This window comes from Clarias gariepinus, chromosome 19 (assembly GCF_024256425.1).
Source record: "Clarias gariepinus isolate MV-2021 ecotype Netherlands chromosome 19, CGAR_prim_01v2, whole genome shotgun sequence".
Taxonomy (NCBI): domain Eukaryota; kingdom Metazoa; phylum Chordata; class Actinopteri; order Siluriformes; family Clariidae; genus Clarias; species Clarias gariepinus.
In genome coordinates, this window is record NC_071118.1 from 26,743,122 (window position 1) to 26,804,257 (window position 61,136).

The 61,136-nt window shown below is 38.9% G+C and overlaps 3 protein-coding genes across 4 annotated transcripts in view; 2 read left to right on the forward strand and 1 right to left on the reverse strand.

Moving 5' to 3' along the window:
- Nucleotides 1-7,997, forward strand: part of LOC128507219 (zinc finger and BTB domain-containing protein 7C) — a 24,759-nt gene extending 16,762 nt beyond the window's left edge. For both annotated transcript variants that reach the window (XM_053477936.1, XM_053477937.1), the window contains exons 2-3: nucleotides 3,034-4,369; nucleotides 5,387-7,997. In XM_053477936.1, the coding sequence (XP_053333911.1) occupies nucleotides 3,048-4,369; nucleotides 5,387-5,957 (1,893 nt within the window). In that variant the 5' untranslated portion in view covers nucleotides 3,034-3,047 and the 3' untranslated portion in view covers nucleotides 5,958-7,997. The remainder of the gene's footprint in view (nucleotides 1-3,033; nucleotides 4,370-5,386) is intronic.
- Nucleotides 7,998-25,177: 17,180 nt separating this feature from the next.
- LOC128507630 (sphingosine 1-phosphate receptor 3) lies at nucleotides 25,178-27,988 on the forward strand. Its single transcript, XM_053478679.1, has 2 exons — nucleotides 25,178-25,369; nucleotides 25,684-27,988. The coding sequence occupies exon 2, from the start codon at nucleotides 25,862-25,864 to the stop codon at nucleotides 26,867-26,869; it is 1,008 nt and encodes a 335-aa protein (XP_053334654.1). The 5' UTR covers nucleotides 25,178-25,369; nucleotides 25,684-25,861; the 3' UTR covers nucleotides 26,870-27,988.
- Nucleotides 27,989-32,101: 4,113 nt separating this feature from the next.
- shc3 (SHC (Src homology 2 domain containing) transforming protein 3) lies at nucleotides 32,102-54,990 on the reverse strand. Its single transcript, XM_053478611.1, has 12 exons — nucleotides 53,554-54,990; nucleotides 47,329-47,399; nucleotides 44,182-44,245; nucleotides 41,933-42,052; nucleotides 41,742-41,795; nucleotides 39,725-39,776; nucleotides 38,884-39,013; nucleotides 37,517-37,664; nucleotides 35,443-35,497; nucleotides 35,093-35,287; nucleotides 33,488-33,789; nucleotides 32,102-33,365 (listed from the first exon to the last, which is right to left on the reverse strand). The coding sequence occupies exons 1-12, from the start codon at nucleotides 54,175-54,177 to the stop codon at nucleotides 33,237-33,239; spliced, it is 1,944 nt and encodes a 647-aa protein (XP_053334586.1). The 5' UTR covers nucleotides 54,178-54,990; the 3' UTR covers nucleotides 32,102-33,236.
- Nucleotides 54,991-61,136: the final 6,146 nt, after the last annotated feature.

Consider the following 61,136-nt stretch of genomic DNA (forward strand, 5'->3'; position numbering starts at 1 on the left):
TAACGCATTAATCAGGGCAAATAATCAGTGATGTACAGTAGAGGTGTGATGTACCGTTATGCAAAGCAATTTGCAAATTTGTACGTTAACCTCATGTTACGGGGACATCCTAAAGGCTCGGCAGAAAATGTATTAATTCGTACGACTTTCTTGCGGAACTGGAGACTCCTTCCATACTTAATCAATACACAGTATCAGACGGAAATATTTAACTTTTTAACAATTATCCAGTTATACACTAACAATTATATAGTAACATGTATATAATGACATTCTACTCGCTAATTAACTATCTAACAGGTTCCTGTAAATTAATTGTTACTATAAAAAAAACAATACTTATTAATATTACATTATCGCATTGATAAAATAAAAAATTATCTTTTGACCTTGTTCTGGCAGGTGTTACGTCTTGTCTATGTATCTAGCACTATTTCCAACAAAATATACATCTTCCTGAGCTTATACAGTACACCGCACTTCTCCTAACCAGCAGGTTTTTTCTTCTCCGTGAACATTCTAAAAAACAATATCGATTATTTCCGTCTGATTGAGTCTAATCCAATCTTTAAGAAGCTCATCGAGAGTTCTTTACGGCACAGACGGAAGAATTATGTTCTCAGAGCGGTTATTTAGGTCTTAAGAAAGTTAGTCGGTGGCACTGCTGTATGTGTGTGTGAGTGTGTGATAGGTGTGGGTGTGTGTGTGTGTGTGTGTGTGTGCGTACTCGTGAGCCCGTGGTGGTAGCCATGTAGGACGTTACAGTGGGAAAGCAGTGCCCTCCTTCCCGCTCTGAGCATGTGTCACATCCTGCTCCTATCCTACACACACACACACACACACACACACGCACACACATACAGACTATAATTATGGGAGTGTATCTATGAGGACAGGGGAGGGAAAAAGCACAGAGTTGAGCAGCTACAGAAGTTGCACGTGTTCCCAGAGTGGGTGGGATCGACTGTTGTTTTTAGCTCTAAATGCCTGTTTGACTTGGCTGGATTTTCCAGGGAGGGGCACCGTCTTTTTTCTTTTCTTCTTCTTCTTCTCTTTTTATTTTTTATGTTTTTGTTTTGTTTTGTTTGTAACCTGTCAGAGAACTTCCGGGGACATCTTGATCCCTCTCCTTCTGTGTTGCACTGTCATGTTTAAACAATACAAGTGTCCTTTTAATACATCTTTAAAATGACAAGTGTACACGCATGACAGCCTCGACAGAAAGGTTCTTCCATGAAGGAGCGTCCTGCTGCCGCACCTCTAGACGTCCTTGCTCGTAGACATTCTTGCGTATGGTAGAAAACAATCTCAGGTTAGAGAGTTCAACGAAAACCATAATAATTTCCTAAGTATTGTGTATATAATACATTTGAGTGCTAAATATTATACTGGCATACGATACAGAAGAGCGGATCTCAAACTGGGGTTCTCTGGGGAGATCCAGCTGTCTGTAATCCATAGTTATAGGGTTTGTTTGTGTTTTATATTTGTTCGTTTGTTTGTTTGTTTTTTGTTATAACGACAGAAATCACAAATCGCTATCATCAAATTTATATTAATTATCGATTCCTTAATATAAATATTTCCTTTGATTTGACTGGTGACTTAAATCAAATTGGTTTAATCCAAATATCTATAACCTATAAATGTTATTTATAAAGATAATAAATAAATTGAAATAACTTCTGCAAATGCAACAAAAAAAAATCCTGTATAAACAGACAGAGAAATATTCAGCACATTTGCATAATGCGCTTAATTTATAGACATAATCAGATTAGGTTACTAAAATAAATCAGCAGAATTTATTTTGCAATTAAAGAAGACAAGAAGTTTAAAACCCCTTGGCGCAGAATACAGGTCGAGTCCTTTGTTCCGCTCCAGTGCAGCGTTTCTCTTTCCGCTAAACGACATCCCCGCCCCCTCTCAGACCCGCTCATCATGTTCAGTATGCGCTTCTCCTCATTTAAAGACATGTTGTTTCTTCTTTATTAGACTATATGTCTAATAAACTGGTAATTATAGCAACTGTCTCCTAGCAACAGTGCAAGAAATGTTCAATACTTGATTGGTAAGGGCTCAGATGAGATCGTGAACGAACACGTTTGAAAAGAAGAGAAAAGAAAGAAGGAAAAAAAGAAAGAAAAAAAGAAAGAAAGAAAGAAAGAAAGAGGTTGGCCTGTGGATACCGGTGGAAAAAAAAAACCTGCTCATTTACTTTAAAGCCAGTCAACAAGGCTGGTTTGGATTTGGGAATCTCAAAGCATCTATCTAAATGTCTGCACTGACCGCGTGAAGTACACGCTCTGAGATTATGCTCTATTCATAGCTGTGAATGAAGGCCGACGGTGCCAACCTCTCTGTGTAAAAGGCAGCGTAAACATTTTAGTGAATCCACAGGTACAATTCAGTCGCTGTTCACCCGTGTGCTGAAGCCAGCTGAACACACGACTCCTCGTAGTGCCTCTTGATGCGAGTTCCTTAGGAGGTGTATATGAATTAGAGAGCAAACTAGTGAACGGGACCAATTTGCGGGTATTAAATAAAGAATCTAAAGAATATTAGAACAGTCGAGGGGGAGGCGTCGGGTATAAAAACCATCTCGCCCTCCAAACTTCTTTCCTTTAGTCTAGAAACTAGAGCTGACCCCCTTTGCCTTCCTGTGTTTTGTTTCCAAATGTCACATTGTGTGTGTGTGTGTGTGTGTGTGTGTGTGCATGTTTTTGTGCATGTAGAGAGAAAAAGAAAGAAAGAAAGAGGCAGAGAGAGGAACTTTCGTATGTCTTACTTTATCAGGGTGCAGACATCATGCTTGGCTTGTTAAAACCCGAAAGCTGAAGATAAGAAAGAAAGACGGCTAAAAGAGGTGTGGAGCCTGGGAAGTCGTGCTTGAGGGATTTGTTAAACATCTAAAAAAAGAAAAAATGACATTCAAGCCTTCTTTACTTAATCAGGTTCTGTCAGGAACATGTGGTATCTATGCATATGTAATGTGAGTTCTTTCTTTCTTCTTTCCTTTCTTTCCCCCTGCAGATTCGTATAAGACTATGGCCCACAGCGAGGAGGACCTCATTGGGATCCCCTTCCCGAATCACAGCAGTGACATCCTGTGTAGTCTGAATGAACAGCGTCGTGATGGCTTCCTCTGTGATGTGGTCCTGGTGGTGAAAGACCAGGAGTACCGCACACACCGCTCTGTGCTGGCTGCATGCAGTCAGTACTTCAAAAAACTCTTCACCGTGGCCACGGGCGACGGTGACCCCAGCCAACATGGTGTCTATGAGCTGGACTTTGTAGCACCAGAGTCGCTGACGGCCATTTTGGAGTTTGCGTACACGTCGACACTGACGGTGACACCCTCCAACGTGAAGGAGATCCTGGGTGCGGCACGGCTCCTGGAGATCCCGTGTATCATTAACGTATGCTTGGAGATCATGGACACCGGAGGCGGGGGAGGTACTGGTGGTGGAGAAGGAGATGAAGAGGAAGATGAAGAAGAAGATGAGGAAGAAGAGGAAGACGAGGAAGAAGAGGAGATGGCAGAGGAGGCAGAGGACGACTCGAAAGATGGCGAGGTCGAGGAACGTGACGAGGACAATGTCAGTGAAAGATCTCTTCAAGCTTCTGAAAAACCGGAGAACCGCATCACTGGCAGGGAACGAGGAGCAGACAGCCCAGCGTGCAGCTCACAACAGAAGCAACACTCAGAAAGGGACTTGCCAAACTCTCAGAGATGCCACTCCCGTACCCCGGAAAAACCCAGAGATCAAGAAGGACTGGAAGGCAGAGCGCTGAAAGACTTTTCCATCGAGTCCCTCTTGCAAGAAGGGCTGTACCCAAAGATGCCGGGAATGGAAAGAGGGTCGGGCTTCACCTCTCTTCTTCCTGGATTCTATCCTCCAATTTGGGCTACAGAATTTTCAAGCTTCCCGCAGCTTCTAGATCCCCAATGCCCACCTCACCCTTACCCATCTGCCTCGTTGGACAATGGACCCTTGGATCTCGCCATCAAGAAAGAAGTGATCAAAGAGGAACTAAAAGATGAGCTCCCCGGTACTCTGCTTCACAGAGAATTCCTTAAAGACTTTGTGAGCCCAAGTGTTGGTGCGGCTCCTGAACCCTCCCTAGGCCAGATTAAGGACGAAGCGGACCTGCGGAACTACTTAAGTTTCCTCTCAGCCTCCCACCTAGGGTCACTGTTTCCACCATGGCAGCTGGAAGAAGAGCGGAAGCTGAAGCCCAAAGCGTCCCAGCAGTGTCCCATCTGCAACAAGGTCATCCAGGGTGCAGGCAAACTACCTCGGCACATGAGGACGCACACAGGCGAGAAGCCCTACATGTGTACCATCTGCGAGGTTCGCTTCACAAGGTAAGACAGACACTGGGCATAGCATACATTAAGTCCAACCCAGATAGCACTCAGGTGGGCGCACTTTAGAGCTGGTGTGCCAAAGGCTTCCTCCAGGGGTGCACTGAGAGCAAGTCTTGAGAACACACACTTGGCAGGGGGGTGAGATCCACACTGTTTAGGTGTGAAAGTTGAGGTGCTGGTCATACCTGCTGACCTGAGACCATATTAGCCTTTTAAATCACAATGAACAGAAGGTTATCACTTGGCTAATGAAACAATCCACCTGCCAAGACTGGAAGGCTGGAAGATTTTGTTTCCTCAACTTAAGTCTTTCAAATTGTGTTGTTGTTTTTTTTTCTTTCTTTCTGGACAACGTTTAAAGATGCTTATACATCAAAGTTTTCAAAAGCCTTTTGAAGACGATATAGTCATACAACATAACACTGAAATGTCATGAATAACAGGAAAGTCAGCGAGTTACCCCTACCCGGACCAAATCAGTCACATAGAACACAGAGAAGTTGCAAAAGCATCAAATGTCTGTCATGGAGCATTACCCCAGTCATGCAAATGCATTTGTGAAACATTTTGTGCAATTTTGTGGTCAGCCTCCGTCAGAGCTTCACAGTGGTTTCCATACTGTAACAAGAAAATACAACCTAGATTTCAGTTCTTAACTAGCACACATACACACATACACACTGTAACAACGAATAACAGAAATCTAGAAGACAAAAGTTTCGACCAAAAAGAGTAGAAAAAAAATGAAATGTTGATATGACTTTAGTGTACCACAAGAAGACAAGAGACCAAAAAAAAAAAACACTGTGGCATGCCCATCCTTTTATTTCCACCTACAGTATGTAGGGCAAATTTCACTCACGCACATTATGTATGCATGTTTATGGGCTTTTGGCTTTAACAGTTCTTGATGGGATTTTTGGAGCTTAAACAAATAACTTCACAGGTACCGGTACATGTGTTAAAAGATAAAACCAACCAGCTAAAAATATTTTTATTTTCTTCATCTTTCAGGCAGGACAAGCTAAAGATCCACATGCGGAAGCACACAGGCGAGCGACCCTACATGTGCCTGCACTGCAACTCCAAATTTGTGCACAACTACGACCTGAAGAATCACCTGCGTATCCATACTGGCGTGCGGCCCTACCAGTGCGAGCACTGCTACAAGAGTTTCACCCGCTCCGACCACCTGCACCGGCACATCAAGCGTCAGAGCTGCCGCGTGTCACGGCCACGACGGGGACGCAAACCCTCCTCTTCCTGGCGCTCATCCTCCAGTTTCTTCTACCCTCCGGACACCCACCCGCTGCAAGGAGACCAAGGATTGCGTCTGCCATCGCTCGGAGCGCCGGTGCCTGCTCAACTGCCAGAAAGACGGCAGGATTTAGACGGTGGCAGCAGCAGAGAGAACCTCACTGACAGGAAGCTCATCTCAGAGGATGTGGACAGGAAGAGGGGAGTGTTTGCTTTCGCCCTGGCAAGAGAGGACGTTCTACCACACCCAGCGTTTTACCCCCCGACCCCTGATCCCTGGACCGTGAGACTGGACCGAGCGCCACCCGTTCCTGAAGCTGCAAAATGACCTTTTTTTTTTTTTTTTGCTCGCGCACAACTCTTTTTTTTTTTTCTTTTTCTTTTTTTTCCTTAACGTGACTGAGAAGACTGGACAAACTCAAGTGTAGAAGGGTTGTGCACTCGAGTATTAAAAAAAATGAATAAATGCTTTTCAGAATTTCTGAGACTTTGCAAATCATATTGGCAAATTGCTGATTTTAATAACTGATGTCTTTTTGATGTTTGATCGTCAGCTTTCTAATGTGACGCCAGGGATTTTAAAAGTATAAAAAAAAAAGATGAATATCTTAGAAACGTATTTGTATTTATGATTCTTCTGGTTGTTTTATGCTTCTGTATTTGCTAACAAGGGTAAATTAAAGTGGGACTAAAACCTCCCCACAGACTGTTAAGTGCAATTTATTTAGTTTTTCTTTTTCTTTTTTTTTTTTCTCCATTCCAAAGTTTTACAGGTAAGTCAGGTATTTAAAGGGACAAATAACTTCCATCACCTCTGTCAGAAATAAGCTTCACGCTTATCAGTTTGTCTGAAAAGTAACCGTCATCTACTCTAGCTAGGATTAAACATCTAAACCACTATGCAAAGATTACATGATTAAATGTTTAGCTGTCAGAAATTTTATCGCAAATTAACGGCAAAAAAAAAAAAAGCCCGCAAAACAGGTTCAAAGCATTACACTGAGCAATATGATGACTAGTTTCATTTTACATATATTTATATATTACAAAAATCGAGATCAATTTTTATCATGATAGCTAGTGCAAAAAAAAACTTTTTATTTGGATTTACTTTCAGACTCGACATATCTAGTTTACCCTTGATTAGTGTCCAACGCTTCGTATGCACTATTGTACATATTTTATATCATGTTTTATATAATCTTATGGTGAAGTTGCTAATTGTTGTAAACTATTTAGACTTTTGAACATTAAAAACACCCAAAGATGTGTTGTACGAGTACAAACTTGAAAGTCTTTTTAAAAATCACATTTTTAAAATCACTCCTTAAATGGCTTAAAGTTGTATAGTCTTTTTTCTTCTTCTTCTTCTTCTTTTTTTTCTTTCTAGCTACATGTTGCCGGTTTGAAAGTGTCTCGCAGGTGCTTGTCATGTACAGAAATTCAAACAGGGACTGTGTCCGTCATTTTTTGATATTACTGTTATTGTTTTTAGCTTAAATGACTATTGTACGTCAGAGGTGTTTTCGAATTGCTATGGAGAAAATATTTTCAAGCTATTTATGCATATTTAAATAGGCCTTGGCTATATTTTGCTAAGATGTTTTTATATAAAGACACTAAAATTTGTCCGTGTCCTTGTTTGTCTGTACGAAAGAAAAAAAAAATTGGCATTTTTCTTTTTTTTAAACAACAGAAAGTGAGCTTCTGTGATGTTTACATTTACATTAATGATCTCGATTTAATACATTTGAAGTGGAAAGAAGTCACTTAAGGAAAAAAAAAGAGGCTTTCATTTTCTCACTTCCTCTGTGAAAGTACAGCAAGGTAAAGCCAACTTTCATAACCTTTATGAGCAAAACAGTAATCTTTTTCATCTAAATCAGAGTTCGCGCTGTGAAAATGTCCTGATGTTTTATATATACAGTATATCTATCTATATGTATGTAAAAATACAAAATCTGAAAGATAATGAGCCTATAAAGCTGTTCTGTATTTGATAATGCATTGTTATATATACTTAAGAAATTCTACACACAACTAAATCTTTAGAGGGTAAATTTGTAAATCTGTAGAACGTTTGGACGACCAGTGATGGAAATATACTTGCACTATGTGTTAATGAAAGAACCAACCATAAATGTTTTTTTTTTTTTTTTTTAAAGAAGTAAAAAAAAAAAAAGTCACAATTTTTAAAAGATGCACTTTACTTTATATGAGAATGCTGTCCATCATCAGAGTTACCGGAGATAATGTGTTTTATTTGTACATTTAAATGACATCCCTGGAGCAAACTGATGAATGAATTCATTCAAATTGTAGAACAATGAATAAAAATGTTTTGTTTTGGGTTTTTTTTTCCTTCAAAGTCTACTTTGCCCTTTGATTTATTTTGCTACACAATTCATTACATGCTGTATGATTGTATAATAGTTTAAAACTATGCTTATGGAAATATATATATATATATATATATATATATATATATATATATATATATATATATATATATATATATAAGGTTTTTTGGTGTGTATGTAAAAAAAAAAAAAAAGTCAGATAACAAGGATGATTTCGTGTCTGGTGTTTCAGTGTCCGGAGTGTGTGTCAGCCCTTCCTGGCCTTTGTAGGCGTCCTTTGAGTGCATCAGTTTCACACTGAATATGAATCACCAAACATCAGAGCAAAAAACGTACACCATCAAACGACAGAAAAAAAAAAAAAGATCAAAAAAACGAAGTAGTTTAAATATTTCCTGTGAGTTAGGGGGGAAATAAACAGAAGTTCTGAGTTGACAATCAACTTTCACTTTTTTCTTTTTTTTTCTGAAACCAATCATAGCAGATCATTAAGGTCAGTCTTGCGTGGCAATAGACATCCTTTTATCTTTCATCAGTCATAAACCAGGCCAGAAACTGTATTTTGCTGAATAGCAATTTTTTTGCAAAAAGGCTTGCCTAGATGAGTTCAATTTGAAAGTGAGACTGCAAATACAGTACATTTCACGATTTTACTCGTCCATTAAAGGGGTTTTCTGATGGACTTCCCTATACAGACTACACTCTGTCGAAATGGCAGCTTGATCCTTGCACACACACACACACACACACACACACACACACTGACACTTCATATTTCAAACTAAGCACACTGAGCGTACTTTGTCTGCAAGACGTTCTGTACTGTATTCACACACTTACTTGATAAATTCGAGAGTGTTCGAGAGCTGCTTCCCTACTGAGTCATCACATCGTACAATGTTGTATAAGTTAGACCTGTAGTCACATTCGTACTGCCTGAAAAAAAAAAAAACAGCAAATTTAATAATACGATTAAGAGAATTGACTTACAAGAGCGGGTCACCAAAAGGACTCATTAGACATTTTGAAGACGCTCTGAGATTCGAATCGAACGAGTTTAGTCTACACCTCAGACTCAGACTCAGCTATAAACAATGTGAACTTAACTGACCTAAAGTGTTTTGTCTGTCAGGGATAAGAAAAAATTGCCTCTGGCTCACATAAATAGACAAAATATTCTTGTACATTTTACATAATGTTATTGAAGTAAATCTGTAGAGAGGCAGGCGTGGAATTTCCCTGCATTCCATAAACACATGATGAAGACATTTATGAACTGCCACACCTTTAGTTTAAAATGTTGAACTCAAAATATTGAGTAATCATCAAGTTAGTTTAGGCAGATGAAAAAAGATTCTAAAAAAATGAACCTTAGGAAGGATTCCTATGCAGCATCCACACGAGAGACATGCTTGAATGCTGCCTCCTAGTGGACAAAGTGCTTCAATCATCCTATTGACCCAGTAATTTTCTTTACATTAAAATGCTGTAATGTAAAAAATTACTCATTCTCACTTACTCATCATCCATACCCAGATTTATCCTGTATACAGGGTAGCAGGGGAGCCTGGAGCCTATCGCAGGAGACTTAGGGCACAAGGCGGGGTACACCCTGGACAGGGTGCCAATACATCACACACATACAAACTTACTATGGGCATCAACTAGCTTAATCTGCATGTCTGTGGGAAGAAACAGGAGTACCCGAAGGAAAACCACCAAGCATGGGGAGAACATCCACACACACAGACCCTGGTAGGGAATTGAACCCGGATCCCGGCTGTGCAAGGCGGCAGTGCTAACCTCAAAGCTCCTGTGCCACTTGTAAAAAGTCATTACTTAATAAAAACTATTTATTTTAGATCCCTTCTTATTATAACCAATACAAGCAATATTTGTTAAACTAACTTTAGACAGAAAAACACCAATAACATGTCGGAGGAATTCTAAGTTATATTCAGTACAGTGGAACCTTGGAGCATAATTCATCCTGGAAGCGGGCTCGTATTCCAAAACACTTATAAACCAAATTTAACTTTTCCATAAGAAATAATGGAATCTCAAATTATTCGTTCCACATCCCCCCGCCCCCCCAAATATATACATAAAAATAATTAACACAAAGTATTAAGTCAAAATAAAACAAATTAACCTGCACTTTACCTTAAAAAAAAGTTAAAAAAAATAAATCCTTCCTCCACCCTTTTCACACATACAAGCCCACACAACAGAAACACTGTTTTATAGGGAAAATAAACAAGAAATCTCTCTAATGACACTTGATTGAGCGACACACTAACAGAATCATTGCTCTAAATAAAAATAAAACAAATTAACCTGCACTTTACCTTTAAAAAGAATCGCGACAAAGCAGTGTTTCTGTGTAGAGCAGAGAGAAAGAGTCTGCGTGTGTGTGTGTGCGTACAGAGAGAGAAAATGGATCTTTAACCTCTCTAATGAGACTGTACACACACGCATACAGACACAAAATAAAATGTTTTACACACACACACATGGTCACAGTGTTATAGACAGAAGACGCATGCATGGATGTTGATTATACCAGTAAGAGACACGCACTAAGACCCAGCAGAGGTGACGATTACCCACAATGCCGCAGCATAAGAGAGAGAAAAAAAACGCTAGCGTCAAAACAAGAATGTTTTGATAGTGATACATGATACTTGGGACTCGTAAACTAAGACTTGTTCGTTTTCCAATTTTTCAAAATTAAAAATCTTTGCTCGTCTTGCAGAACACTCACAAACCACGTTACTCGCATTCCAAGGTTTCACTGTATTACCTTTAGGTTATTTTGGTCCTATCAATCAAAAATAAAAGAGCGCACAAATTAGACAATGGTGTCACAATTGGTGACTTTCATTCACATTTTTTAAGGTTTTATTAAGTCATTATGTGAGGGAAAACCTGCAGTTAGTTTAAACTAGCTGTGTGCTTTAGTTCATGCTAGTTAGCTAGCTAAGCTGTTTGATACAAGAGATTTATTATTCAAAACAAGCTACAAATGAATAACATAATTAACTTATTCTATTTTAGGATACTTAGAAATCATTTGGCTTTTTAATTATAAATAAAAAAGTAAAACAGGGTTTATCGCCCCCCCCCCCCCCTTTAACATTTTCCTAAAGATTAGCCTTTTTCATAAACTCAGGAAGCTAATCGAAGCAAGACAGAACAATGATTATGATTTTAAAATACATTTTAAAAAATATATTTGCCCACATTTTTTTAACTGTTTTAATGGGCAAAAATTTTTTTGTTTTTTGTTTTTAAGATAAGGCTGTCATTGTAATGAGACACGGTTATTTGAAATGCTAAATGCTAATTCATTAAGAGGGGCAGATAAACAGACACGGTTCCTATTTGTCTCAATTTATTCCAAAGTAAACTAATGTTGCCGGACTTTCGGCTGTTTCCGTCCTGGGGTTGCCACAGCGGTCAATCCCTGCACAACTTGGCACAGGTTTTCTGCCGAATGCCCTTTCTGACGCAACCCTCCGATTTTTACCCGGCCTTGGGACGGGCACTGCATGGGGTTTGGGTGTTGGATGGGAATCAAATCCAAGCCTTCCACAGGGCAGGTGAGAAATCTATCACTGAGCCACCAGTGCATGATAAAGTAAATTAATACTTGTAAAATGTGTAAAATATTGATTTAAATGTTTATTGTCAAAAGCTGATTCCTTGTTTTTACCACAAGAGGGCGCTCTTTTACCAGGAACATATTACTGACAATAAATGACATCTGTTACTATAGTTTCTCACTCCAACTAGACCATAATGTCTATTTATCTACCGTTGGCATGCACCCGAGCTCAGGTGTACTCAGAGTTAAGGTATAAACTATTATTTTTTTTATTATTGCACATCCACAGATAAGGGAAGTGATTTTTGAATTATCCTTGACACATTTCACAATATTTCATCACCATCAGTTGGAAGTGTCGCCGTCTCCCAGCTGCAGGGTCCACGGTTTGCGGTTTGATCCTAAGCACAGGTTAGTTATTTCATTTTTTTCCTTGACGATGTGGGTTTCTCAGGGTTTCCTGCGAAAAACATGACCGTACAGTGGACTGGTGACTCTAAAACACCCCTAGTTGCGAATGTGTGGTGGGTGTGGGTGGGCACAATGCCTTGAGATAAACCGGTCACCCGTCGAGTGTGTGTTCCTGCGTCACATTCGGTGCTCCAGGGTAACCACCTAATCTGACACAACCCTGACAAGTAGACGATAAATGAATGAATGGTAGATTTTAGAATAAGAAAAGGTCAAAACCGATGTCCTCTGATTTAACCAACTGGCCCTTAGAGCAGATCTGGACTCCACCTTAAAGAGCTTTTTATAAACGACCACTGTTGAGACGATGTCAAGCTGTAGACAATATAATTATGTGTGGTTCGGAGGTTACCCATGAGCCAGAGAAGATTGTTTGGAGCAGCCAGCACATCTGCACATCTGAGGAGGAGCTCTGGGGAGCCGTAAACCCCTTCAGGGCTTTGGTTTTATTTCTTTATGTCCCATTTATGGCACATAACATCATCTCATGGGCGCTTACTCTGATGGAACATAAAGTAAATCCAGAAGGTTGTGTTGATGTTACAGGTTTCATTGCCCTTATACAAGACTGAAGCTGCATTTCCAAGAAATCCAACTCATACTCATGACATGCCATCCCCATACTGTATATCTGACATTTCGATGTAAATTAGTAATAAAAATAATAATTTCATACTCAGTAAGTGGTCGTGTAGACTCAACGTCTTCTACTTCCTCAGGCGGGTCAAACAGACTCAGCGGGATTTTTATAATACTCATCAAATTGTATGTTTTGGAGTTTCCTGGAGAACTCGTCTTCTGTGTCTGTGGGGCCTCCAGTCATCTCCACCCTGTGTGTGTGTGAGAGAGACCACACAGTTTAGGCTCCACCACTGATATCCCTGATTCCAGCTATGGAGTGAACTTCTCCACTTCTCCTCCCTGCCAACTGTGATGGTTAAGACCTCCAGCTGTGAATGCCACGTTTTATTTGTTTCTGCCAATAGAATGTTAAGCTTTGTTTTGAGCCTGGTTCAAACATCAAGAGCAACTATGTTTATTTTTATGTTTAAACATAGCCCTAGTTAATGCTGTGGAAAGCATCTTGCTGTAAGACAGGAGGTGTGTGTCGGGACTGTGATCCTGTAAGACACAGTAAAAAGGCTGCAAGACAGTGTGTTTTAATGTTCATATTTTTTTGCATGTGATACAAAAGATACGCATTTATTCATCCACAGTAACGATTTGGTGCGTTGTTTTGTTTTGATGCTTTTTTAATAAACATGTTCTGTATAGGGCCTAGCATTGAAAGACATAATTTTTTCAGCACAAAACAGGAAATAGGATTAACTGGAGTTAAGTTCATTATACAAATATGACTGAGCAAAAAATAAAACAAATGGGTCACATAGGCAAAGAAACAGCACAATCGTTTTATGGTTGTTTTCGCTTGTTTCTATGACCAATGTTCATTTTGAGACTTAAACATTTTTGCGACATAATATTCTGCTATTGGTAAAATTGGTAACCCTTTAAAAAAGTAATGATAACTTTTGCTCTACCTGACATTTCCTAAAACCCAAATGCACAAGTCTTGACATTTTGTGTTCCTTTTGGTATGGTTTATTTATTTATTTATTTATTTATTTATTTATTAATGAAATCTGAACAATCTAAGCTTTGCTGTTCATAATGCAGTCACATTTCGACTTCCCTTCGCTGGATATCTTCACCATCTTTACATTCTTTCCACTGCTCAATTTGTGACCTATGCCCGCCATAATATTTTTTTGTTTTTGTGCTTCTGTTGGGTAAATCTTATCTTTGGGTTTTACTCTGTCTGTGCATTCCTTACAGAGAATGTCCTTAAATGAAATTACCTGCATTAAACGAATGCTACATGAAACCTCTGAGTGTTATAATATCCTATTTCAAAATGACTTTGAACAGAAATATTTCATTATCTTAGTTTTGACTAAATTCCCCAAACTGATGAGTCAAACCTGCAGAACTAATAATTGAACTTTATCTCCAGTGTGGCAGGATGTCGTGCAGGGGGCTCGGTGTAGCTATATTTGGCATAACCAAGAATCGTTGTTCAGAGCGCACGTCAAGACACAGGAAGTCAGAGTTAATCTATCATTAGTAATAAAAAAAAAAAAGCAAAACAGCAAAAGCAAACACCAGAAATGAAATGTGTTTAGTGTTTTAACTACCCGAGTGGCAAAAGTGCAAGGTGTTTAAAACCAGGTGGTTAAAAGCAATTCTTTCAACTAGTGAACTTCTCTAGTCTCTCTCTTGCTTTTTTTTTTTTCCTTTTTTTTTTTTTTTTTTTTACTGTAACTGCTGTGTAGTACAATAAGCTGAGCCCACCAAAATCCCCTACATTTCTACTCACCTCCTTATTCTAGAGAGCCAGACAAGTTTTATGTCACTTCCAGGAATGCCGTAAAACAACTACTAACCTAAAAATACACATAAATGAATAGAGGATAAAACAGAAAGCAAAACCCTTAAAAAAAAAAAAAAAAAAAAGTAAAAAAAAAAGATTTTAGGCAAACTGCTCATTTCAGCATCTATAGTTTTCCAACGGTGGTTTGAATTGATTCTAGAAACTGTACTGTAATTTTGTGGACTGTACAGTACTCGTTTCACATAAATGGAAACTGCAAACGCGTGCTTTAAAGCCGTATGCTGTGCAAGATCTGGGACAACTTTTATTGCAACACTTTATATCTGATAAGAAATGTTCAATTCATTGTAGACTAATTCATCACTGTATATGGCTTCGTAAACAATAAAACAGATAAATAGATCCTACTGACACGCAACGATGCTGACTCATGCTCAGAATTAGGAAGTGTAGCACTGTTCCTTCCAATAACCTCTTTTGTTATTTAAATCACCCCCTGTACAGCATTTCCCCAAAAAGCATCTCGTCATCAGTCTGGGTTTTTGTTTTGTTTTTTCCCCAATGATTGACACGCACGATACACGGAACTTGACCAGCATCCTCTGGGAAAAGCAATTCACAATTCGCAAAACATCTCTGTGGTCTTGATATCAGCATGACACTCATTCAGCATTCAGAAGCTTCATTCACAATGCACCACATGTAGTTTTTTTAAAGTAGATTTTAGATTCTTTCCCCTGTGGTTAATTAGGGCCTGACATCCTGCATCTTTTCTGCAGCAGATGGGACGAGAACCATCATTCAGCACCATCTATTGTTTCGAAACTGAAATAACAGCGAATCAATCAGTCATGAACAATGCTTCGTTTAACAGAACGGGTTTCCTGTAAGAAGGTGTTGATCCATCGCTGTATGGATGCTCTCTTTTAGGGTCTTTAAAATGACATAAACACAATGTACATACGTAAGATGATAGACCAAGGTAGGCAGTGGTGGAATATCGCTGAAGAACAGATTTGGTGCTAAAAAAAAAAAAAAAACACATCCATCTGTACTGGTGCATCATGGACAAGTTGGGAAAGCCAACTAGCCTAAGCTGCATGTCTTTGGACTGTGGGAGGAAACCGGAGAGTACCCAGAGGAAACCCAGCACGCACGGGGAGAACATGCAAACTCCATGCACACAGAGGGATGAGGTGAAACTGGACCCGAAATCAAACCCGGAGTTGCATGGACAGTACATAAGCAGATTTTAAGTAAAAAAAGCTAGTGGAATTTAAACAGAGGTCTACTTTCCATTTTTTGGTATGACCAGCTTTCATATTAATCGACACTGTGCCCGAATTTGCTTTACTGTTTTGTAGAAACACCCATTTCAATTGGACTGTATGTTGCACTTGAGCACTTGAGCTGGGGAGGGATCCTTTAATTGAACAAGGTGGTCAGGAGAGCGGAATCCGTGGTAGGCATCAAGCTGGACTTCCTGCTATCCGTTATCACCCAGATGAGGATGGGTTCCCTGTTGAGTCCGGTTCCTCTCAAGGTTCCTTCCTATTGCTATCTCAGGGAGTTCTTCCTTGCCACCGTCACCATCGTCCTCGGCTCGTTCATCAGGGACAATCTTATTATTTTGATTCATATACTTTCACATTTCATACTTCCAAACTTCCATAATTCTTCCGATTGTGTGAAGTTGCTTTGCGACAATTACAATCGTTAAAAGCGCAATAGAAATTTAAAATTGACTTGAATTGAATTGGAATCGGTGGAGCTGGTGCTGGAAAGAAGGATCTTTAACAAAATGCTGTCCATCACGTCAAACACCAGTGCAGAAAAGCATGTTCAGTGGCAGACTTCCATCTCAGAGATGCTCCACCGACAGACTCCTTTGTTCCCAGGCCTATACGCAACTTCAACACCTCATTACGGTGCCTGGGGACGAGATTGGAATTCTTGGTCAGAGGTTCCCTCAACTACTACTCATCATTAGTTATACATGTTGATCTCCTTCATAACATACCAACCGTTCACAGCCTTATTTATGTACAGTACAGTTATCTGCATTGACTATCACTACTGGCTATAACATTTTGCACATCTACATTTCATTCTCTTTATATATTATATATACTGTATATGATATTCTGTTTATCTTTACTTTGGTTATTCTATCTATCTGCTCGGACAGGAGACTGCTAGCATATCGAAACCTCCAAAAAAAAGGAGAAGTTGAATCTGGTGGTCTCTGGGTCACAAATCAGTGCCGTGTGGGTTTCCTCTGGGTTACGGAAGGCCAAGTTCTATCGGACAAAGAGGACTATTTGTGTCCAGCCAAACTTAAAAAACAGTATAATCCCAAGTGCCCAGGACAACTATTCTGCAAATGTGTACTTGTATAATAATTGCTGGGATGCGCAAGCGAAGAACTCTTTAAGGCTCTTAAAGCTTTTTTTATCTACACATACACTGTATAAAATCAGTCTGTCAGATAATAAATCAGTGCAGAAATCAACATCACTTTGTCCTACTGAGTAGGAACTTGGCTTGTACTGTACAGAGTCCAGTATAATAATAATATATTAAATAAATAATAAAAAAAAAGTCCCCACGTCATACATGAACCTCAATGACGAGTGAAGATGTTTCAGTTTCAGAGGTTATTTCCAGTTCCATTTTACACTGGTTAAGTCATTAGAGCTTTCCCATACTGTACGTCTACTCTCTTTATCTGTGTCTTGCTAAAACAATGAGTAACTTGGACATGTCTTTCACATGGGATGCTGGACAATCAATCAATCAATCAATCAAGAAAGAAAGAAAGAAAGAAAAAGAAAGAAAGAAAGCTTTTTTTTTAAGTAACAACAAAGAACTTGTATTAGTCTTTTAGTCGTGTCTTTGTAAACTCGTGTGACTTTTGGGTTCCAGATTTTTAGTAAACTGAGTTAGTAGACCAACTCTTGCTTTACTCAGTATGCTAATAGTTAACATAATCCTAGCGGGAATTTTTGGTTGTCAAAAGGTAAAAAAATTGGGACAGTATAAGGTAAAAAACTCTACTGAAATCTTTTTTTTTTTTTAAAGAAAGTACCATTCTACATTGTACAAGAATTCTGGAGATTTCAAAAACAACAGTCAGTTGTTGTTTTAAGCCTTTCTGGAACACTTTTTGCGAGAACAGTATTGTGTCAATTGCATTTGCAAAACCCATCAAGCTCCACGATGAAACTGTCTCTCATGAAGATCTTCCCAGGAAAGCAAAACCAAAACTGAGCTCTGCTGCAGAGGAGACGTTCATTTAGAGTCACCGTCCCAAAAATCACCAATTAACAACCAGCACCTCAGATTAGAGCCGTTATGAAGCTTTACAGAGCAGAAGGAGCAGATATACATCTCAATATCAACTCTTCAAAGAGGATTATTGTATATTTTGACATATGAAGCTTTCAGCAATGTTTTACAGTATAGAAGGGAATACAAATCAGGAAAGACCGCTGTGTGTCTAAACTTTTGACAGGTACTGCATACTGTATGAGCATTCCATAATTTAGAAACAAAGAGGAAACTCTTAGACTTACAGTATTTACTCACCAAGATTTCCTTTGTACCACTAAAAATAATACTAAAAAATCAATTATATTTTTTATCACAGCTGGATATTGTTCACTAAAGTGCTTTAAAACAAAGTATAGAATTAAAACTTTTACAATTGTGTTGAATGATCTTATAAGGTATTTATTAATAGATTATTTCCAGAAATACACTACTGTTCAAAAGTTTGGGGTGACTTTCTAACTCCATGATCGTTTCTGAGTTTTATTTCTTTCTACATTGTAAAGGAATGCTGAAGGCAACCAAAAAAAAAAATGCATTAATCTCCTTTGAACAGTTAATGGTGAGATGTTTCTGCTACTTCTGCTCTGTAAAGACTTCATAACGCCTCTAATCTGAGGTGCTGTTAATTGGTCATTTTTCAGGCTGATAACTCTAAATGAACTTCTCGTCTGCGGCAGAGGTAGGTTTTGGTCTCGCCCTCCTGGGACGGCCTTCATGAGAGCCAGTTTCATTATGGTGCTTGACGGATTTTGCGAATGCACTTGACAATACTGTTCTTGCAAGGACTATTACAGAAAGGCTGACCTCTGTGTCTTAAAATAACAACTAACTGTTGTTTTTATTGTTGTTACGTAATTACCTAATTCCATACGTGTTATTTTATATGTAGAATGTAGAAAATAAATCACTAAACAAAAACAAAGAAATTTGCAAGTGACCCCAAACTTTTGAACGGTAGTGTACATTTTGATACATTTTGATACATTTTGATACAATTTGATACATTTGATGTAAACACAAATCAATGCACTCTATTGGCCATACCGCAGGACCTGATGGGCTACATACAGTATATACGTTATAAGTTCTGCCCAATCAGAGCTTCATCAAGAGGAGTCTAAAGCGATTAAAGCTTGTGATGGACTTTTGTGGCAGTGGAAATGTAGAAATAAATACTGTAAGAACATGAATAAGCAATCCTGGGATGCTGGATTGCTTAGAGATTAGAGAGCGAGGGCAATCCTGAGGTCTAAAAACTGACAGTCCCTAGACGATTACTTTTTCCATGGAAGAGAAAAGTATACTTTTTTTTTTTTTAAGTTTCAGCACGTCATTTCAGCAAACCGAGCAGATGTTGTGCAGAATGGTGGGGCAGTGAGTTTAGTCTAGCAGCAGTAAGTGAAATGATTGAGGCTTTCCCCAGATGTGGATGTGGTTACCATTAAAAATAAAGGTCTTTAAATTTCGATGGGCCAATACTTTTTAGCTCATGGACTCAAGGACCTGGGTTTGGACTGACACAGTTAAAATACAAGTTAAGACAGAAGGTAACTTCAATAAAGTTAAAGCTCTACAGATACTAATCTGTCTAATCTACTTAATCAATTCTGTTCAACTTGATCAACGTCTGAAGATGTAGATGTGCAGTTTTTAACTTCCTAGCTCTAGAGATAAACTAAACCATAGTTTAGAAAACTGTTTCGAAACATGTCTTGGCTGATTGACAATGACTGTGGTAAAGTGTGTTAAAGTTTTCTTTTTTTTTTTTTTTTTTGGCCATGAAGAGTTTGAGCAAAATAATGTTCGCTTTAAAAAAGTTAGACCCTTGAGCAAAACTGTTTTAGTACCTTTTCACCAGGTAGAGTTTAGCAGAATACCCATAATCCTCCACGCTGTGATTGTGAGGTTCATAAGTACCCATACTGAAATTTGTTTACTTTTTTTTTTTGGCCCAAATTGTAATTTAAAAAGTATTGGCACCCTACTGTCGAAACTAATTAGCTCCTTATAGCATTAAAAGCAATACGTCTCCTTTTTCTTTACGAATCCCGCTGCAAGTTAATCATAAGCGTCCAATATAAGTTTACTCCTCTATAGGACACCTTAGAGTAATCAGTCAAAATATAATGGCTGTATGCTGCTCTCACACACAGCTCAAGCTTTTTTTAGGGGTTGTGTGAAAACCACAAAACTGCACGGAAGTTAAAGAGACATTAAAGCAAGACTAAAAAAGGAAAAGCCAGAAGAAAGAAGTACATTAAAAGCAAAAAAAAAAAAAAATTCAATGATTTTTCTATGATAAATTCAAAATCAGTGGTGTAGCATTCATTTAAAAAATCAAACACTCCAGAAAACTTGCAACCTCAAGTTTAAATGCTACACTGTCAGGACATGTGGAGCCGAACTGCGATCTTCGTTCTAACCACAACATTGAAGTCATACACAGATGGGTGATGGAGCTAATATATACATGACATAATTGTTTACTTTACATATATATATATATATATATATATATGTTCCATCACACGCAGATGTGAAATTATAGCTTTTACTGCTCCATACTCGTATATGAGCTAAAAGTATTTTACTGTAGCTGCACGTCACAATGATAGCGAACCTGGGAACCAGTCGCCGAGAGGCAAAAGAGTACCGCATTAACCGGACAGTGTGTATCATCAATTTGGTGAAGTTTTATTTCACACTTATGGAGGGAGTTTCCAGGTTCAGTGTTTAAAATAGACAGTGGTAAGGTTCACTCACCGCTTATGCCGCATTTTCCTATAAACAGGGTCATGGGGGGGTTGGAGCCTTTCCCACGAGGAGAGGTACACCTTGGACAGGGTGCCAATCCATCACAGGACACACATACTATCACACAGCGCAGGCAACTTGGGAACGCCTATTAACCCCCTGCTGCATGTCTATGGGCTGTGGGAGAAAACAACAGTCCCGAAGGAGTATCGAGAGGAAACCCACCAAGCACAGGGAGAGCATGCAAACTCAGTATCGCAGCATCGAACCCGAACCACTACAGCACCATGAGCTGTGACATGCAAATCTTCTGCAAAAAACAGAAGTTAGCACGTTTGCACGTTCTTTGTGCATTTTTCTTTTCTTTTTTTGTGGTATCTTACAGTAACATCATGAGAGAAAAATAGACGGTTGAGAAAATGACTTGTGCAAACTATATTGTGCACAATTATTAGGCAAGTGAATATTTTGAGCAGATCATCATTTTATGCAATTTTATGCAATCAAACGGTTAAAGCTGTGGGTTATAAGGTTACTGATTGGCAGGTCGAGTGTTCATGACCAGGCACTGCTGAGTTGCCACTGTTGAGCCCTTGAGCAAGGCCCTTAACCCTATCCGCACCAGGGGTGCTGTAACCTCGATGACCCTGAGCTAAATGGGTCCAAAATGGACCAAAAGAGAGATTTAACTAAATCTGAAAAGTCAAAAATTGTAAAAAGTGTTCACCCTATCATCCACAGATTGCTAGTTTGATTCCTGGGGAAACATGCAAGAGTCTTCGGCCCTCCCTGACTCGTAGTAGTACTCTTAATGGGTAAACTGTAGAAAAACTATAGAAAGAGAATCCAAAATATAATAATAATAATAATAATAATAATAATCTTTCAGAGGGATGCAGCACTCTTGAAACTGCTAAGATATTTCCAGCCGTGATCAAAGAAACATCAAACGTTTTGTTGCAACAGGGTCACAAAAAAACATTGCCTTTGATGCCCTTACATTACATTTTATATCATTACACATCTGAAAGAACAAGATGCAGGTGGGGTCTGGTATGGGCTGGGGTTATGCATCGCTCCACTGCATGGCAAGGAATAATGGTTCCTGTAGTTCTTCATGTAACTAATCATTATTCAACATAGTTGCCCAATAATTGTGCACACTTAGATGTTCTCCTAAAAAAGCCAAATGCTTACTTTTACACCCTCATACATTCAGGTTTAAGGTCTATTAACATTTTGGATTGACCGTAAAAAAAAAAAAAAAATACAACTTGCCTAATAATTGTGCACATGGTATGTAGCTAAAGAGTTAAGTATAGTTTTTGACATGTTTAGTCTCATACTGTATGTGTGTGTGTGTGTGTGTGTGTGTGTGTTTGGAATGACAATAAAAGGCTGAAAACGTTGAAACCGATCAGAGGATGCAGTTACAGTAACAGGAGATGGTGCAACACTTTTGAAGAAAAACAAAAGTACACCATAGTTTACTGAAAGCAGAAGCCATCAATATGAACAAATTGTGGTTTTCTAATTCGCCAATATCCTAAATTTTATCTAAAACAAACCAGGAAGCTAAGACACCACCAATAACATCAGCACTTAATGTCCGTACTGTTGGACAAATTTTAATTTTCTGTAGGTTTGCTTTACAGATCAAATCCAAAACCAACAAATCAGGAAACAACCATGTGACCTGTCAGGTCAGGTCAGGTCAGGTCAGGTCCCAAACCTCAGGTGAGTCTATTGAATGTACGGTACGGTATTGGTGGAACGCTGGTCTTACATGAATTTTGAGTTAAAAATATATATACTGTATAAAGATTTTGCTAATATCTGATTTAAAAAAAATGTCCAAATCCATTTTATAACCGTCTGTGCGTTATTATAAAGATTCAGGAATTTGTGAAATTCTGCTTTCGACATAGAAATAAAAGCAACCAGGAAACTTTTGTTGCCAATCACAAGCTAGCTCATTACTCAGGCTAACAACGTAGCTAGCCATGATACGGTCTTAAAAGTGAAAGCGAGAGAAAAAGAAAGATGCATGAAAACTGTTTGTTTAACATTTACGTCCGCAGCATAAACCCAGGTTACAAACAGCCTGTTGCTTTTACATGCACAGAAATTCACACACATGCATTGATTCCGTTTAAACATCATCACACCTTTACAAGCTAAAATAAATTAAAAAAAACTGCAGCTACAGAAGTTGTTTGTTGTGTGCAGGACATTACTTCATAGACTACACGGTGAAACTTTCCGGAGTGCTGCAGATGGGAGCTTGGGTTCCTGACTGGTCTCCGGCTAGTGTTGTGGTTTGTGGTATAACAGTTCAAAGAAAAGAAAATTCTTAGATGGTAAAGACAGCGAAAGGCCACCCACAGATAATTTGAAACGCAGCTGCTTTTAGAGCTTTATACAGCTGAATTCTGGACAGGTACGGTTTTGCGATCAATGTAAATTCACCCTGAAGTCTGGAAAAAACTACTTTTAATGACTAGAGCAAAACTCAGGGCTTTTGCAGCACATAGACATAATTTACCAGCCATAATGCTGTTACATTTATGATTTTGATTGGTCAAAAGGTGGTGATTACTCACTGTCTATACCGTTTTATCCTGTATTCAGGGTCGCAGGGGGGCCTGGAGCCTATCCCAGGGGATAAGGCTTATGGGCCAGGGGTAGCTCAGTGGTTAAGGCATTGGACCACGGTTCGGAAGATCCCAGGTTCAAACCCCACAACCACCAAGTCGCCACTGTTGGGCCCTTGAGCAAGGCCCTTAACCCTCAACTGCTCAGATGTGTAATGAGATAAAAATGTAAGTTGCTCTGGAAAAGAGTGTCTGCGAAATGCCCAAATGTAAATCCCAGGCAGGAAAGGACAGGCAAGTACACCTTGGACAGGCTGCCAATCCAATGCAGGGCATACACACATACTCATACACTACGGGCAATGTGGGAGGAAACCGGAGAACCCGGAGGAAACCCACCAAGCACAGGGAGAACATGCAAACTCCATGCACACAGAGATGGGAATCGAGCCTGGCCGGGAATCGAACCCGGTGCAAGGCAACAGTGCTAGCCACTACACCACCGTGTTGCCCAGGTGGTGATTAGTTTTCCTTGACTATGCCGCCTAATTAAAATCACATAATCATCATGTTGTCTTGTAAAGATGTGTTTATTTATTAGTAATGGAAGGAGTCTCCAGTATCAGTTCTTCGTCACAGCCGGCACAGAAAACTCCTAAGCTTTTGTCTTTGAGAAAAACTGAAGAACCGACCACAGAGTTGCTATTACACATTATTCTAGCGCAGTGGTTCTCAACTCTGGTGCTGGATATTTTATTGCTTTTTCTGCTCTATTTTTTTTTGCGATACTAAATTTGACTAAAATGGATTAAAAAAATATTATTTAAATTTTTTTTTGACATTTGTTCATTGCAGTAGAATAAGAGGAATGACACACCACCCTATTAATAAGTTTTATTTTTTTAACCATAACTGCACATCCCATCAGTCGCTGCCTGGCCAAAAACAAAAAGAAAGTTGCACACATTAATATTTAATTTGACCCCACTTTATTACAGCGAATTCATGCACTATTTCACAATTTGAGTCCTGAAATATACCAACAGAGATAAACATGTGATAACCTTATGAGTACTTTCAGATCGTCAGCTGTCTTGAGTCGAGACCTGAGCGACTGATCAACCCCAGATCATAACACTGTCTCCAGAGACTTGTACAGTGGACACTATGCATGATGGGAGCATCGCTACATGCGCTTCCCTTCTTACCCTGACACGCCCATCGCTCTGGAATAGGACTCAATCAGGACTCATCAGGTCACATGACCTTTTTTCTCCGTGCCGTCCAGTCTTTATGCTTTCTAGCAAACTGAAGGTTTTTATTTCTGATAGGTCTCACAATCAAGTGGTTTTCTTATGGCCACACAACTGTAGTAGCAATCCTGTGAGTTCCCATCACATTGTATATGTGTGTGTGTGTGTGTGTGTGTGTAAATGCTCTTAGTTTCTCTATTAAACATACAACGCTTTGATTTCTCCATTTCTTTCATTTGATGCAACTACACCAAGCGTCTCTAATCACTGTCATCGTTCAACACAAATAAGGAACAATGGTTCTATACAAAAAGATAAAGGGTACAGTAAAGCTTCTATCCTCATCCCTAAAAAGGTCATTTTAATGTTTTAACTTCATTTATATTCTTTCATCTTGCTTATTTATAAAGCCATTGGTTAACTGACCCCTCAGCCTGTCTGTCTGTCTGTCTGTCTGTCTAACCGCACACAAATTGTAGCCTACGCTTGGTTTTACTTATTAAATGTCCCCTGAAACAACTCCTTTTATGTTCCCTCACAGCAATACGAAGAATTCATGGATAAAAAAAATTAACAAGAAATAACACGTCACGAGCCTCGGCGCGGATCCTGTTTGCACTCGGCTTGATCTTGAAACTCCAAGGGAAACAAAACAAACGCGGAATTCCGTATCTAATCAAACCTCCACAGGTCCCTCCCAGTTACATCCTCCTTCAGTAAGTCATGTGGCTGTAATGTTCTAAACCTCTTTGTTGCTTCTGCAAAGGGGTAAGTGCATCACGCACGCTGATGCCGTGGTCAGTGAATGGAAACCTGGCAGCTCTGTTGCACCGTTTCTGCAAAGTAAGCATGTGCACTGAAGAGGTTTCCCTTAATTGAAGGAAACGCCGCAGCAGGATGAAGTTAAGATTCTTTAGACTCTGTTGGAATACTACGTAGAAGACAAGCGCTTTTTTGGAGTACCAGAAGTTAGATGGTAAGTCTTGTATGACTTTGTTTCACCCCAATATTAAAACATTTGATCTGAATTCATTTGTAGGTGATGGCTGATTTTTTTTAAGCAGAAGGAATTTTGTTGAAAGACTTCTGCTTTCTTATTATTCCCCACAATGACCAAAATTCGAGATTTTACTTCTATGGAACATACAATGAATGTTTATGAAGTTTATGCTACATACTACAATATTTCGAACCATATTCAAGACCTTACCCGTGTATTTACCGGCATGTGTATGATTTAAGCTGTTTATTTAAGATCAGGTTGTAAGAACTTGTTTTTCTGCCAACCAGGAGAAGATATCCCACCAGCCACTTCACTCCTAATAGAGTCCCACGGACAAGGAACGCACTAGGACCTCCCAAGTCCCTCGAGTCCTTCAAACCCATCTGGAAACCTTTCTCACCGGGAGCACCCGGTCTCAAACGTGTCTTCTTCTTTTTTTGTACTGTACTGCCTCCTGCTGGAGCAATGGAAAACAAAGAAATACTCGACCATTACAATTACACTGGAAAGCTGGGCAATCGGAACAACAACACAGGGACTTTTTTAGGTCCTGAGAAAGTGGTGTTCCTGATTATATGCAACTTCATAGTACTGGAAAACATGATAGTGCTGATAGCCATCTGGAAAAACCACAAATTCCACAGTCGCATGTACTTTTTCATTGGGAATCTGGCGCTGTGTGACCTGCTCGCCGCTGTGACGTACATTGTAAATCTGTTGCTGTCCGGGGAAAGAAGTCTTCACCTTTCAATAAAATCGTGGTTCATACGGGAAGGGAGTGTATTTGTAGCTCTCGGAGCGTCCATCTTCAGTCTGCTGGCTATTGCTATCGAAAGGCATCTGACCATGATCAAAATGAGGCCTTACGACTCCACCAAAAACTACAGAGTGTTTCTGCTCATAGGGACATGCTGGCTGATCGCTGTGGCCCTCGGTGTGTTGCCCATCCTCGGCTGGAACTGCCGAAAGAACCTTCCCGACTGTTCAGTCGTTTTACCTCTCTATACAAAAAAATATGTGGCGTTCTGCATCAGCATCTTTATGGTCTTGCTCTTGGCCATCTCCATACTGTACGCTCGCATTTACATCCTGGTGAAGTCCAGCAGCCGCAAGGTGACGAAGCACAGCAACTCTGAGCACGCCATGGCCTTGTTGCGGACGGTCATCATCGTGGTCGGGATATTTATCGTATGCTGGATGCCACTTTTTGTCCTCCTGCTCATTGATGTGGCGTGCAAGCCGAAGCAGTGCTCCATCCTGCTCAAAGCCGACTGGTTCATCGCTCTGGCTATGATCAACTCGGCTATGAACCCCATGATCTACACACTGGCGAGCAAGGAGATGCGGAGGGCGTTCATCAAGCTTCTGTGCGGATGTGCAGCTACACCATGTTCCAAGTACTTGAATGGAGAAGGGAGCAGGAGTAAGAGCTCTAGTCAAGGTCAGAAACCAGCTGAAGATCAGGGGAAATAAGGGAACGTCGTCACTTAACCATCACAGAAACCTCAGACTTTTGGATCCAACAATCCATTTAATTCCAGAGTTTAACTTCGGGAACAGAAGGTGGAGATCTCCGTTTTTGCTCACGTCACAGAGTGGATCAGGCAGCTAACGTCAGACCCGGCAGTGGATTCCAGTTCTGACTCTAATATTCACCAAAACATGCATTCACTTAACGACTTTTATACTTCCGTGCTTTATGAACACCACATACCTGTATACACCAATCACACATCAAACTGCCAGCGTATATATATCTTGTTTTTGTAACTAAAATCTATTTACAACCTTTTAGATTCTCTAAATGCATGCTTATTCTAAACTCAGACACCAACCCTGAAGTCGTTCTTGTCTGGAACAAGGAAACATTCGAAACCATTAAACCAAGTCTTTTAATCTTTTTTTTTTTGCTTGTTACTGTATATAAAGTGCTCTTGCATCTTGTAATTTCTTTGTCCATGATTAGTCATTTCTGCTCCACAGGGCTGACAGAAGATTTCCAGACGGTTGTGGGGAAAAAAACCCGACAAGGCTGCCTCGGGTTCCCTTCTTTGTCACACTGTTTGGTTTGTGTTTAGGCAAATGAGACGGCAGCTTAAACTGGATGAACTTTGAAGGTTGAACATGAAAGACCGATTCCATGTCGCTGATACAGGTGTATCCATACAAACAGGTGCAGACTCAATAATGTAGCTATACTGTACTTAATTTAGACCCGGTTTGACATTTCACAGAAATTTCTTCTACTTACACCGATCAGCCGTAACATTACAACGAAAAACATTAGGCCACGTATTGTGTACAATTGTGTACAGTAGATTCCAATTTGGCCCACCGTGCCATGACTCGATCCTTGTGGTGCTGTGGATCGAACTTGTTTCACTTGTGCATCTCATACTGTAGGTGTGCGATTATAATGGGGAATTTGGAGGCTGTGTAGGCAGTCTTGGGCTCTTTGCCTGCTGGGCTCCGTGCTCGGTGGGCCGTGGTGTACTGGGTATTCTGGTGTCTTTCTATCGTGACCATCATTGGCATTTTTCCATGATTTGTGCAGCAATGACTTTTCCGTGAGACCTGATCAAACCGGACAGACTGGCCATTGGTCCCTGCTGGCATGGGTGAGCCTTGGAGCCAGTTTACTGCTCTCTCTTTTTCTCTCTCTCTCTCTTTATATATATATATATAAATAGGATGGCTGATACAGTGGAACATTATACTGTAGAACAGTATACCATGTGCACATGTTCTAATATCGGATCGTTTTAATATTAATGTGTATAATCAATTTTACATTTTTCTGTAGAGACGTGATGTACAGTAGCAGATTAGGAAGGAGTCTCCAGTGTCAATGCCTTGTAACGTCAAGTTTTCAGAAATGAGGAAGGGATAGAAAAGGGAGCGAACAACTGATTCGCAAATTAACTTTAAAAAGTAACAAAATACAATATATAATGTCAAATCTTTTACAACTCATAAATAAATAAATATAATCATTAAAAGGAATACAATAATTCAGGAATAATCAGGGTGGTAATATGAAAATGTATCTCTCTTTCTGATTACTTTACAACCGTACGCTCCCAAGGGTGTTATACTTTGCATGAAGAACGAAATACTTCTGATCGTTGTCATGCAACGGGACTGCAGGCACGGCATAAGCACAGGCGTCAAGATTCTGGATTATAAACAAAACCGAAACAGGAACAAGAACAGGGAAACATCAGTAATCCAAAATAGTTAAACGAATCAGTCAAAACAGCATCAACAAACATGCAAGAGCTCACGCCATGCCTGCAGTTCCTTTTTCACGATCAGTGCAATTAATATTGCTGTTTAATATGCGTATGATGCTTTATAAAACACTAAGATGTAGAATTCTGATTGCACCGTGGTTTTACATACAGTAAACGTTCTAGTGTTTTGAATAAAGCTAAGTTCAGGATCTGTAGTAAAAAAGAATGTGTTGTGGATTCATCACATGGAATATGCCAGAGGTTTGTCAGTGTGTTTCTGGTTTTTGATGTGTGTGTGTGTGTGTGTGTTCAGACGGTTTATCACAGTGTTGATACAGTATTCATGACCCACTATTTACCCAAACACACAGAGTTGGCTCCCTCTGCTGCATCTAGACATGAAGTTCAGGTCAGTTTCAGGTTTTCAGTCCTTTAGAAACTGAAAAAAAAAAAAAAAAACGTCTTCCAGAAGCAAAGGAACTTCAGTTTCAATATTAAAGTTTTTTTTTTACTCAAGAATTCAAAACCATCACACCACTCATTTCTTAATTACTTACCCACCCATTCACTCACCGTCTATAACGCTTCATCCTGTATATCCTCTGGTCCCCAGGAGACTTAGGGGTACACCCTGGAATTTGGGTACACCACTTGGCCTCATCTGCATGTTTTTGGACTGTGGGAGGAAACCGAAGCACCTGGAGGAAACCCACCAAGGATGGGGAGAGCGTGCACACGAACCACGAGGCGGGGATCGAACCCGCGAACCTGGAGGTGCAAGGTGCACAGTGCTAACCACTAAACCAACTATAAAAGCCAAAGGTGGGCGAGGTACACAAATCCTGTACCTGAGTAAAAGTAAAGACATCCCTGGGACAATATTACTGAAGTAAAAGCATAAATCCATTTCTAAATCATTCAATTCTACTTGAGCAAAAGTACAAAAGAAATCACCTACAGTACAAGTGACTCTAAAGTGTCAAAAGTACTGAGCGTGTACAGTGTCTTGCAAAAGTATTTATACCCCTTTGAAATTTTTTACATTTTGTCACGTTATAACCACAAACGTAAATATATGTTTTTAATTTTTGTTTATTTATTACCTAAAATCTCAATAAAACACATTTATGTTTGTGGTTAGACCATGACAAATTGTGGAAATTCAAGGGGTATGAATACTTTTGCAAGGCACTGTATTAGCTCACAGTAGCCTTAAAGGCAATATAAATGAATTTCTCTCTCTCTCTCTCTCTCTCTCTCTCTGTCTCTCTCTCTTTTTCTGTCTTGATTGTTGAATGTACTGATTCGTCGCTACAGTATCTGTAACCGTCTCTGCAACCTTTTCGAACACATGGTTACGACTGCCAAATTGTGCAATTATGCAGAATAATAATTATTACTACCTTAAAAATTTAATGCACCACTACGCTGCAACGTGCGGAAATGTAGTGGAGTATAAAGTACAAATATTTGCTGTAGGATATATAGAGTTAAAGTAAAACCTAACCATTAATAAAACTACTCAAGTAAAGTGCAGATACATGAAATATGTACTTAAGTACAGTGATAAAGTAAACGTACTTGGTTACCTTCCACTTCTGATAACTGCGGACCTGCTTCATGGTTAATATGAACAAATATAAACACACCAGTGTGTAAAGAATGTGTTGATCTTTCATGATGCGTTGCGGCAAAGCAATTGGCGTGATGTAATATTGACTTTGGAATTAATATCAAACGTAAAGCGGTTACGTCGTCTGGTATTATACAAAAAGACTTCTTATGCACTTCCAGTGAAAGTGTTTGGACACACCTTCAAATTTAGTAGTTTTTCTTAAATTTTATTATTTTCTGCTCTGTAGGATAATACTGAAGGCATCCTAAAATAAAAAATAAATAAATAAATAAAAATCTTCTGCGAACATTTGAGATGTGAGGCTCTGGGAAGCATTTGTGTGGGCTCTAATCTGAGCTACTGTTTGTTAATTGGCTGTTAATTTCCGAGACTGAGAACTGTAAATGAGCTCATTCTCTGCGACAGAGGGAATCCGTGATCTTACTTTCCTGTGACGCTCCTCATGAGAGCCGGATTCATCTTAGCTGGTTTGATGTTTTATTTGTTTTTTTACAATTGAACTGGAAAATACTGGCAATTCTTGTAAGTCCTTACAGTTTTCCAGATGGACTGACCTCATTGTCATGAAGGACTGATGGACTGGTCGTTTCTCTTTATTAAATTAAATCATTCTGTAATGTCATTTCATAGTTTTGATGTCATCATTATTGCTCTACAATGTTGAAAATGAAAACATTGAACTATAAGTATAGGGTGACTACAGGAGAGTTAGGTAACCAAACTGGACACTTTTATGATATGTACTGGAACTGGAGTCTCCTTACCTCTTAATAACGCACAAATCCGCACAGCCTTGCTCCAAACACTAGTAGAAAGCCTAACCATGGAGGCGGAGCTTATAATAAGAACAAAGGGGGAATAAACCTGGAAGGACGTTAGTACAGTATGTGATGGTTTTTTGAAACGATAAAACAGTTTCGGTGCTTCATGGATGACGTGATGCAGAAAGAACTACAATGATAAACTTGTACTGAGGCCAGAAATTCACTCATTTTATCATTCAAATGTGAAAACATGTGATCAACCTTTTCAAATCATTCCTCTACACAGTGAAGCCACACAATCAGAAATGAAAGCTCACTTACTTTCAGTCGTCGTTACTGGTGTTTTGTGTATTTTTATGTGAAAAATATATCAATACATCAATATAGGTGTCCAGTGTGTGATTAAGAAATGATCACAATATCCAAAAAAAAAAAGAACAATCTTGCCTTATTATTATTATTATCATTATTATTTATATTTTTTTTTTATCTACTCCAATGTATATGAAAATAACCATTTTTGCCTATGCAAGTACTACAGTACTACTGGAGTATAAATACATTCACTACTTGGTTAATGCAGCCTAACTAGCTTAAATGTAAGATCGATAAATGTAAAATATCCGTACACAAATATTCGAAGCATGTCTCCAGGATTAATAAGATGTCCCTAATTCTAATTTCTACACGTCTGCTCGTTTTTTGAGATCATGAACGGACAAAGTGTAATTGCATAGGTGAATGATTAGTTTCATATATCGTTTAAACGCTCGCCGGCCGCCGTCTTACAGAAGGATGCAGAACTGAAACCGGTTACTCTGGAAAGACTTGTCGAGTACTGTGGTCGTGTCTTTTGTTTTTTTTTGTGGGGGGGTCAGTCTGGTGGCGTGAAATCATGTTGGCGAGGGATAATCTGAGCAGCTGATTCACTTCACTGGCATGCACATGAGTTTCTTCACTTGCTTAATAAATAAATAAATAAATAAATAAATAAATAAATATATCAATAAATTAATAAATAAATTAATAAATAAATACATTAATCTGTGATTAGGAATCCCTAATTGCCCAATCACTGATCATGTTAAAAAAAATAATTTTGTTAATATGCACTTTTTTTTAAAACAAATCCGGATTTATGTATTGTTTGTGCTATTAATTACATAATTAAAATGATATCAACCTCTGCGTGTGTGTGTATTGAAAGCCCACAATCAAGCCGTGAAAAGCTGTAAAATAATAATAATAATAAAAACAAATAAAAACATCCATCGTGGTAAAAAAAGAAGGCCTGAACATAATTAATTAACTACACACCTTTTTACAAGTTCAAAGAAGGAACCAAATTCAATCATTAATATTAGGAATAAAAGCATAAATATTGTACATCGTTAGCATACACAAGCACCTGTCAGTGGGCTTTGAGGGCTACAAACGATGACCACGAGAACAATTAACGTTTTTTTTTTTTGTTGTTGTTTTTTTGTTTTTTCAAGTCATGCGAGTGCGCTGCCACAGGATTCAACATCATAGAAAAGTTTCAGTACTTTAAAGCCGTGTGTGTGTGTGTGTGTGTGTGTGTGTGTGTGTGTCTACGGTTTAAGCAAGAACACCGATATCTTCCTCCATAAAAGCAGACCCAACAGTGATCTGATGGGATCATACGACCTGCCACTGGCACTAGCTGCAGTTAAAGAACGATTTCTAAAATAGTTCGATATAAACAACTTTTTTTGTTTGTTTGTTTGTTTGTTTGTTTCCTCAAATATTTGTATCTCGTCTAACTCTTACCAACAAACATGTAAATCTGGTTGTGCTTAATAGATAAAACTAAAACTTTTTTTCTTTTTAAGTTATTCTAAAATACTTTGTGTTTAATCTTATCTCGCGTAGAGTTCGCAGTCATCTCGCCTTTTGAGTCTAAAACACTGAAAAGCCCAAATGCACCCATGTCGTCTCAAAAAATATAGAATTTCAGTCGTCACAACAAAATAATTAGAACAGTTCTACAAATCGGGCGGTTCCTTTTCTCTTTCACGTAGTCCAGAAGCGAGCGGAGAAACGGTGTCGCCGTTAAACCGAACCACGTCCGTCGCCGTCTTCGCGCGCCCGTTACTCACGCTCGTCTTCAAGTATCAGGTCTCAGGGTCGACCCTGTTCCCACTGTGCAGTTTGCTTGTTTATTTACTCTTTACGAGGCGATGTCATCACTGTTTCCTTTCGACGGGCTGCTTCAGACACAGTTCGCTTCCCGCCGAGACGATCGGCAGGTTGTTGTCGCGGTGGTGGCCGATCAGGTGGCTGATGCTTTCGAATATGTGATCTTTAGTCCGTACCTTTTAAAGATAAACATTCATGGTTCGGACATTTCTTTGAGCGTATTCTCTAAAGCAAATCAAATGCAAATGATGCTCTTGTTAATTTCTCTAAGAATAAAGTATGAGGCTTTGATGCTCACCGTGCCCTCCGGGTCGACGAGCAGCAGGTGCTTGGCGAGGCCGTTGTGCATGCCCGTCAGCACGTATGAGCCCGGGTTGGTGGTGCTTTTGCGCACCAGGAAGTCTCCGTCGTTGCGCAGGAGTTTCTCGGCGTTGTGGCGGCTCATCTCTCCGTGGTACCAGCTCTGCTGCTCGAGCTCGGGGAGGGAGCGCAGGGCCGAGCGCGTCAGCACCGGGCTGCAGTTATCCACCGACGACGCCTTGTTCAACACGGACACTGAGGATGACGGGGACTGAGTCACGATCGCCTCTTCAAACGGCTCTGCGCGGAAACAGGAGCGGCGCAGGCCGATACGTCTTAAAATATCCTTAAACTTTGGAATCGGTTATTAAATATCTATAAAGGTTCAACTTAGATATGTTAGGAAATAATAAATAGTATAATGTACCTCCTACTGTATGCTTGGAAAATTGGAAACATTTCTTTAAACCTAACAATCAATAATCAATAATCGATTAGTTATCAGCAGTTACAGGTAACAAAACAGACTGTTTCAGACAACTGCTGTTGTATTGAGAGAAATAAAACATTCCAAGATGTAAAAAATTTTAGAAATATAATCAGTTTTGAAGTGGTAACTGTACAAGTCAATCATGTTATGAAATTAATATTCGGCCAAAACGCAGTTTTATAATACACAAAATGTGTGGCCAAAGAAGCTACTTTTAAAGTTTATTCATCATGGAAGTGACCGATCTTGCTTCCTTAAATATTTCAAATTGCTAACTTCAGCTGTTTTGGAAAGATTATTTTATACAGTATGTGCCCCCAAAAAGGGCCATTTTTCTCACTTTAAACTATAATAATTTAAAATACACATTATTCGTATTTCTTTATGAGTATTGATATTAAAATGGTGTAAGCTTCTAGAAGATTATGACCTGTAAAAATCGTTGCTTAAATTAAAGCATTCCATGCAAAATAAAGGAATTTATCCCCCCCCCAAAAAAAAATCTGTAGTGTCCGTAACCATGTCCAATTCATGTTGCAATATCTTTACAATCTTGCATTTTAGAATAATACACTATTTCAGGTTTATGTCTTTTCATGTGCAATCTAAATTGGCCAAGTTTCATCTGAATGACAGTTAAGATCAGTTAAAAATTTGAATTTAAAAAAGTTACAGAAACTACAAACATAAAAGGGAATGAATTTTTTTTTAGCAAATTTGTTTCTTTTTATTTGATAATAAAAATATAAATGTTTTTGCATATTTACCAAAACAACGACGCATGGATCAGGAGATAAGAAACATTAAGTATAATGAAAAATGGTGTTATAATATATGGTTCTATCTGAAAATTCACTTTTTCTCCTAAGCGAGACAGTTGTGAGCACCGACACCACGTTTTGTCTGATTCTTAGATTAAATCTGTATCCCCCAAAATGTATCATTTCAATATCAAACAGATATTTCCATGCCTTCTATTTGTATCTCTTGTGTTTCCTGCGTATTACTTTTAAGATGAAACAGCCTCATGTTTATTGGTTTTGATTACCAACAGACATCTGATCAAAGCAGGTCCACCATTCTGAAGCTGTACGAATGTCACTGAGCCCTTACTCATGTCAAAGAGGTCTTTCCTGGGACTGTCCCTGGCTGTGACGCCCCCACATGGTTCACATGGTGCCTCAGACTCCCCCTGGAGCGCGGCCAGCACCTGTGGATCGATGTGCTGCGTGTTCACATATGTAGGAACCTCGCCCAGCTTGGGGCTTTGACCTTTGACCTCGGGCAAACTGTATATGTCACAAGATCCTGAAAGCGAATATCCAAGAAAGAAGGAAAATAAGGAGGGCAGTACTGTAAGTGAGAACATCCTGTATGGATATACAAAAGATTGAAATGCCTATTAAATTATTCGCAAGATGGAGAGAGAGAGAGAAAGAGAGGGAAGCAGAGAAGCTCCTCACCTTGTTGGACAAGTATAGGCCTGCCTTGGTAGTACATCTGGTCTACTCCAGCCCCCTGCGACAAACGAGAGCCAGCCCAGAAAGAGAGCGTGCGAGAGAGAAAGAGAGAGAGAGAGAGAGGGAGAGAGAGAATATGAGTCATCCCCAGTAATAAAACAGCCACTCCGCATCACTGCAACCCCAGGCTGCAACATTAATCTACTGCAAATAAGACCTTACATAAGCCAGAGTCATCACATCATCACACACAGGATGCATGTGAAGTGGACAAAGCAGAGTGCAGACCCGGGATCAGGGTTTCTGATCAGTGCTCACACACTCTGATGCAGCTTAAATCTCCATAAAAGTCTAAAGAGTTTTTTTTTTCCCCTAAGAGTCTCAAGATCAATTATCATCGTTCACCAAACAAGGCAAAAAAAAACGTTTTTAAAAGGACTGTGATCATTCGCCTCTGAGTCACATGACGCGGTCAAAAGGCTAAAACTGTGGCTGAGAAACGACCAGCTTTAACATCAGGATATTATAAGTTTATTATGATTAAAAATATAATGTAAGACTAACATTTCCTGGTTTAATTCATTCATTAGAATCCAGCCAATTAAATTCTTTAGTAAACCCTGTGCAGTAGTGATAATGAGAATAACACCGTGCCAAACACGGTGGAATGGTTTAACTTTCTATAGGCGTAGGTGAGATTATGGGGGGAAAAAAGGAACTCATCTCTACTTTAGGCACATGTCTTGTAAATTTGATTTTGAATACCAAAATGAATTTGAATACCAAAATGCTGCAGTTTAAAGGTTTACTGTAAGTCCAGAAAAAGCCTGGAAAAGTCTGAATTACGTAGGAAATGAAAAGACGCGTCTGATGAGGTGTGAAGCCGAGTGATCAATTGCAGACATTATAGTCACACATGACTGAGACTGCATTAACAAAGATAATGAGTTAACCCTTAAAACTCAAACGGCATGGATAACGATTTAAGAAATATGGAAGCCTCGATCTGATTACAGTGTGTGTATCTGTGCTAATTCTTTGCCTACAGTATGTGACCCACTTTCTTGTTTTTTGCTTGTTTGGGTAGTTAAAATAAACTCACATTCAGTTCATCATATTGTCTATTTTGTGCTAAAAAAAATGTCCCTTCATACTGCACAATCCTGAACCATATATATAAAATAATAATAATAATAATAATAAAAACAGCAAAACTAATAATGGCTGAAATGCTACATGTCCCAAATTTTATTATTTCTTTAACAAGTTCACAGAGGTCTCAGAGTTTCCCGAAAACGTGTCTGTTAATTCCAATTGTGCCATTTCAGTGGCAATATAAACGAGCTACTCCTGAGCCACGCCCTTTAAAAGACAAGCAGAGCTGAGAAACTGGTTGGGGGCGGGGCTTCTCTCCTTAAAGTATATGAGGTCACATTAGGGGGGTAATATAATAGGCTTGTATAAACTCTGGTCAATACAAAAAAAAAAAGGGCACTCAAAAAATATAACAGTAGGCGTAGGTTTGACATAGTGATATTATGACTATTTTGCTAAAATAAATACATTTTAATGTCATTAATTATATTTAATTAGTTTAACCTAATTTGTACTTATTATAAGTATAATTTGTTATATTCTTTGTTTTATTTAACACCACTGTATAATTTAATTGACTTGAATTTTTCAGTTCATTGGAATTATTTTTTTTCTTCTCTTTACACACACACACACACACACACACACACACACACAAGGCCCATCTGAACGTCTAAAAAGTGAATTTTGCATTATACGGTAGCTCCCCTCTATAAGTGTTACATATTTTATCTGTATTTAGTTTATACACTATAAGGGCAATGTTTCTTTGATAGTTTAACCGTTTCAGTGCCAAAGTAAATAAATATAAACCTCCATCTCTACTGTCTCCACCGCCCCAGTAATTACCGAGCAATAAATAATAAGTAAGTAATAAGTAAGCGCATTAATATTTATTATATTACTCATGTGGTCTACACCAGACTTTATTGTCCGCTGTTGGACTTAACGTATGCCAATAGATTAGATTATCTGAAGAGACCTGGCTGCTCTCTGCTGTCTGACTGGTCAACCGTGCATCGATGAAGCCGCCAGGAGGGGGCATCTTGCCAGGGATGTTGTTATAATATGAGTGATCAGGAGGCTCTTCTCCTTCCTCAGTCCATGAAGGTTCCTCTACACTCATTACCCTAAAAGAGAGAAAAAGAGAGAGAGAGAGAGAGAGAGAGAGAGATGCATTGAGATGCTACACTCCTGAAGATTCAATAAAATAATAAAATATGTATTTAAAAAAACAGTCATATTAAATAATAAAATGACAAAAGCATACAACAATATGTTTATATCTGGCTTGTAATAGAGTAAGTCAAAAATTATCTGCACTCTGGCTGTATAATAATTTGCTTTTCAATACACTTTGTCCATCTGTCACCAAGCTTTCATATTCTCTCATTAAAAAAATATACTTCAGTCTGAGCTGCGAGCCACCAATGCACCGCTGTCTTCACTTCTTCATCAGAAGTGAAACCTCATCCTCGTAAGGCTGCTTTCAGGGAACCAAACAGGTTTAACAACTTTAAACAATTTTTTTGCAGATTGTCCAAGTGTGAGATCACAACACCCTCGGATATCGGTCCTTTGTGTTTAATCTGAAGTTTAGGCTTTAGCTCTTCTCACTCTAACAAGCACTGTTGATTGTTGATCCTTTTCCCCGATAATGCTCCAATACTTCTGGCCCTTGAGAATTCCAGAAAACTGCATTTGATGTTTTTTTTTTCCCAGTTGATGGTCGACTTTTAACTTTTTCTCGGTCTGTGATTCGGTCTGTGATACTCTCAGACTCGTAGTGATGAATCCGTGGCTCAGTGTCTCATCACCGGTAATGATTCTCTTTAGGAAACTTTCACCTTCCTTATGAGAGTTTTGCTACGAATGTTGTTTGCAGATATCCAAACGATTCGGTTTACACTCCTCCATGAGTCGTTTCAGCACCTGGTACACCCTCCGACCCCAAAAATAATAATAATAATGCAAGATACAGGAGCAAAAAGAATTTTTAATATAATCAGAGTGCGGATCATTTATGACTCACCCTCATATATAAAAAATATTAAAATAATAAAATATTTATATGAAAAGAGAGGAAAAAAACGAAATTTGTTAACAGTAAAAGAGCAGGTTTTTAAAAAGTAAGCAAAAGAAGTAAAAAGTGAATAATTCTAGTTTATAAACAACAATATTAAAAAATAATAATAATAAAAAATTTTTTAATTAAATATAAAACCAAAACTTAATACAGTGGTCTTGATTTGTCTGAGAAATAAGAAGTACAGAACTAAAGAATGTAAGTGTGTGTGTGTGTGTGCGTGTGTGTGTGTGTGTGTGTGTGTATGTGTGTGTGTTAGCTACCTATCGTGTATAGCTGACAGCTTGCTGGAGGGACACTGAAGGTACTGCTGGAAGCGCAGGTCAAACGCCTGCCCTATCGTACTGATCACATCTTGGGCCAGACCGTCGGAACATTCCAGAATATGACATGCTATAAAACACAAACACACACACACACACACACACACACACACACACACACAAAATCAAATAGTCATTTTATGAACACCCAACAGCAAGCATAGTCTAAAATATGTAGATGCATACAATAATGCAGACTAGTGCTCACACACACACACACACACACACACACACAGGATTGTATATCAGCAGACAGCCTTCGAAAACGGAAGGCAGTTTGCTGACTCATTCTCCAGCCGTGCTCATTATCGGATCTTTCCTCATGACGTCACCAGAAATGCGTTCTTAAGTAAAGAGGATCGTTTTAAAGCTCGGACGCGAGGTCAGACGCGCAGGAAAGGGGGAGAAAAAAAGAAAAAAAGAGACACGCCGCAGCATAAATTGATTTCTTTTTCCCCTACAAAGCTAAATACAGCTACACAGGATCAATCAATGCCCTTCTGCTTTCCGAATACAGTGTTGCAGGCTGTAACGAGGTCAAATCCCTCACGTGCTCAAACGCAACTCTGGATTTTTACTGATGCGCTTAATTTTTTTTTTTTTTAAAGCGCACTGTCAAGGACACAGCGTGGTTAAACACTAATCCGTCCTGATCTGGGTTAGCATTTTAACAACAGACACTGTCATGAAGCGGGACACAAACTTAACATATGAATGTTTTAGATTCTCAGGAAGAAGGTTACTCTGGAAAAGTTAGTAAAGTGCGAAGGAAAAAGCTTACCTCTGCGGTTCACTGGATCTTTAGCCACGTAAGCGACAAAATCGGTCGTGTCCTTTAAACAGAGCACAGAACACATGCTTAGAAAAACTATGTGATTGATTTAGCATCAACGACAGGTAGTCCCCGACTTACGAACGAGTTCGGTTCCAGGAGTACGTTCGTAAATCTGATTTGTTCTTAAGTCTGACAAACTAAATCTTATACGGCTTTCATGCGAACATACAACACAAAGCATACCTGTACACTTGACTAAATCTGTCCCCGTTTCCCCACACTTTGCCAACCAAAAGCTGCAATCACACCTAAGGAGAATAATTTCACAGAGAAATGTGATCTCTGCGCTTTTAAATCGTGACGGGAATCCCGATACTTACAAAATTGCAATACAAATTGAATCAGCAGCTAGGTATCGTGATAATTTCATATCAGGTGATCCCTGGTGTTTTACTTACAGTGGCAAGAAATAGTATGTAAACCTTTTAAAATTTCCTGGTTTTCTGCTTTAAATTGTCATTAAATGGGATCTGATCTTCATCTAAGTCAAAATATAACAAAAATAATGTGCCCAAAATAATAACACAAAAAAAGATCAGATCTTTCATGTCTTTATTGAGACCAACCATAACAACCTTATAGTGCTAGTGTCTAAAGTATGTGAATTCTTGAGTTAATGACCTCAAAAAAAGCTAATTAGAGTCAGCGGTTAGCATACCTGGAGTCTTGTTGAGAAAATGAGTTTGCTCAGCACAAGAAGTATACGCTAATGTGAGCAAGCACCAAAAAGAGCCTTCAGATGATCTGTGATTGAGAATTGTTGATTTACATAAAGCTGGAAAGGGTTGCAAAGTGACTTCAAGGACTTTAGAAATTCACCAGTCTACACGTAGGCAAATGAAGACACTTTAGAATTGTGGTTACTCTACCAAAAAGTGAACGTCTAGTCAAAAGGACCTGAAGAGCACAACGAAGACTCATCAATGAGGTTTAAATCAAAGAAAAACGATATCCGGCATTTGGAGTGGCCAAGTCAGAGCCCAAACCTCAACCCAATAGAGATGCTATTGAAGAGAGTCGTACACATAAGACGTCCAAAGAATAAGATAGAGCTAAAGCAGCTCTGTCAGGAATTATAGGATGAAATTTCTCCTGAAAGACGTGCAGGTCAGATCCACAGCTACAGGAAGCGCTTGGTTGATTTTTTTGCAGGCAAGGTGGGGTCAACCAGTTTTTAATTGCAATAGTTCACTAACCTTTTTCCACTACCATCTTTAATGTTGAATGAGTATATTCAAATTAAGACATCAAAAAGATCAGAATTTTTGTGTTATTATTTTTGGCGCACTATATTTGCCAATACTTTGGACTTAGATGAAGATCAGGTCACAATTTATGACAAATTAATGCAAAAAAACAAGAAATTCCAAAGGGTTCACATACTTTTTCTTGCCACTGTATACAGTATACTGTAGTGTTACATAGTTAGTATTACCTAAGTAATGTCACATGCTATTATATATTTTGCGTTAGATTATTTTTTACAGAAGTGTATTATTATTAAGTTGCAATAAGTGGCATGTTTCAGTCCAAATTTTTAAGCTGTAATTGCAAACTAGTGATTTGCAAATGTTGCATAAAAGTGGTACCTGTTTTAATTGTGAATAGGAATTTCATTGTACTAAATACTGTACAACGATGACATAAAATAGGATGATGTAATCATCAAATCAAATTGGCACCTCGGTATCGTGATAATATTGTATCTGGTGGGTCCTGATGATTCTCATCCATGCTAATTAACACTGAACAATAAATCTTACTAAAGTACAATTTACAGTATATAACAGTATATACAATAATACTAATAATAATAATAGTTACATTAACCTGCCTTACACACTGGAACATAACGATACGTGTGTTATATATTATATAACATATATATAAATAGTATATATCTGCAGTGACTTGCTATCATGGGAAAAGTGAACTTTTGAAACTGATAGCGTCAGTTCCTCACCGGATCTCCACCCGAGGCGAAGGATATCGACTGCATATGGTGATTGGCTATTATCTACAGGAGCAGACAGGAAAAACAAGCATTGATTTTTAGACCATCATGCAACTTCTAAACTTCTAAATTGTTTTAGAGGCGATGTGTTTTCCTCATTACAATTTAATATGATCGAAATGTGAATACGTGGGGCGTACCTGTTTGGAGTCGGGGGTCATCAGGTTTAAGCTGCTGATGGAGATGTTCAGGTTGATGCTCATGCCAGCAAACTGCAGGTTACTTTTCCCCAAAATGCTCGAGAGAGCTTTCGAGGGGGGCTTAAGAGAAAAGAATGGAGAGACTGAGCTGTAATTCGATTCATTCGTCCAGTTTATGATGCTGTCATTACTCCAACTATCCGTGATCTCATCCGCAGAGACCCAGAAACATTTTCAGCCAAAACACAGTATTAGTGCTGACTTTATTTATTAATGCATTTATTTTAATGTAATGCATATAACACAGAAAATGTTTGCGAAAAATGCTACTTCTGAAGTCTGTGCAAAATTAAAGTGACAAATCATGCTTCCCTAAAAATTTCCAGTTGCTAATATCAGCTGGTTTGTACAAATGATTTTATACAGTATGTGCCCCAAAAATGTCCCTTTTTTAGACCGTTATACTGTCTCGCTTTAAGCAATAATCATTAAAAAAGTAAATTATTCATATTTCTTTACGACTATTGATACCAAAATTGGTGTAGAAGCATATGACCCGTAAAAAATGGTTGCTTAAATTAAAGCATTAAATGCAAAATTAAGGAAATTAAGGAACTCTGTAACCATGTCAAATTCAAGATTATTCAAGACAATTAAGATCATCGAAAGAATTAAATTAAAAAAAAGTTTTGGACACAGCAGCCATAAAAGGGCATGAAATTGTATTTAGCAAACGTGTTTCTTTTTGTCTGATAAAAATATAAATGTGTATGCATATTTACAAAAAATCAATTATGGTTCAGGAGATGGTTTAGAAGCATTAAATATTATGGGGAAAAAATTGTGCCATACTGTATGATCCTGTACTGTATCTGCAAATTCACTTTTTCACCAATACCAATACTAATACCATGTTTTGGCTGTTTACAAACACACATCAGTTATTTTACCCAGCATTCTTTTACAATATATATTTTTTTAAATTTCACTTATTTTTTTAGTTTTATTATTTATTAATTTATTTTTGCAATTCCTTGAATTGATGGAATTTTACATATGCACATGCTTCAAACAATAATAATTACAAATGCAAATAATTCATATTTCTCTATGAGTATTGATATTAAAATTAAGCTCCTAGAAGCAATCTTTCTGTACGAATACAAAACAACTTGAGACTGTCTTGCTGCTTGATTTAAATTTCTTACATTTTCTTACATTTATTGATTATACACTTTTATTAATTATACATTTATACTTTATATATTAACATGTGTTAGCACATACTGTATGTACTGACTCTATTTGTTTCAGCTGTTTGAGTCTTTTCCTGTCATTTATGGCTAAAATACATCTTTTATTCTTAACAAAATAGTTAACACGATTTCCAACATCATCCAAGATTTATTTTATGTTAAATCCTGAATTTTTTGTTTAAACTTCATACAAAGACATGTTCTCATTTTTTCGTTTCTATTATTGGTTTCCTTCATTACCCAGAATGCCTCTCGACGACCTCAACAGAGCGATGCAGCGGCGCTTTAGCGCTATAATCTATCCGGCTCCATCGACTCATTCTCTGTTTACTCTGCTCAAACAAATCAGCTTACACAGCTTCATATTTCATGCTAACCCCACCATCAGCTGCATTGTGATCCTCATCTTGTGCATCGCTAACTAGCTGAGCCGAGTCTCTGCTGTCCAAATGCATTCTGGGACTTTGAGTTACCTACTACTAAAATCTTGTGATTTTACGTTTGTCTTAAAAACCAAATTTAAGCATAAATAAATAAGTCTTGAGATTAAAATGTCTTGAAGATCATTCATTCAGAATGGATGTGTATAAACTTTTGACTAATGCACACACACACACACACACACACACACAAGCAAGCCTAGCTGAACTGATTGCAGATCCTCGGCACAAAATGAGTCACAGTTCTAACAGTGTGTATCGTGGGCTGTGTGTCCACCCACACACACACACTGAACCGCACCACATCTCTCCTTCTCTTATAATCCCTCTCTCTTCTTCTGGCTTATCCCCTCTTTCTGTCTTTCAAACCTGCATTGTGTTTTCCTTGGCCTCTTTCTCTTTACTCCGCAGACGACACTTTCTCAGCATCTTCCCGTTCCCTGTTCATTTGTACTGTAAAAGGATGCTCGCTGTCTGTCTCGGTTCTATTTCTGATCCCTGCTTGTCTCACTCTTGATTTACTTCTCTCTCCCTCTCTCTCTCTCCATTTTACCTTTTTCTTGCGCAGTGCTCCTTTGGTGCCAGGTACTGCTTCACATACCAAACTGATGGCCTCCCTGGAGAAAGAGTGTGAGAGAGAGAGGGAGAGAGAGAGAGGGAGAGAGAGAAGAACAGGGACAGAAAGAGAAAGTTACATCTCAGTTAAAATCTGATCTTTAATAGAAATCATAAAAAAAAAACAGATAATTAAAAAAACAGTGATACATAAGTACAGATGCTGAAATCAAATTTAAATTAAACACTGCAATTATTATTTTTTAAAAGAAAGGAAAAACATTATTTTACTTTTTTTGTGACAAGAGTGTTGTTTAACACTTTCTGCTCAGGACCAGGGACAGCAACCAAAAAAGTTTTTAAAAGTTTTTTTTATTTTTTATTTATTTATTTTTTAAGTCTGAAGGCGACAGATTCATTTTCAGCGCCTACGAACCCTTACACATCTACATGGTACATCCACTGATGTGAGAATTAGATGTTTATCGAATTCTAAATATTGTATACAGAACAATCTTTTGAACAGAACAGGGCCAGGGGTAGCTCAGTGGTTAAGGTATTGGACTACGGTTCGGAAGATCCCAGGTTCAAACCCCACAACCACCAAGTTGCCACTGTTGGGCCCTTGAGCAAGGCCCTTAACCCTCAACTGTTTAGATGTGTAATGAGATAAAAATGTGAGTCGCTTTGGATAAGAGCGTCTGCCAAATGTAAATGTAGAACAAACTCTTACAAAACAAAGATAATTATAATTTGTGTAATACAGCATATGCGCAGATAGAAATGACCAGACATTCATGAAGAGAATTTACACTGATAAATAAAATATTAAGTAGTTTAATTCTTTTAATCTACGCTGTTTAGGTTCACCAATATTAACAAATTTTCTCATTTCTTAAAATGAAAATGAAAGAGATTGTGATTTTTGCCATTGTACACCACAACAATGGATGTAAAATAAAACAATCAAAACGTGGCTAAAGTTTACACTTTCACATTAAAAGCCTGTAGTCACTTATTACGATTTTTTTAACCTTAATTATTTTATACCACTGATCTGATTTTGAACGCACAAATCTGATGTTTTTTAGATCTGGGTCTGAGTCACTTTCATATCTGGTCCTAGATCAGATACATATCCTATACGTGGTCATGTGACTTGAAAAAGAACAGACAGATCGGAATTCATGTGATTTTTTTTCCATGTGCGCATGTGTAGGGCGTCCGGTGACGTCAGTCAGCACCAGCACAGGCTAAGATATATTGATGTGCACATTAGAGTCAAATAAAAGCCACTTTTAATTATGAATGTGAACCGTCATGACGTGCAAATCTTATCTAAACAACAAAAAAAAAACACAGAATTAAGCAATGTGGCTTGTATGTAAAGTGAACAAAGCCTTAGACTGTTATCAAAGTGGTTAAACAATCTGTAAGATCTTTGGGTCAGGACGCCCCACAGACACGCAGACACGCATACACGCAGACATGAGGCGAGGTCTTATGGACAAAGGGTAATTTTATTGATAAAAATGGGAAAGGAATGGGTTTTAAGGAGGGAGGAAGGAAAGAAGGGATGGGTGTGCACGTGCGGGTCCAGAGGCAATGCCCAGCCGGCATGTGGGCGATGGCTGGCTCTCGAAGAGGGCACCACATTAACAATTAGGATCCACCAGTAATTTTACTTTTAAATATTTTCAGAAATTGGACGATATTCTGTATACTTTAGTTTAATTTTTATCACTGTTATCGTCTATTGTTGTATATGTAATTATTTGTAAAAATATTGTTTAATATCGTTCACGCCTACCTAGTGAGCCTCCAAAGAGAGCAAGTGAACGGAGTGAGTAAAAGATTTAGCTGCAGCCCATCACACCATCGTGACACAAACATATTGGGTCCTTTCTTTTTACAAAGCTTCTCTATGTAACATGCAAGTAATTAGACAAAATAACAATTAGGAATTTTCAAAATATTTTTAATAAGTTAATGCAAAAAAAAGAAAGCTGAAGCCTGGAACCATCTGAACTCAGTAAATGCTGAGTTTCCTTCTGCTCGTGGCTCTTTCTGCCTTGAGTTTTGTCTTCAGTAAGAGAATCGCAGCTTCACAAGGCTGAGGTCAGGTTTCTGACTCTGCCTTTTTAGAAAATTCCACTTATTTGCGTCGGGTTTCTACGGCGGTACATTTTGTGTCATTACCCGTCCGCAGGATTAGACTGAATCTGAGATGAAATCGTGGCTCTATAGTTGTTTTTTTCTGTGCCATGTTTGAAAGCATCACGTTTCCTCTGTATTGCGCCGGGTTTACAGTATTTTGACTCCCTCTCGTGTTAACGTTGTCGATTATGTTAACTCGATCCGCCTATGATTCGAATTGCTACAGTATGATCCTTAGTTTGCCCTAAATAAAGGTCACTTTCGCTCCCCGCAGTAACAGCGGCTTTTATCCCGAATAAGAAACTTCGGAACGTTTTTTCTCCTTAATCTCCGTTCAAATCAGACAGAACAAGAGACGCATTCATTATTATTCCGGGCTTTAAAGAAAGTCTATTAATAGTGCTTCATCTTCAAGAGTGCTGAATGCAGAGAATGAACGTGTGTGTGTGTGTGTGTGTGTGTGTGTGTGTGTGTGTATGTGAGTAAATGCAAGCTTAGAGGGAAACAGGAAGTCAGGTGGAAAAGTGGATGTGACATGCCATCTCTCTCTCTCTCACACACACACACACACACACACACACACACATGCCCCGACACACACACCGTGTTCGATAATCGAGCAGTGTCCGCTGGGAGAAGTCTGGCCCTCTCCTAACCAACATTACTCAGTGACTCAGACGTATGTGCGCATGGATGAGTTGGAGCTCATGTTCTTTACCTCCAGTTTCACAAATCTGAACAGATGGGTGTGGGGTCGATGCAGAACAGGATTCTAATACTGCGCCTTATATATCGATCTTTTGGTAAAGGTGTCTAGAATTTGTTTTTGCAGTCAAACCAACCGAAGAAGAAAAAACTTCCAAAACAAACTGTTTATTTTCTTACATCGTACTGCAAGGTGTGGGTCATGACTAAGAGTGTGTTGGGTAGATAGAGAGTGTGTGAGATGACCGTGGGATGATGCTGGAGGAGTCGTACCGTACACTACCTTGTTATTTGGGATCTTGTAGTGAAGTCGAGGGATCTCATGGACCGAAGCACTTCTATGCAGCCCAAATACTGCAACGAGAAAACAGAGACAAGGACAGGACAAACAGAGCGATATACTTTTTATTATTATTATTATTATTATTATTATAATAAATATTTATCTCGTTTATAGACGAAGGGAACAAAATGGATGGAAGATGACGGTACGGGACAAGTACAGTATGCGGACACTGATCGACGGAGTAGCGAGACAAGAAACAGGAAAAGTGTGAAGCAGAACACTTTGCTTTAATTTAAAAATAGAAAGAAAAATAAAAGACATTTTTTAAAGAGGTTAAGAGAACGTGAATTTTATTTTAGGAAGGAAATTCAACATAACTCGACTCCCTAGGATCAGTTATTTTGGCGCGTGTGTATTTTGCATTTGTATTCGTAGCTCTTCGGAGTTGGTAGTCAAGCTGGGACAATTCAGTAATCGTACAGGAGGACGCGAGAACAAACAAGAATGCTTAAAATAAAAAAGACAGGAAGTGAACTGAATGTACTTCGCACATGTTTGTGGTGTTCACGTGTCCCTGAAAAAAATCACATGGAGAGGAGGTTTTGGATGAATTAAAATCACCCACACACAGGCTCTGCCACAGACACTCACACACACACACACACAAAATGCAAGCGGCTGTGTAGGAGACAGTGTGAGAAAGAACATGCGGATTACACACCGAGAACAGTTTGTCAGATCACACATCGGAGTTGATTAGGCCGTGAGCCCGCTGCGACGATGAGACAAGGTTGTGGGTTGAATAACACGGATCTCCGAGAGCACCTTTAACGTTACACAACCGCCACGGACAGCTTGCTCCGTCTGACCTCTGAGACGGAGACCGACTGATACCGGATAATTAGAGATCGTTATTACACCGGACCGCCATATCGCCAAACGGAGCAGCAACCCAAAACGTTACCGCTGCTGGATTACAAAACCCCAACATCAACATCAACGCAGCAGAGAAGCGTCCGGGCGCTCTGTGGGGGGGAAAGTATTTTAACAAAAATAATTAGGCTGAGCCAAAAATTAGCATTTTTAAAGGAAAGTAAGAAAGAACACCCGAAACAAACAAAGCCACTGGTCAATATATTTAGATGTCTATAAATTTAAATAAACAAAACAATACTATTATTTCCAGTTACGTTTCCAAAAATTGTTTTATCTGCTGACGGTTTGACTTTAATATTTCAAAGATAAAGTCAGAATTTGGTGAAAATTAATGGTTCTGAAAAAAAAAAAAAACCTGAGACTAAAGTCAGAATTCTAAGATTAAAGTTTAAACTTTAAACAATAAATACATTAATATATCGGTATTGTCTCGGCCTCGCACATCTATCTATAAAAAATATTTTTTGAAAATGGTTTTGTGACTTATTTATATTTTTTTCACTTCATTTTAACATATATTCTTATATATTTAATATAATGCATACTTACATAGTCTGTGTCAATCTTTGAAGCAGAATTCTGAGTATAAAAGGAAAAATTTTGAAAAAAGTGTCAAAAGTCTGAGAAAAAAGTCGGAACTCTAAGATTAAAGTCGAAATTCTAGAATTAAGTCAAAATTCTAAGAAAAAAGTAATAATTCTAAGATTAAAGCCAGAATTCTGAGAAAAGATTCAATTCTGTAATTTAATCAGAATTCTGAGATTAAAGTCAGAACTCGGAAAATTCGGAAATTCGGAATTCTAAGAAAAAAAGGCGTAAACTGGAGAAAAAAAATCAGAACTCCGAGGTTAAAGTCTGAGATTAATGCAACATGCAACAAATTTTTTTTTTTACATGTAATAAAAGAAATAAATAAAATAATAAATATTTTACTTTTGTCTTTGCAGCATTAAAGAGCAATTAAGCAATCCATAGTAAAAGAGAGGAAAATTTTGGGGTGAAAATATAAAATAATTAAACTTTAATACCACTTTCTATTTTTATTGACGATCCTGAGGTTGAAAGTTGTTGTTTTTTTTCTCGCCGCGTACGCGTTGTTTGTTCCCTCCCGAGTCACTTACGTAATTAATCAACACTTCTTGCGCCTGCCTTTAATGCTCCGCGGTTTACCACTGCATGACTCACCTGAACACAGCGGTGACTCACCTGGACCTGTCTCGCTCTAACCTCGAGCCCTCGCGGCACCGGCGGGTGAACGGATGAATGAATCATCTGTCTTCTGTTTCGCTAATCTTAACAAACCCAGTGATTCACCGGCTCCGCTTACGATCTTATCAATGGCTCCTCGGACAGACCTGTCATTCAGACGGCTGCACATTTCACTACATCCAAATTTAAACGGCGTAACGGTCCTGGGTGTGAGCAATAAGGATAAAACTTACACAATATCCTAAAAGAACAGAGGATGAGATTTATTATGCAGTAAGTATGATTTATAACGTAAACCCTGCCTTCAATTACGTTGCCATTAGCACTTATAAACCACAAATACATTTATAATCCACGATTTAATTCATACTGAAACATGAAAACACAAGAGCATGCTGTCAAGAGCTTGTCGAACCAACAGACGCCGATATAACCCTAAACGTAATGCCGTGACGTCAAACACACGACGCTGTTACAAACCAAAAACTATTCTTTTCCAAAAAGATCCTTTTCCAGTGACCTGACCCACACTTGTGATGATGATGATGATGTTAATACATTGCATCCTATCAGGTCAATCATATTATACAGTAACAACCTTAAATCCATCATCCAGCTTTAATTATAGACTGTCCTGACTTCATAAAGCAATAAAGCCCTTTGGAAACATGACCTGGTGTAATGATCATGAGGTCACTTGTTTATATAGTAGTGCAAAATAGAAAGTAAAGGAATTTTTTTTTCGTCAATTAAAAGTCCTCATAAGTCACAAGAGTGTTTTGGTGTAGAATAAATAATAAAGAATAAAGTGAGAATGAGCCAGATCCATAAAAACATGATACAGCAACTAAGCAAGTGCGTAAAGCTTAGGCGTGAACATAGAGAAAAAAAATAATATATAATGAATTTAGTATACTTAATAGCTTAAAATCATAACTTTTACTACTCGGCACGATAGCCTCCAGAGTCGAGGGTTCGATTCCCATCTTGTGCATGGAGTTTGCAAAGACAGTTTACAGTCCAAAGACATGCTGATACGGCTGATTGGCGTTTCCAAATTGCCCGTATTGTGCCCTGTGACGAACTGGCACCCTGTCCAGGATGTACCCCACCTTCCACATAAGCAATAGTCCTCAGCCCTGCCATGACCCTTAGCCTGTACAAGATAAGCGCTATAGACAATGAGTGAGTGTCAGAACAGACGTGGATGATTTGTGTAGTACAGTTTGTGAGATTTCCAAGCGTATACCAAAACTTTTGGTTGAAAACTCGGACGTTGTTTAAATACGCAAGTCGCGCATAAAGGAGTCGAGGCAGGACGCAAGTGCAGACGGTTGTTTACTAAAGATGTGCTGTGAAGAAAAAGATAACAGGAGCATGAGACTAAGTCTAAACTGAAGTACAACTCATGGTTAAGAACTTTAAGCAAAGACAAAAGGGAAACATTATCGCTGATGATAACGAGCACAACAGCACCAGAAAAATAAAACAAAAGGCGAGACGAGACCTACTGTAACCCACACGCCGACTTAAACGGACGTCCTGACCGAACGTAACGAGGTTCAACCGAATACAACAGTGACAACATGGCTGTGGTGCAGTGCATGAGGGGAGCTGAAGTTTCAAAGGCCTCCTGAAACACGAAGAAAGTCAAAAACACAAACCGAGGACAAACACGCGGAAATGACCCGGTTGCTTTCTAGCCTCGTCTTCGAAAAGACGTTTGTTTTTTTTTCAATCACGATGCATGATGGGTAGAGAGATGGGTTAAGGATTAAATCTTGTCCTATTATCATGACCTAATGAAATGCCTCATGTACCCAATTCTCTCTTACACTGTGTGTGTGTGTGTGTGTCTGTTCAGATGATGTCATCAGCACAGAAAAGGCAGAAAAAAAAGTGATAATTGAGAAGTAATCCTTGATCGAGGTACTGAAAAGTGAGGACACGAGATGAACCAGGTGATCACCGTGTCTGATTAGGAGTGGCGTTGTACATCTTTCATATTTCAAGAACAGTTTTAATCGGCGTCTGAATCGCAAATATATTAACTGTTTTTGAAAGACATGTAACACTCTATAACGTCTCTCTCTCTCTCTCTCTACTGTATGCCTTACCTTTTTTTGTGAATTTTAAACGGTGTAACATCATACAGTAATATGCAAAATGTATACAAGATAATTATTAGCTATACATTAAGTGGAGAGCCAGAGACACGGGTCTGTTATTGTATTTTAGGATATATGGATTATTTAAAGGAATGTAATGTAATAATGTCCTACAAAAAATGATTAATGTTAATGTCCATTTTAAATGAAACAAATCACTGTTTAATAAAATAAGCTGAAATGGGTTTAATGTATGAAAGCAACCCTGCCTGTGCATGTGTGTGTGTATATATATATATATATATATATATATATATATATATGCATACAGTATATGCATATGAGTGTGTGTGCGTCGTCCATTTCTGTTGCTGTCCTTTTACGCACAATAACACACATGGAACGAATGTGACCGGGAAGAGACGTTTAAACCCATACGTCATGGCTGCTAGCATAGTACCATAGAAACACACACACACACATGCACATTACCATCGTTGTAAGGACCTCTCCCTGACGTAATGATCAATGCACCAAATTATCGCTAAGCTCGACCTGAACCTCACCTTAGCCGTGCAAAATTCTAGACGATTCTATTGGATTATGGACTGGTGGATATGCTGTGGACTGGTGTGGACTGGTGTGGACTGGTGCGGACTGGTGCGGAGTGGTGGATCGTGTGCCTACCAAGCTATAAAAATATAATATAATATTTAAAAAACGACAACACACAATCTGCCCTGACGATCCACCCAGTGTGTCTTTTTCACCACTTCATTTGTGTTGCTTTTCAATTCACACAGCTTAAAGTACACTTCCTGTAGACCTCTCTCTCTCTCTCTCTCTCTCTCTCTCTCCATCTCTGTGCATGTTGAGTATACAGTGCTCCAGTACTGAAGCTGTAGCTGCGGGTGATTCACTCTGAGAGGGGAGAAAAAAAAAAAAAAAAGGTATGAGGCATGAATCATCCGGTAGATATCGAAGTCACCTTTACCTCAGTGCCTCTCTAATGACACACTGCACGATGAAGCGATGGAGCCGGAAATGCTCTGCTAAAAAAAAATTTTTTATAAATAAATAAAAAATACACTTGGAATGTTTAATAACAATAAAAAAAAATTATTCTAAATATTGTAGGACCGTTGTCTTTTCACAGAACTGGTTCAAACTGGCTGGTGTTGCATCCACATCCAGATGATGCGCTTTTCAGATTTGTACTAAAGAAAACAAAAAACAAAAAACAAAATGTCGAACAAGTCTTTGATCCTCCGCACAAAGGTTCGGCCTTTAAACTCGTACCAGGTCCACCATTATGTTTTATGAATGTAAGTGATAGGAGAAGCAGCTCTGCCGCCTCGGCTCTGGTCACCGTGGTTACACTATTTGCATCCCGCTTCCGCTTGATGAGATAAACTTGGTGTTCGTTTGAATAGATTGACTGGCGGGGTAAAAATAGCCTGTCTCTTGGAGAACCTGTACGGTGCATATGCAGCAGATTTAAAAAATTAAAAATAAAAAAAAGACAATGAAAGAAAGAACGACGGAAAAAATATAAAAGAGAGAGAGAGAGAGAGAGAGAGAGAGAGAGAGTGCAGCTGAAGCTAATTGTACATGGAGACTGACAGCTCGAGATTGTGAAGCAACAACTGAGCCGTATGTTTGTCTCAAGACATAAAAAGATGAAGAGAACGCTAGCCTTGTTAAGCGTCCTGCTTGTTGTTTTTTTTTCTTCCCTAAAGGTACTTTGCCTGACTGAGCCTGTGTTATTTAATGCCTGTTTTCATCCCTCGCCATTGCTCCTCTCTGCGTGCGACCGCAAAGAAACGAGCACTGCTGTATCTGTTTGCTCTGCTTCTTTTTTCTTTTCTTCTTTTTTATCAGAACATCAAAAGGAGTAAGGAGTAAGGAATAAACAGGAGTGTTAGGAATGTCATGGAGAAGGATGAAGGAGAACGAGAAGAGGCCATACCTTTACAACATACGTCACTCCGGGTCCGGCGATCTTGTCGCTGGAGTGCAGCCATCCTCGTGAGGGTTTATTCACCAGGCCTGCGCATTCTCCACCGGTGCCACCCACACCACCTGCGTGCCAGTCCTCTGCGCCAGGCTGCGCCTCTTCCATCCTTCCCTTCTTCCCGGTGCTCATGGAGCCGGGCTCGTGGTGGCCAGAGGTGGCGGAAGAGCACGAGATGCCCCCAGTGGCCGCCGAGAGGCTGGAGGAAGATGCCGGGCTACCCGAGGACCCTCCTCCTGCTCCCCCTCCTCCTCCTCCACCACCACCACCTCCTCCCTGAAGTTTGGACACAGCCAGGTCCTTGACTGCCGACGGCAGGCCTTTGATGCCCAGCAGGCCGGAGGTGTTGGCGAATTTAAGACTGGACACCTTGTTGATGAGGGTGCACAGGGCGGTGCCTGAGTCCTCGGCCGTTTCGGGGGGTGGGGCTTCGGCAGCGGGCGCGTACGGTGGCTCCGGAGCAGGCACCGGGGCGCCAGCAGGCACCTTGGCGTTCATGGGAAGGCCGTGGAGCAGAAGCTCATCGACAGATGTCACCGACTCATTGCGGAAGCGGTTGTACTTGGCGCGCTGCAGCATGCCCCCAGCTCCGTGTGCCTATGCGCGCATGGGCTCCAGCGACGCCGTGCTCGCCGACCGCTCCTCTGGCATGTCTGAGCCGAAAAAAATAAACCCACACGGATGGAAAAGTACAAGAGTTCGTCCTTCGCTCCCTTCGAGTGCCGAGCTGGAGCTACGGAACCAGTTGTGGTGCTGGTGGTGACGGCGACTACCTTGAGTAGCTGCTCAAACAAAAACAAAAAAACTACGAAACCCCCTGACACACACTAGGCCACACCAGGGGCCAGAAATATACCACAACTCAAACAATCCATGGGAGGAGAGAAAAAAGCAAAACAAAAAAAAACCCCAGAGGAACAACAGAGGGAAGTAAGTTGACGCTCCTTTTCAGCGATGGCTTTCGGGCAACAGAGGAGAAACGAGCTTTATGAAGGAGATGTCTCTCTCTCGCTCTGCAGCCTGGCAGATCTGTGCACACGCATGACTCACTCGCAGAGAGAGAGAGAGAGAGAGAGAGAGACAGAACCCTTCTCAACAAAAGACTCACTCAACGCCGCAGATCACTTCCTGTTGCAGGAAAAAAAAAAAAAAAACTCCCACTTGCAGCACATCAGAAGCGATCGGTTTTGAAATTTCCTTACGACGATGACGGTGTTGTCACCGTCCACATGAATGCCTCGCTTTAATTCAGACCGAAAAAAGAAGGAATGGAAAATACAGTAGAGAATGAGAAGGTATTGTTAAAGGAGCAGCACTGAGTGCAGTGAACAACAGGTATTACGTTCTGGATCTCACGCTTCTGGACTGAACATAAATGTCCTTAACAACACCAACAACCACAAGTTGAACTAATGTAAAAATAAATTTATTAATTAATTAATAAAGCTAAATAAATATCATGACAATGAAAAAAATAATAATAATATATATATATATATATATAGATGCGCCTTTCAAATGAAAACATGGAACGATATCGTGAGCGGTCTCGCGCGGAGACGCCGGTTTCTACGTCCACGACAAAGAAGCAAAGTTGAGCCGCTCTCCATGATGACGACTAATTTTCCAGACACCTGACAGAAAGGCAAAGCTCAATGATTCTGTGCCATAATGACGGTCCGTCACATGCTCACCTTAAGCGTTAAGGTCTCTCGTTGGGAAAACCAAAAAACCCAAACAAGCAAGAATTATTTTTTTTTTTTTTATTAAATCACTGAATTACTTTGGCTCCGGTTTGAAAATATAAAAATGCGATCCTATATATATATATTCCTATATTTTAATCTAAGTTGAAAAATTCAGCTGCGTCTGAGCCTCTGGCGTGTTGACGTGCCTCATTCTAAACAGCGCTTATATCACTACGTTGTCCATGGTTACCGAATTCTCTAAATCACAGCATAAACCGAGAGACGTTTTTTCTTTCCCCCCTCTTTGTTCAACAGTTCGTCTCCATGTTTTTTTTTTTCTTCTCCCCCCCCTACATATTCAAACACATCACAGAAATGACAGCCCTTGCTACCTAATTACAAATTCCCTTAGGTAAGGATCACCTTCGATCATAAATTCCTTTAAAACCAGCCTAGTTTTTTTTTTTTTTTTTGTCTTGCTGAGTAACTGATTGTCGTATCAAAAAAGCACAACGCTAAGAAGTGGTCAGAGTCCGGGATCTGAATGAACGGCGTGATAAATCAGAAGGTCCGAGCTTCCTCTGCTTCATTGAGAGCCAGCTGGCAGTGCGAAGATCGCCGCGTTAATCCAGGGTGGGAAAAAAAAAAAACGCCATTCATGTAAAAAAAACGTCCACAGGAAGTGTGCATCAGGAGAGCGTCAGTCATTCATAAGCTTCCTCTCTTGCGCTCGCTGCTGCAGCATTCGCACTGCGGTCCCTCCCAACGTCTTGCCTTCCTGCCTGCCTACGAATAAAAAAATAAAAACAGAGAGAGAGAGAGAGAGAGAGAGGCAGCACGTCTCTGTTCTTTAGAGACAGCACAAAAAGAGAGAGAGAGAGAGAGATGATGATGCTGGCCGGCTCGTGAGGCGGGAGACGAGATGAATCGAGGATGCTGAAGAGAGGATGATAGAGGGTGGAGGAAATGGCGAACGACGCCGTGGCTGTGAATGAGGCGGCGGACGAGCGCAAGCCTCGTTTTCTGTGAATGGAGTCGGGCCTCGGCTTCCTTCTGCAAGGCGATCCCTAGGGATGGAGAGCGGCCGGCCAATCAGAGGCAGGCGGGATGACTCATTCAGGGTAGGCAGGCTGAATAGTGGGCTGAACCATTCTCGGCTTAGGTGATGGGAGAAACCACTGAGCGAGCGAGCAGCACACAGCCGGTGTATTAAAAATATATATATATTAAAAAAAAGGAAAAAAGAATGAGAATGCTTTGTTCTAACAGTGTTGTTTTTTTTCCCCCTTTGTGATCTTTCCCTTTGAAGTCTTCTCTTTTTCTTGCGTTCTGTTAAGCGGGAGAATTATTAAAAGGGGGCAAATTGAAGCTGCCCCTCCTCCCCATCCCCCCAGGGGCTAATTCTGTCTCATTCAGATGTCCCGCCTGGGCATCGACAGTATGAATGTCACGGCGCACGCTATTCTGCAGATGATTCATCTTCAAGGGTGTTAAAATGATTGTGTTTATCGAGTGTTCGACCCAATAATAACCAGGATAAGGTTATAGATATACAGGACAGTTATATTTATAATCTTGTAGATATAACACAGTGTGTCTGAATAAGTGTGTAATACAAGGTATCAATAAAATAGTTTAAAAAATAAATAAATAAATAAATGAAAATGTTTTTTTTTTATGCTTCTGTACGAAACAATACATTTAGGAGAATAAATGTATTATAAAAAATTTTAAATATCTAAAATTATGTATTTACATATTAGATTTGATGCATTTTAATAATATTAAAGCATCCAGATCTAGCAAATAAAAAATATTAATATTTTTATGAACATTATTATTATTATTCAATTATTTATTAGCTATTATTATTGGTGTTATGGTGGTAGCTCACTGGTTAAGGGATTTGAGTACTAATCAGAAGGTCCCAGGTTTAAACCCAGCACCACTAAGTATTACTGTCGGGCCCCTGAGCAAGGCCCTTAACCCTCAAGTCCTCAGATGTATAAGAAAATAAAAAGGTAAGTTGCTCAGGATAAGGGTGTGTGCAAATGCAGTAAATGCAATTTTAACCTAATGTCATATTTGTCATTATTGATCGAAAAACTACATAATAAAACTGCAACATAAACTATGTAAACTATGTGTACATGTACATATGTTTATATTCAAACATACTTATCGAGGCTAACACCAAATAATCGCATAAATAAGCTCAAAAAATAAACAAATACAGTACATAATCTTATTGACAAACTCTTAAATAAATAATTGCACGGGTCCATTTGGTCAGTTTCGGTTTTTATACGATTCCCCGGGCAGCACTATATCTCAGTTCTGATACTGACCTTCCTGATTTTCTCAGCGGTCCACAACACAACTGGGTCCTCAGACTCGCCCCACCACGATGCTCGTCTACTGTTCAGGTTCTGTGCAGCTTCTGCTTCATACTGCAGATCATATTACAATAAATACTGAATGTACTGTAGTTGAATTCTCAATTCTGATTGGTCAGGAAATGTTAATTTCTTTTCTTTCAGCAGCCCTGCCTGTATATATTATTATCATTTGCAACCTTTTACAGTATCTCGGTAATGCTTATTCCTATCTCACTGCACTATTGTAAAGAGTGTATCATAGAGTTGTTTTTGTTGTTTTTACGAATGTACTTTTTAGTACTGTAATTTTACCTTCTTTCTTATTGCAATCTTTTTTTTAACCACGCCTTAATATTCTTCTACACCTGGTTGCTTGTACAGTAAGTTATGGCATAACCTGTACACCCATTGCTTTAACATTACAAGTTCACTTTAGGATTAGTAAAATCAAATAATAAATCTATACATCTACCTTCATAAGTCAGTGTGCCAAAAAACATCTGCAACAGAAACATTAGATGCGATTCAGCAAGTTTACGGAGATCCTGCAAGGAGTCCTCCAAGGTTTTTTTTGAGCTGTCTATCTCAAAAATCTATCTTTGTCTTTGCTTTGATATGTTACCGTAGTTTTAAAGTAACGACAATAACTGTTGCTGTTTAAGAAGGAGTCTCCAGTGTCGCTGTTTTCCGACAGAATGTTGCACCGAAATAAAACCGTTTGTCAGAAGCGATAACAAGAGCTACGTTGTTTTACAGTGTTTCACAATAAATTTAACCCTAAACGAATAAACAGTGACTAAAGCATGTAAGCAAGCATTCTTTATTGTGCTTCTTTTAAAAGAATTGGACCAGTCATGCAATTATTAAAAATTTCTTTGTTATGTAAAATTATTTGGAAGAGAGAAAGATGAAGAGATGGAGTGAATGAAAACAGTGTGTGTGTGTGTGTGTGTGTGTGTGTGTGTGCAATCTCCATAGTCGTGACTTAAGTGTGCTGGGTCCACTCCTACACCAACTCATTAAAGTGCAGGAAATTGAGGGAGAGACAGAGGTAGAAAGAGATGAGAGGAAGCTAAGGGCTTTCTCTTTCAACCTCGCTCTTTACCAAACACTGGCTTCGTTTTCCCCCAACGAATGGCTGCAACTATATTATGCACATAAATTATACACGATAACAAAGGATTACAGCTGTATTAAGATGTTATTAAAGAGCTGCATGACTGCACACCCAGGCTGCATTTTCATTAAGGATGAGTCATATGGAAGGAATAACACAGAGGGGCATGCTGTTACAGAGACGCCGACCAGCGGGAGGACACACGAACAGTGTTCAGACGTCTGAAATCTGGATTTCTGATAATCCCCGTCCGTGTTGTACACGCTGCCTGTCCGCATTAAACGTCACCACTTCAGAAAGGTAAAATTATTGTCCCGCATCAAGCAAGGAAAACAACTAAGGAGGTTTAAAATGACTAGAACTGGGTTAAGATCTGTCTAATGCATTAATGCAAAATATTCCAAGTTCCAACCGGAGATCACTTTAACGCTAATGGTGAAAGTAAGAGCATTACCACACATACATAATGTGATTGGAAGCTGTGTGTCCATAAGAAAACCATTTGTTAATACAGTAAGAATAAAAAAAAATCCATTTTGCTAGGAAGCACAAAGATTGGCCTTTGGAGCGATGGAAAAAGGTCATGTGACCTGGAGAGTCCAGATTGACCCTATTCCAGAGCGATGGGCGTGTTAGGGTAAGAAGTGAAGCGCAGGAAATGATGCACCCATCATAGCAAATGCCTCTGGAGTTGCTTCAGTCGCTCAGGTCTACGTAGACTTAGTAATGTTATGTGGCAATAAAATGAAGTCGGCTGACGACCTGAAGGTACTGAATCACCAGGTTATGACATCTATGGAGGTTTTCTTCTTCCCTGATGCCACGCGCCATATTCCATGATCCAGATTGTGAAAATGCAGTTTCAGGGACCCTGAGGAATCATTTTCACACATTAACTGGACACCGCGCTGTGCACTGCAATCAAAGCTAAAGGCAGCTAAAATTTAAAAGGAAACAGCAACTACAAAACAGATAATTATACTGCAACTTCATGCACCACTAGCAAATTATTTAATTACTTTCGATTTACAATTTGTTTTCATTAAAGCATTAAATATGCATTTAGTTGATCTTATTGCATTTTTTGATCTTTTAAGATTTTGCCATACATGATATAAGACACATACAGTACAATGCTTTTTGGCACAAAATTTGCTTGCATCTCTTCTTAAAGATTTATATATATATATATATATATATATATATATATATATATATATATAAAACTTTTTGGAGGGATTTTTTATGTAATATAAACACAATACATACAAATTGCTATACATTTATTGTTATTGTTTGAGGTTAAATATAAGCCAAAGAATTTATTAACTCTTGGTAAAAGTGATAAAAAAAAAAGTTTGTTTTTTTTATCGTACTACAACAAGTTTAATTTTTTTATTGGAATCTTTGTTCTCATAAGAAATAATTAATTTGCTATAGTGAAGCTCCTGTTATTAAAAAGTTTTATGGTTTATTCTTATATTATACTTACTGTAATATTATTATACACTGACAAGAAATTGATAAATAAAATCAATTTCTTTGTTAGAAAACTTTTAAATTGTAGACCACGGTGACTGTAACAGCGCTCTGGCACTGGAGACTCCTTCCTTCCCTCCTACATGATGGAGACTCTTTACTTAATGAGCAGTTTATATAAACTTTTAATCATGCTTTAATTTAGAAATGTATATACTCTTATAAAGTCTTACCTGCCACATGGAAAACTGTTTTAACAAGTCTCTGAACGCAACCGTTTCATTTCACAAGGTTTAAAGTTAATTTAGTTTCAAATAAAAAATGATGTCACCCTGCTACTGTACTGTTAGCAGCACTGGAGACCTTTAGCGGGGGTTTAGTAATTACGTCACTTTGCGGTAACCGTCGCGTTAGTTTAAATGGCGTTCACTCGGCTCCTTACAGTCACTGTTACCACAGACCTGTTTTTCGGTGGATTTTACAATTTCCTTCACTTTCCAAAGAGAAATCCTGTGAGACTTGCTGATGTTTTTGTGTCCATAAAAGAAAAAGTCTCCGTCGCTCAGTGAATTTAAGCAGAACGTCGTTATTTTCATCGTTTTTCATCGTCTGTCAGGAAAAAAATGATTCGAATCAATTTCAAGGCTTTGAGAATCGACTCTTTGTTTGCGTTGCCTGATAACAGTGAATCAATTCTTTTAAGAATCGATTCTCAGTTTCCAGTTATTAGAGAATGGATTCTTTCGGGAATCGATTCTAAATTCCCAACGGATTTTTTTTTTTATTACCAACTATGTTACTTTGACATTCATGGACATTTTTAAAAGAAACAAAATATATATATATATATATACTGTAAACATGTATAACCAAACA

Excerpts from the sequence above, each read along its gene's own strand:
- shc3 (XM_053478611.1), bottom strand. The coding sequence starts at position 54,177 with ATGCTGCAGCGCGCCAAGTACAACCGCTTCCGCAATGAGTCGGTGACA. Across the intron at positions 39,777-41,741 it reads TCGCCTCGGGTGGAGATCCG|GACACGACCGATTTTGTCGC; the intron begins GTGAGGAACTGA and ends CTCTGTTTAAAG. Across the intron at positions 37,665-38,883 it reads CTGTCAGCTATACACGATAG|GGTAATGAGTGTAGAGGAAC; the intron begins GTAGCTAACACA and ends TCTCTCTTTTAG.
- LOC128507630 (XM_053478679.1), top strand. The coding sequence starts at position 25,862 with ATGGAAAACAAAGAAATACTCGACCATTACAATTACACTGGAAAGCTG.